The sequence below is a fragment of the Pelophylax lessonae genome (genome assembly GCF_965119305.1).
Source record: "Pelophylax lessonae genome assembly, chromosome: 1".
Lineage (NCBI taxonomy): Eukaryota > Metazoa > Chordata > Amphibia > Anura > Ranidae > Pelophylax > Pelophylax lessonae.
In genome coordinates, this window is record NC_138768.1 from 809,137,771 (window position 1) to 809,207,539 (window position 69,769).

General features: G+C 45.7%; 1 protein-coding gene across 1 annotated transcript; it reads right to left on the minus strand.

Moving 5' to 3' along the window:
- Positions 1 to 29,712: 29,712 nt before the first annotated feature.
- On the minus strand, positions 29,713 to 59,212 carry HAUS3 (HAUS augmin like complex subunit 3). The gene is made up of 5 exons (XM_082243903.1): positions 59,117 to 59,212; positions 47,513 to 48,431; positions 41,285 to 41,724; positions 31,908 to 32,133; positions 29,713 to 29,985 (listed from the first exon to the last, which is right to left on the minus strand). The coding sequence occupies exons 2-5, from the start codon at positions 48,410 to 48,412 to the stop codon at positions 29,764 to 29,766; spliced, it is 1,788 nt and encodes a 595-aa protein (XP_082100029.1). The 5' UTR covers positions 48,413 to 48,431; positions 59,117 to 59,212; the 3' UTR covers positions 29,713 to 29,763.
- Positions 59,213 to 69,769: the final 10,557 nt, after the last annotated feature.

The window sequence follows — 69,769 nt, forward strand, 5'->3', positions numbered from 1 at the left end:
CTTGGATGCTTCCTTTGGCTGCAAAGTTTTGCAGGCTCCTGTTTGCTGAAGAGACTTGGTTTTCTCTTCGTGGGGTGAATTTTTGTTTTGGGGTTAGCTTGTGTTGGTTTAGCTCCTGTTTCCCTGTTGGCTATGTTTTTTACTGGCCTGGATGAATCGTCATCGTTGTTTTTTTGTTGGTTGCGTTTCTTCCAACCCCTCATTCCTACACTGCTATTGAACATCCCATTTGTGTGGAAACTATGAGGTGGCTGCGTCTGTCAGATGACGTAAGAGAAAATAGAATTTGTGTAAGAACTTACCTTAAAATTATTTTCTCTGAGTCCTCTGACAGACGCAGCCTCCGCCCCTCTATTTTGGGGTTGGTTGTGTTTTCCTTCACTGCTTGCTACGAAACTGATTATTAAGCACAATGTGTCTGGAGTAATGTCTGAAGGGACAGCCCCTAGAGGTATGTCTAGTAAAAAGTTTTCCTATGAAGTTTCAGTGCCTAGCCTACTCCTGTAGAGGGTGCATTATCCATTTGTGAGGAAACTATAAAGTGGCTGCGTCTGTCAGCGGACTCAGAGAAAATAATTTTACGGTAAGTTCTTACAAAAATTCTATTTGTTTTTTTCAAGTCGATGCGAAGGGGGTGTGAGGAGCGCCAAGCTCAATAGAAAATCTTGAAATCTCAGACAGCTGAGGAATCAAGATTACTTTATTAGTATATGACAAAATGTAGCCAACGCATTTCTGCAGATTGTGGATCCCCCTTTTTTTTCAAATATAAATTTTTATTGAGGCAGAAAAATGCAGCCCTTTAAAAACCATACAGAAATGGCGTAAGAACATGAACAAACAAAAATACAGGAAGAACATACTTCTATTCAAAAAGGCACAGAACCTGCAAGTTTGGCACTTCTCTTGCCCGCTTTTATAAAGAGATCTAAGACAAGCAGAGAAAAAGAGCAAGAAGAAAAGAGGTAGAGGGGTTAGATCGGAAAAATCAGAGGTGGGAAGGGGGGGTGGAGACAGTAAGCAAGGCACGGGAAGAGAGGGAACAGGGTAAAGAAGGTCCAAGGGGGCCACCATGGAAGAATTGAACACGGGGACCCTACATCCCACAAAGGAAACAAACCACTCAACAAGGCAGCTCCTTCCTGAGAAACCACAAACATGTCCCAGTTCCGCCAAAGAGAAGCATATTTCTCCTGTTGGTGTCGTGCAGATGACACTAGGTCCTCCATTTTATTGATGGCCTCTACTTTACGCACCCATCTCACAACTATGGGAGGAGACGACTGGTTCCATTGCAGAGGGATACAAAACTTGGCCGCGTTGAGGAGGTGTCTGAGGATTGATTTCCTATATGCAGACACCGGAATGTCCGAGAGATGTAACAAAAAGAAAGCAGGATCGTTTGGAATAGGATGGTCAGTGAACATTTGTGGATCCCTTTTTAAAGGGCTGCGGTAGCCTTATGTTTTCTTGGCAATTGCATGCACAGCAGACACCCAGGAACACCATTATCATATTAGGACACAGACTGCAGTGACAACAAACTTAATACTACCAAAGCCCTGAAGAAGGTAGAGTCGCAATACAGCAAGATTACAACATACACTAAAAGTGATCATCATTCTTTAATTGGCTGACGTTTTCAAGACTTTCTATTGACACATGGTGCTCCTCACCAACCTCCACAATATCTGCACATACCATAGACAGCTAATAACTCTTATCCAATTATTCATGGTTATTAGCCAACATGCTACCATTTACTTTGAATTCTACTGTAATAAAAAAAAAACGATGTTTTTACTGCACCAAGTGAGCCATGGCTGTGAGCAATTCTCAGACATCATTAATTTCATATCCGCTTCCACAGTTATTACACAGACTTCCAGATTCAGCATCTACACTCAAACTTGTTTAGGAATGTCCTATGGAGTGATTAACTCTCAAGCCATGAAATGATGAAGATAATAAAAACCTAAAAAAAGTGATGTAGGGGGAGAGTTTGACAACCGAATGTAAAGGAAACAACACACACAATTTGGCAGGTAGAGGGATTACAGGGTGTATGGAGATTTCTTACATCCTTATACAGCATAGGTCTGACACCAGAAAAATGTGTCTACAGATATGAAGCAAAAGAGGGATCATTGTATAAAATGGATATAACGTGTGTGACCCCCCAAAAAGGAGACAACATTCTATCTACAGATATGACGGAGTGACAACCCCATATACAGAGAACATTATATTTACAGGCATGGTTAAAGCAGAGCTCCAGTGTCCTAAGCAATTTTTGTTGATAAAAGCACCCCTGTGATTCTTAGTGCTTGTACTATATGTATTTGGATATTAGCATAACTGTCCTCATACTGGTTACTTGTAAATCTGTAATCTCTTACTTGATCTGGGAATTTAGGCATTGGCATCAAGGACGTGGGCATCTGAAGCCCCCTCCTGTGTATTTCCGGGATTTGGTGGAGCTGGCTACCCACCATGCACCTCCTGATCTCCCGCCGGCGCAGTGAAGCCACTGAGTGGCTCTCTCTCTTCCTGACAGGTTGCCATAGCAATGGCAGCGTCAGCGCAAGGTCCCACCCCGTTGCTATAGCAACCTGTCAATGACATCCTGGTCCTTCCATGCACATCATTTGCGATCTGGAAATAACGCAAGATTTCATCACTAGGCGATTCGCAAGGACTCCTGGGATACATGACTCCACTATCCCAGAAGCCTAGTGACGTAGTTGCCTAGGAGGACGCAGCCAGCAGTGCTGCAGAAGAAAAGTGATAAAAAGGTATTTACAAAGAAAAAAAAAATGTGCTGCCATTTATTATAGCATTCAGGATGGGCATGGCCGTAATTGGACTTTCAAAAAAATGGGTGGAACTCCGCTTTAACAACATACTCAAATGAATGCCCCCTTTTTTATAGTTCATCTACACTCAGCAGCCAGTTTTTTTTTTTTTTAGGTATACCTGTTCAATTACTTGATAACACAAATTGCTAATCAGCCAATCACATGGCAGACACTCAATGCATTTAGGCATCTAGACGTGGTGAGGATGACTTGCTGAAGTTCAAATCGATCAGAATGGGGAAGAAAATGGGATTTTTGACTTACCGTAAAATCCATTTCTCTGATGTTCATTGACGGACACAGCTCCTGATCTTCATGATCATTGGGTTATACTGCCCCCTACAGGAGAAGGACACTAGGCAGAAAAAGAATCGGTCTATGCCTATGAGCAGTCCCAGGGAGTATGCTCCCACTCTCTGCTATAGTTACTCAGTTTTGTTACAAGCAGTGTCATTACAACTTCACAGAGAGGTGGGTGCTGTGTCCGCTAATGAACATCAGAGAAATGGTTTTTACGTTAAGTGAAAAAATCCCATTTTCTCTTTTGTTCACTGACGGACACAGCTTGACCATTGGGACGTTCCAAAGCAGTGTTAAACATGAGGGGGTAGGAACAGCAAAAAAAAATCCCAAGGCTAAACAGTAGCCTCCCAGGCAACAGGAGCTCAACCAAAAATAACTAGAGGCCACCTGAAAAAAACAACAATACACCCTCAAGGAGGATCAGGTCCTCTAAACAGCAGCCTGCAAAACCTTGCAGCCAAAAGAAGTATCCGCAGATACCAACACATCCACTTTATAGAACTTTGTGAAAGTGTGCACCAACGATCAGGTGGCTGCCTTGCAAACCTGCGTCACTAATGCCTGATGACGGAAGGCCCAGGAGGCACTAAGTGCCCAAGTAGAGTGTGCCTTCACAGGGAAAGGAGGAAGCTGACCCCTGAAGGAATAGGCCTGAATAACAGTCTGTCTGATCCATCTGGAAATAATCGCAGAGGAAGTAGACAACCCTTTCCGTGAGAACAAATAGCGAGTCTGACCACCTAAAAGACTCTGTAGCTGCAAGGTACACCCTAATTGGCCGGACCACTTCCAAGGCATGCAAGGCAATTTCCTTCAGATGTTTTGGCCTGAGACACAGGGAAGGCAACACAAGAACTTCATTCAAAATAAAATCAGAGACAGCCTTTGGGAGGAACGACGGACAGGAGTGAAGAACCACCTTATCTCTGTGAATCACCAAGTAAGGTGAACGACCGGATAACGCCGCCAGTTCTGAACCCTGCGCACAGAGGTGATAGCCACCAAAAAAGCCACCTTCTGAGACAGCAAGGGAATCTCCCTAAGATTCTCAAAGGGAGGCTTCTGGAGGACCGAAAGCACCAAATTAACATCCCAAGGCAGCAAAGGAGACCACACTGAAGGAACCAAATGTTGGAGCCCCCAAAGAAAAGGTACGCACCAGGGAGTATGTGGCCAAGGGTCGCTGAAAGAAGACCACCAAAGCGGACACCTGGCCCTTGATCTTACTCCAGGCCAATTTCTGTTCAACCCCCCATTGAAGGAATGTCAATATCCGAGCCACCAAGAAGGAGCGAGGATGAACCTCAAGAGACTCAGACTCACACAATGCAATGTACATCTTCCATGTATGATGGTAGATCTTCATGGAAGATTTCCTAGCTTTTAACAGCAGTCAGAAAAAACTGAATTTTTGTAAAATCTTACCGTAAAATTCCTTTCTCTGAGTCCTCCGACAGTCACCGCCCATTCACACAGTCTTCACTAATGGGTATTGCTTCCTCTCCACAGGAGTTTCTAGGCATAAGACTTGTAAAATAACAATACATCTACATAGTCACACCCATGGGGGCTGTCCTAGTCCAATACCCCCCTGCAATAGCCATCCCAATTCAGTTTGGTCGCAAGCAGTGATAGTGTATAAAAAACCCCAAAAGAGGGGCGGGGGCGGCGACTGTCGGAGGACTCGGAGCAAGGAATTTTACAGTAAGATTTTACAAAAATTCAGTTTTCTCTTACGTCCTCCGACAGTCGCCGCCCATTCAAACAGTCTTCACTAATGGGGATGTCCCAAAGCAGTGTAGACATGAGGGGTGGGCAACGCAACCGCCAGAAAAGCAACGCAGTACCCACATCAGAGAAAGGAACCTTACATGCACAGAAAGGTAACCTTCTGGGTAACAAAAAAGGGCTCAACATGAGCAACAACCCAGGAAAACAAATAACCAAGGGGAAAAACAACCCCAACAGCCAGGGACCCGTACAACCCAGGGTTCCCTATGGCACTGCCGCACAGAGAACTTTGGCGGCCAAAGGAGGCATCAGCTGATGCCAGAACATCAATTTTATAGAATTTGGAAAAGGTGTGCACCGACGACCAAGTCGCAGCCTTGCACACCTGGGCCACCGAAGCCTGATGCCGGAAGGCCCAGGACGCACTCACGACCTGGTAGAATGCGCCTTGACAGGGAAGGGAGGAACCCGTTCCCGCAACTAATAGGCCTGTACAATGGTCTGTCTGATCCATTTGGCAATGGTTGCTGCAGACGCAGCCATACCCTTCCGAGGTCCCTCAGGAAGGACAAAGAGAGAATCCGATTTCCGAAAGGATTTAGTCAACGACAGGTAAACCCTGATTGCCCTGACAACATCCAAGGAATGCAAGGCAACCTCCTTTGGATGCTTAGGGCTCGCACAAAGCGAAGGTAAAACAATGTCCTCATTGAGGTGAAAATCCGAAAACCACCTTTGGCAGAAAGGACGGATTAGGTTGCAAAACCACCTTATCCCTATCAACCACCAGGTAAGGGCAACGGCAAGACAACGCCGCCAACTCCGACACTCTGCGAGCCGAAGTGATCGCCACCAGAAAGGCAACCTTTTTAGACAGCAGAGGTTTCCCTGATGTTTTCAAACGGGGAACGTTGTAACACGGATAGAACCAAGTTCAAGTCCCATGGAGGTAAGGGCTCCCTTCTGGGAGGGGCCAAGTGACGCACACCTTGAATAAAGGTGCGAATCAAGGAATTAGACGCCACAGGGCGCTGGAAAAGAATAGCCAGTGCAGAGACCTGGCCCTTAATCGTGGCCAATGCAAGGCGCTGGTCCACATCAGTCTGGAGGAAAGCCAACACCCTCGCCACCGAATAGGAATGAGGACAGAAACCCCTGGACTCACACCAGGCAAAATAAGCTTTCCATGTACGGTAATAAATCTTACCAGAAGAGGCTTTTCTAGCCTTGATCAAAGTAGGAATGACCTCTGAGGAGAGACCCTTGTCTCTGAGGACCTGGCTTTCAACAGCCATGCCGTTAAAGCCAGCGACTGTAAAGCAGGATGGAAGATCGGTCCCTGAGACAGAAGATCTCCCCGCATTGGCAGGCGCCACAGAGGCTCTACGGCCAGGTGAACGATGTCCGCGTACCAGGACCGGCAAGGCCAGTCCGGCGCTACCAGAATCACCAGGGATTGTTCCGAGGCCAACCTGCGAAGGAACCTGGACAACAACTGAATCGGAGGAAAGGCATAGATCAGACGATACTGATGCCAAGGCACTACCAACGCATAGCCGAGACGCGAACAGATCCACATCCGGGGATCCCCACTTCGCGCACAGCATTTGAAATACTTCCGGGTGCAGGGACCATTCCCCCTGGTCCAGGGTTTGGCGGCTCACATAATCTGCCTGCCAATTCTCCACACCCGGAATGTGCACTGCCGATATCGCCGGGACATGAGTCTCGGCCCAAGACAGAATACTGGTCACTTCCTGAGCCGCCCAGGCACTCTTGGTGCCCCCTTGGTGGTTGATGTACGCCACCGCAGTGGCATTGTCTGTCTGCACCCGTACAGGGCGGCCCCGAAGACGATCCGACGATCCGACCAATGGATCAAGCACAGCCTGATCGCTCCTAATTCCAAAATGTTTATCAGGAGGGAGGATTTCTCCTGCGATCAAGTGCCCTGGGCAGACAGGTTGCCCAGAAGGCCACCCCAGCCCAATAGGCTGGCATCCGTGGTCATTACCGTCCACAGAATTGGCCGGAAGGATTTCCCGTCCGACACCGCCGGGGACTGAAGCCACCACAAGAGGTCCATTCTGGTTTGGCGACTCAGAGACACTCTCAGGTCCAAGGACTGAGGTAGTCTGTCCAACCTGGCCAGGATCTCCGCTTGGAGAGATCGCGTGTGAAATTGTGCAAATGGTATCGCCTCGAAGGCTGACACCATCAACCCCAGGGACTGCATACAGGTCCTGAGTGACGAGGATTTGTTGTCCCTGAGGGACCTGACCTCGTTCTGTAAGGTCCGGAGCTTGTCCTCCGGTAAGAACACCTTTGCTTGAGCAGAGTCCAGAACTATTCCCAGACACGGGAGACGAACCAAAGGCGACAAGGTCGACTCCTGAATATTGATTGTCCAACCGAACTCCTGAAGCGTCTAGACCGTAGTGGACAGATAGCGCAGCAGGCTCTGACTGGCACTCGATCTTAACAGGAGGTCGTCCAGATATCCCAAGATCGCAATGCCCTGTGCCCGCAACAGGCCCAGAACAGGCGCCAACACTTTGGTAAAGACCCTTGGAGCCGAAGCGAGACCGAAAGGTAACGCCACAAACTGGTAATGTTCCTCGCGATAGCGAATCGGAGGTACCTCTGATGACCCTCGAAAATGGGGATGTGTAAATACGCATCCTTCAGGTCTATAGAGGCCAGGAACTCCCCCGGATTCAGGGAGGCCACCACCGAGCGGAGTGATTCCATGCGGAATTTTCTAACGCGCACGAAGCGGTTCAGCGCTTTCAAGTCCAGAATCGGATGCACTTTGCCCTCCTTTCTGGGCACAGTGAACAGATTTGAATAAAAACCCCGAAACCTGTCCCAATGAGGCACCGGGACGACAACCCCCTGGGCGAGAAGATCCCGCACCACCTGATGTAGGTCCTGTAACCGCCCTGGGGTCAAATGAAGATTTGAGGGAAAGAATCTGTTCGCCGGCCGTGAAAGAAATTCGATATTGTACCCTGACCAAATGATTTCCTGAACCTACCTGTCCGTGATTCGCAGCAGCCAAGGTTGGAGGAAACCGCGCAAATGTCCCCCCACCCCTGAAACGGATGAGGGCGCCCCTTCAGGCAGAGGCGGACTGAGCCGCCTTCCCAGCCTGGCCGGATTTTTGTTTGCCGAACCAGGGCTTTTTCTGGCCACCTTGGCCCTTGAAGGGTTTCCCCTTGTCCTGCGCCTTGAAGGCACGAAAAGACCCTTGAGTAGGTTTAAAGGAGGGGGCCCGCTTACTGCGGAAAATTTTTCCCTTAGGGTTCTGGGGCAGCAAAGTGCTCTTACCCCCAGTGACTCCTTTAAGCAATTCATCCAAGGATTCCCCAAAAAGGCGAAACCCCGCATAGGGGATGTCAGCCACCGTCTTCCTGGATTTTTGGTACGCCGACCAGCATTTTAACCAGATTAAGCGACACTGGACAGGCGTATCGCCAAAGGGGCCTCATTTAGGGCTGCATCGCACAAATACATGACCCCTCGATAAATCTGATCCACCATCTCCACTGTAGTGGGAGGGGCGGAGTCGGCCATGAGGGTGCGTTTGAGCACCTTGGTCCAATCCGCCACAGCCTGAGCCAGCATTACAGAGGCAAAAATAGGCTTGAGCATGGAACCCGCCACCATGTAGGAATGTCGGGCAAGAGATTCCAGCCTCCTATCAGTAGGGTCCCAAAACACCGGAGACTCCTCGGTGGGGACCAGGGTAGCTTTGTTCAATCTGGCCACCGTGTGATCCACTTGAGGAGGCACACACCAGCGCGCAACCGTAGTAGCCGCAAAAGGGTAGAGAAGTTGAAACTTCTTAGGCACCACAAAGGTGTGTTTTAAATTACGCCATAGCTCATTCACCTTATGGTGAAACTCTGCGGGGCAAGGAAAAACCTGCGCCATCTTGTGGGTCCTGTGTGTACCAAAAGAGGACACAACGCCCAGAGGAGTGGGCTCATCCTCCAAATGTAGTGTTTCCTTTACTGCTAGGATCAACTCATCCATAGCTGCGCGTTCCTTGGGCGACCCAGGGGGGAGTCATCCACCCCTGTAACCTCCGCCTCCCACTCAGCCTCTTGTGGGTCCTGAGAAGAGCGAGACCCCGAAAGGGCCACGCTACCTACAGCAACCATGTCACACTCAGAATCAGAAGAAAAGGAAATCCTTTTCCTAGCAGCACGTTCAGACATCAGCACATCCATCTTTGACACCAAAGTTGCCACAACAGCGGTCAAATTAGTCAGGTTAGAGGATTCAGAGGACCCTGAATCCCCCACCAAAGCTGGAGGGAATTTGCTGTCCTGGGACTCCATAACAGAAAAAGAGACACAGACCCCCCACAGGGACAAAACTGACCAGGAAGATTGCACAAAGTAGGACAGGAAAAGAACAGCAGGACAGAACCCCACAGTGTGTTACCAGCTCCTTCGGTCGGCTCTGTGAGAAAGAAGGAAGTGATGTCACCACTGGAGGCTGAACTAGGCCGCAGGCCAAGGGAAAATGGATGCCTATTGAAACTAATGGGAGGCTTCGGCAAGATGGCCGCCGACCTGTGCTCTGAACGATCGAATGCCACTCGCAAGATGGCGCCGCAAGGCGCCAAAATCACTACATAGCCTGCTGTATAAGCGCCCATAATGAAGCCAGACATGCTGCCCACACTTAAAATGGCGGACCGGCGGTTTTTAACCCCGCAGCGGTCGCCGCATGTGTCTGCCCCTCCAAGCACCCAAAGTGACCTTAGGAGAGGGACCCCAAAACCTCACACAGCACTGTTGTGAGAGAATAAAACCCCCGCAGGGACCGGGATCAGGGAGCCCAAAAACGCACAGACATAGGGGACACCACAGACACACAGGACTGCCGACCCCAGACAGAGGCCCCACACAGAATGTACTTACCTGTACCCGATGGCGTGGGGTGCCTCATATCAAGCGGTAAACCGCCCACCCTCAGATGGCAGGGGAGTGCCGCCAGCCAGAACGCAGGACACTAGTAGTGCACAGACAAACCTATGCTGTTTCCAGTGAGGTAGCCACCTCACATGGCTGCATCCCTGATGGACAGGGATGGGTCGTTTGCGAGGCCAGGGCGAACACATAGCCTGCGAAACGCTCGATGGCGGGCTGGGATTCCATCTGATCCTCTGACCTGGAGAACCAGGAGGGTCAGTCCGATTCCCTGCTCCGCAAACGCCGTCTTCATCCGAAGATCCACTAACTAGTGCTGATAAAATAAACAGCTAGCAATGTAAAGAAAAATTACATCTTTTGAAAATAAATCATAAAAGAAAAAGAGGAAGGCTGAGACTGTTGCCTCAGCACAGGGAAGCCTATCCACTCATAAGCTAGGAAGAAGACAAACTGAATTGGGATGGCTATTGGACTAGAAGGACAGCCCCCATGGGTGTGACTATGTAGATGTATTGTTCTTTTACAAGACTTATGCCTAGAAACTCCTGTGGAGGGGAAGCAATACCCATTAGTGAAGACTGTGTGAACGAGCGGCGACTGTCGGAGGACGTAAGAGAAACCTCTATCCATCAGCAGCTGCCGTTCAACAGATAAGCCATCAAAGCCAGCGACTGTAAAGCAGGATGGAAGATCGGTCCCTGGGACAACAGATCCTCCCTGAAGAGGAAGCTTCCAAGGAACATTGGCGACCAGCTGCACCAGATCGTCGTACCAAGCCCAGTGAGGCCAGTCCAGAGCCACTAAGATGACCGGAATTCCTTCTTCCTCGATCCTGCATAGAAGTCTTGGCAGAAGCTTGAGAGGAGGGAAGGTGTAAATCAGATGATACTGACCCCCACTGGGCCACAACGCGTCTGCGGCTTCCGCCAGAGGATCCTGTGACCGAGCCACAAACCTCTGCACCTTTCTGTTGAGCCAAGACGCCAACAGATCCACCTCGGGGATGCCCCACCAGAGACACAACTGATGAAACAGTTCCGGATGAAGGGACCACTCCCCTTGGCCCAATGCCTGCCGACTGAGGTAATCCCCCTGCCAGTTTTCCACCCCAGGAATGTGTACGGCAGAGAGGGCTGAAATGAACTGTTCTGCCCACCTTAGAATGCCGGCTACCTTCAGAGCCGCCACTTGTTGTGCCCTCTTGGTTATTGACATAAGCCATGGCCGTGGTATTGTCCGATTGCATGCGCACTGGACATCCCTGAGTCTGATCACTCGGAGTTTCAAGACATTGATCGGTAGATCACTTTCAGTGTCCACTGTCCAGATCCCCTGAGCAGAATTTTTGCCAGAGACGCCTTCCCAGCCGGACAGGCTTGCATCCGTGGTGACCACCGTCCTATACAAGGAGAGGAAGGACTTGCCTAGCCGAAGCACCGGAGAGCAAAGCCACCATATCAGGGACTCCTTCGTTCCCCAGCTCAGCCGGATCTGATTGTCTAGAGACTGCTGAGTCTTGTCCCATTTGGTTAGTTTCTCCCTTGCAGGGACCCTGTATGGAACTGTGCAAATGGACCCACCTCAAAGGTAGACACCATCAGGCCCAGCCCCCGCATGCAAGTCCAGAGGGATGACCATCTGCTGGAGAGCAGGAGATGAAATGCAGCCTGCAATTTCTGGAGTTCGTTGAAAGGAAGGAGCACTCTGGCTAAGGCCGAGTCCAGAGTCAGACCTAGATAGTCCAGTTTTGTGGACGAAACCAGAGCAGACTTCTGAAAATTCATTATCCAGCCGAACTTCCTCAGAGTTCGTATGTTGATTTCCAAGTTTTCCACCAGAGCAGTAAGAGACTCTGCTCGCAGAGGGAGGTCATCCAAGTAGCCCAGATCCGTGATCCCCATTGGTGTAAAAATGCTAACGTCGGGGCTAACACTTTTATGAAGACTCGAGGAGAAGAGGCGAGACCAAAGGGTAAGGCCACAAACTGATAATGCGCCTCTCCCACATCAAAGCGAAGGAACAGCTGGTGACCGGCGCATATTGGAATGTGAAGGTAAGCATCCATGATGTCAATAAAGGCAAGAAAATCCCTCTGATGCAGGGATGCCACCAGCATGCGAATGGACTCCATCCTGAACTTCTGCACCCACACAAAGCAGTTCAGCGCCTTAAGGTCCAGGATTGGATGTAGCTTGCCTTCCTTCCTGGGAACTGTAAACAGGTTTGAGTAAAAACCCTAAAAACGTTCCTAAAAAGTCGGAACCGGGATAATAAACCCTTGAAGTAACAGGTCTTGCACTGCCCCAAACAGACCCTGTAAGTGGTCCGGGGACAGGTGCAAGATGGAAGGAAAGAACCTTGCCGGGAGACAAGAGCAAAACTCGATCTTGTAGCCGGACCGAATGACTTTATGGACCCACTTGTCTTGTACCAGGGAAGTCTACAGGTCCAGAAACCAGCGAAGATGTCGTGAGGGCGCACCTTCATGCTGAAGGAGCCTTGTCGGCGGGTCTGGAGAAGCCCGCTCTCAGCTTGCCAGATCAGGTTCGTTTGGATCCTCCAGAGAAGGCCTTGAAAGGCTTCGAGCCCTTGTCGGTCGACCCGGAGGGACGAAAAAACATATGAGCTGAGAAGGAGGGCCTACATCTATGATGAGGTTCCTTGCCCTTAGTAGCATGCGGAAGAAAAGTACTATTTCCCCCTGTGAGACCTTTAATGATGTCATCCAGGGTAGCCCCAAAGTCTTTTTTGAAGTCTGGTCCGCATACCAGCATTTAAGTCAAAAGACACGCCGAAACAGAGAGCCAAACTACTAGCGGAGCCACATCCAAAAAGGCATCACAGATAAACTGCAGCCCCTGGAACAGCTGGTCTTCCAACTCAGCAAAGGCAGGGGGGGGGGGGGGGCTGTTCTCCCTCCAGGTCACGGTATAAAAGCTTAGCTCACTTGGTCAGAGTTTGCAGCATCAGGGCAATGGTGAATACCGCCCCAGTGCCGAACCAGACAGAGTGTACATATTGCGAGTCACAGCCTCCGCCATCCTGTCAGCCGGATCCTTAAAGGCCGAGGACTCTTCAACTGGAATCATGGTTGCCTTTTTTAATCTAGAAACCAGAGGGTCCACCACCAGTGGAACAGTTTGCTTCTTAATAAGGGACTCCTCATAGGGGTAGCGCCTAGTAAATCGCTTAAGGACCCCAAGGGGACGATTTGGTCGTCCCCACTCTTTAGCCACAATTCTGTCAACATAGGCAGAGAAAGGAAACACCTTTGCCACTCTAGATGGCTTGTGAGTGCCAAAGCGAACCTGAGCCTCCATCTTCAAGGTCTCACGCACAGATACAATCAGTGCTTCCACCAGCGCCTTTTCGGGCGTGGTTGCAGATGTGGGGGTATCATCCTCACTATCGGAGGATAAAGGGTGCGTGGTTGCAGACCCAGCAGGGTGACCCACGTCAGCGGCGGCCAAATCAATTTCAGGATCTGGTGAGATAGATGAGGCAGGGAAAGAGGGGGGCGCTTTTTGGTAGCCCATCGCTGGAAAGCCACCTATACCTGGGACACAAAGGACTTTAGGACCACAGTCAGTGCATCGATGGATGGTTGGGACCCAGAGGGCCCCGCAGCCTCAGAGAGGGGATCAGGTGGGGAGATGTGCTCCAAAAACTCCACGAGTCACCAGGGAGACCCCACAAAAAGTTTAAAACACTGCAAAGTGACAACCCCCACTGCGCTGGCAGCACCACCCAGTCGCCAGACACAAAGCACCAAGCGATCCTCAGAACACCACAGGACTCACCACCCAGCAGAAACAGGCACCTGCAGCCACCAGGATAATGCGCACGCCACACGCAGTGATCAGGCAGGAAGTATAAAGATCCAGGAGTCAGCACCAGAGGAGGGGCTGCCACCTCTGAAATCGCCGCCCACAGGGCTCCACTGTCATGGCCGCCGCTATTTTCAATGGCAAACCACCGCAAAATGGCCACCGGACTACACAAACATGGCAGCTGTGCATAAAACCACACAGGCGGGCCCACAAGACTCCCAGGGACCCAGGAGTGATCCCTAGGCCTCAAGGACAACCCCTTGGAAACCTTCCTCAGAGATTTTGGTCCATATTGACACAATAGCATCACGCAGTCGCTGCAGATTTGTCCGCTGCAAATCTATGATGTGAATCTCCTGTTCCACCACATCCCAAAGGTGCTCTATTGGATTGAGATCTGGTGACTGTGGAGGCCACTGGAGTACAGTGAACTCATTGTCATGTTCAAGAAACCAGTTTGAGATGATTTAAGCTTTGTTACAGTTGTTGATGTCAGAGGAGAATGGGCAGACTGGTTCGAGATGACAGAAAGCCAACAGTAACTCAAATAACCACTTGTTACAACCAAGGTTTGCAGAATACCATCTTTGAATGCATAACACGTTGAACCTTGAAGCAAAAGGGCTACAGCAGCAGCAGACCACACTGGGTGTCACCCCTGTCAGCTAAGAACAGTAAACTGAGGCAACAATTCACATAGGCTCACCAAAATTGGATAATAGAAGATTGGAAAAACGTTGCCTGGTCTGAGGAGTCTTGATTTCAGCTGCGACATTCAGATGGGAGGGTCAAAATTTGGCATAAATAACAAGAAAGCATGAATCCATCCTGCCTTGTATCAGCGGTTCAGGCTGGTGGTGTAATGGTGTGGGGGATATTTTCTAGGCACACTTTGGACCCCTCAGTAGCAATTGAGCACCGTTTAAACACCTTGGCCTACCTGTGTATTGTTGCTGACCATGTCCATCCCTTTATGACTACAGTGTTCCCATCGTCTGATGGCCTCCTTAATGCACTAAAATGGCCTCAACACTCACCAGATCTCAATCCAATAGAGCACCTTTGGGATGTGGTGGAACTTGATATTCACATCATGGATGTGCAGCCGACAAATCTGCAGCAACTGCATGATGCTATCATGTCAATATGAACCAAAATCTCTGAGGAAGGTTTCCAACACCTTTTTGAATCTATGCCACAAAGAATTAAGCAAATTCTGAAGGCAAAAGGGGGTCCAACCTGTACTAGCAAGGTGTACAAGTGAATGTATATAATATTAAGCTTATTAACAACATAACCAAATTAATGCACCCCCTTTTTTATGCTTCATATATAAACCTTTTTTTGTCTGCTTTGCTTGTTTTTATAGTGCCACATTAATACACAACTTTTTAGGAAAGCATGTATTTGTAGAATATTAGAACATTGTATATACAGATATGGCGTGTATTTTCGTGTAGACAATATAGAGATAGTAGGGTATGGCAGGGCTCAAAATTTTAAGTCCTGAGCTACTAGCCAGGCCTTAAGTGTTACTCGCCACCAGTTGCCCCACCCAACTCCTACCCTGCCCCTAATTCCGCCCCTAAACACACCTTGATAAATTATCTTATAGAATGATACTGGTAAATGTTTTGGCATTAATGTAGAAGTTATAAAAATACATATTAATAACAACATTATCAGTGCCCATTAATGCAGCCTACCAGTGCCCATCAGTGCAGCAGCATCAATGAAGCTTATCAGTGCGGCCTGATCAGTGCCCATCAATGCAGCCTCACAAGCGCCCATCAATGCAGCCTCCCCTGTGCCGATCAATGCAGCCTCCCCTGTGCCGATCAATGCAGCCTCCCCTGTGCCAATCAATGCAGCCTCCCCTGTGCCAATCAATGCAGCATCACCTGTGCCCTTCAATGCAGCATCACCTGTGCCCTTCAATGCAGCTTCACCTGTGCCCTTCAATGCAGCTTCACCTGTGTCCTTCAATGCAGCTTCACCTGTGCCCTTCAATGCAGCTTCACCTGTGCCATCAATGCAGCTTTACATGGGCCCCGTAATGCAGCTTCACCTGTGCCCTTCAATGCAGCTTCACCTGTGCCATCAATGCAGCTTTACCTGTGCCATCAATGCAGCTTTACCTGTGCCATCAATGCAGCTTCACCTGTGCCATCAATACAGCTTTACATGGGCCATCAATGCAGCTTCACCTGTGCCATCAATGCAGCTTTACACGGGCCATCAATGCAGCTTTACATGGGCCATCAATGCAGCTTCACCTGTGCCATCAATGCAGCTTTACATGGGCCATCAATGCAGCATCACCTGTGCCCTTCAATGCAGCTTCACCTGTGCCCTTCAATGCAGCTTCACCTGTGCCCTTCAATGCAGCTTCACCTGTGCCATCAATGCAGCTTTACATGGGCCCCGTAATGCAGCTTCACCTGTGCCCTTCAATGCAGCTTCACCTGTGCCATAAATGCAGCTTTACCTGTGCCATCAATGCAGCTTTACCTGTGCCATCAATGCAGCTTCACCTGTGCCATCAATGCAGCTTTACATGGGCCATCAATGCAGCTTCACCTGTGCCATCAATGCAGCTTTACATGGGCCATCAATGCAGCTTTACATGGGCCATCAATGCAGCTTCACCTGTGCCATCAATGCAGCTTTACATGGGCCATCAATGCAGCTTTACCTGGGCCATCAATGCACTGACCAGTGCAGAAAAGAGAGAGGAGAGGAAGAGGATATCTGGCCGGATAATCACAAAGCGGGATCGTCCCGCTGTAACAGCTTTAATTTGAATGGCCGGGCACTGCTCCGGGGTGTCGCTCAGGGGAAGAGAGTGGAAGAGGAAAGCCGATGGACGGGATTACCATAGGGCAGGGATCGTTCCGCTGTAACAGCATTCATTGTAATTGCCGGGCACTCGCCGACACACACAGTCCCGCCTCCTAGCCCGACTCCTTTGATAGACGTCACACGTCCCGGTTGGCCAGGTGTTCTGTCTATCAAAGGAGTCGGGCTAGGAGGCGGGACTGTGTGTGTCGGCGAGTGCCCGGCAATAACAACGAATGCTGTTACAGCAGAACGTTCCCCGCTCTATGGTAATCCCGTCCATCGGTTTTCCTCTTCCACTCTCTTCCCGGAGCAGCTCCAAGCTCGCTCAAAGTAATTTTCCACTCGCAAAATGCGAGTGGAAAATTTGAGGGCTGGGGTATGGTAAATGTGCTGTCAGCTTTTTTTTTTCTATGTCTCATTAGGAATACTTCAATTCCTGTTCTGGTACCTTAACCGGAAAAGGAAAGGATATCTTTTAAATGTGAGGGAAATCCCAAGATGGTCAGATGGAGACAGCAGGCATGCTACATGAGATGATCAGAGACTAGGGGACATATTACAGGGAGATGGTCAGAGAATGGGGGAATGCTTTAGGAGACGTGTATAAACCGGTGAAAGTCTATTAGTCCTAAAAGGTAGGTCAGTTCATGCTGGCCCCTTTTGCAGGTATTACTATGTAAAAACAAAAAGACGTGCCTATACTTAAAATCCAGTACTACACTCTTGCACACTGCTCTGCACATGCTCAGTTGCTCTCTATTTGCATTGTGCCAAAAATCAGAGCAACTAGTGATCTGATGACAGCCTAAAGCTTTACTGCTGCTCGATGGCTCTGGGCTTCAGCAAAATGGCAGCCTCCAGCAAGAACAAACAAGGGCAATGCTGGAGGCAATTTACAGCACACACATTTTGGTAGCATAAACGTGGAATGTATGTTCTGTTAACTTCATGTACAAGGGATATAGTTGTTTAATATACTGCCATCTTGTGGTCATTTCGGTTACTGCATCTTTTTCAGTGTTCCCTCCTATTCTATGATGTATTTCCCCTTCCTGTTTAGTTAGTGTGGAGGAGAAAATAAAGTACTGAGTGCAGAACCACGTCGTGTCTGTGGAGTTTATCAATGGTAGCAGAGGATGGTTTCCAACTATAGAGTACCACCTAAGTTTGAAGAAATCAGACCATACAAGTGCTGGAAAAATGAAATTAGTATTTGGAAACTTGTTACGGATTTGGACAAGAAGAAGCAGGCACTAGCGGTGGTGTTAGGGCTCGAGGGGCGAGCCAGAGAGACCGCTTTGGAAATACCCGCGAGCGATCTGAATGAAGACAATGGTATGGAAACCTTGTTAGCTAAGCTGGACTCTGTATTCTTGAGAGAAGAAAAAGACCGCGCTTATGAAGCGTACTCTCATTTCGACTCGATTTCCAAAGACAGCGCGATGTCCATGGCAGACTACATCATAGACTTTGAGCAGAGATACAACCGCATGAAGAAATACAACATGACCTTGCCTGACGCTGTATTAGCGTTTAAACTACTGGACACGGCTTGTCTTGAAGAGAAGAGTAGGCAGCTAGCACTTACAGCGTGCACGGATTTAACATTTGCATCCATGAAGTCAGCGTTAAAACGGATTTTCGGAGAAAAAACCAGTGGAGCAAGTGGAGGCAGCTTGACTCAAGATGCAGCGTTTTTCACGGAGCAGAGGCCACCAGGTAAATTCAGACGGAACAACAGCCAGTCACAGAATAGACAGTGGCAGCCACAGCAAGGTACAAACCCGTTAGACAAATATGGTAAGCGAACAAAATGCGTAATTTGTCAGAGCACGTACCATTGGGCCAAAGACTGTCCTAATCAGAGAAATTAAGTAAAGCTAGCAGAAGATGAAAATGTCGAAGAGTGTAACATTACACTGTTTACAAAAGTTATGACGGACTCGGAGATCTTCCTAACTGAATCACTGGGATCAGCTATCATTGACACAGCATGCACACGTACTGTTTGTGGTGAAAAGTGGCTGGATAGTTACATGAAAGACCTGAGCCAAAGCCAAATAAACAAACTGATGCAAACAGAATCTTCAAGCTGTAGACCTTTCAGATTTGGTGATGGTCAGGTGGTACACTCCTACAGAAAGGTAAAGCTTCCCGCTAAGATCGGACCAACAAAATGTCACATTGAAACGGAAGTTGTTCCTGTTGATATCCCTTTACTGCTGAGCAAAATGGCTCTAAAGAGAGCAGGAACTGTTTTAGACATGGAGAATGACAAAGTTGTCATGTTGAAGCAACCAGTGCCTCTTGAGCTCACTAGTTCGGGTCACTACTGTGTCGACATTAGAGATGGTAATACTGAAGTGGACACCAATGAAAGTGAAGTTCTTGTCATCACAGCAGAGATGTCTACAAAAGAGAAGCGTAAAATTCTCCTGAAGCTTCACAAACAGTTTGGCCATGCCTCTGCAGACCGGCTGCAGAGGCTTATCCTCAGCTCTGGAAATACTGACAAAGACTATCCAGTTATTCTGCAAGAGATTATCCGTGACTGTGAGGTATGTCAAAGATATAATAGGACCAAGCCCAGGCCTGCTGTGGGTTTGCCTTTAGCCTCAGAGTACAATGAGACGGTGGCAATGGATTTACATGAGCTGGAACCTGGCATATGGTACCTCCACATCATCGACCATTTCACACGCTTCAGCGGTGGAAACATTGTGAGAACAAAGAAAGCCTCTGAAATTGTAAACTCTTTCATTCACTCGTGGATAAGTGTTCATGGTGCCCCAAAACGGATATACACTGACAACGGTGGTGAGTTCAATAATGAGGAGATAAGAGAGATGGCAGAAAAATTCAACATTGAGATGAAGACCACAGCGGCATACAGTCCTTGGAGCAACGGGCTGCTGGAGAGACACAACATGACTCTGACTGAGATTCTTCTGAAGGTGAAAAGGGAAAACGGGTGTGGCTGGCAGACTGCTCTAGACTGCGCTTTAATGGCCAAGAACAGTATGATTAATGTGCATGGTTATAGTTCACACCAGCTGGTGTTTGGTCACAGTCCTAATCTTCCCTCCATTTTGGTTAATAAACTGCCTGCTCTAGAAGGCACTTCTATGAGTACTAGAGTAGGACAGCACCTAGCAGCATTGCATGTTTCCAGAAGAGCATTCACAGAGGTGGAATGCTCAGAAAGAATAAAAAGAGCTTTACGAAAGCAGCTTAGGCCTACAGATAAAAAGTATGAGACAGGAGACAGAGTGTACTACAAACGAGCAGACAGTACAGAGTGGAAAGGTCCTGCTGTAGTTATCGGTCAAGATGGCTCTGTAGTGTTTGTCAGACATGGTGGTATCCTTGTCAGAGTACACCAGTCCAGGCTGAATAAAGTTAATGCACAGGATGGGGATACACTTGTACTACCTGATATTCCTGGAGATAGTACAGAAAAAGAAAATGTAATACACACTGATATGTCAGAAAATTCAGATGATGAAATGAGTGTTAATAGAGAAGTGCAAATCCATGAAAACACAGAAACAGATGATAGAGAAGATGTGAGACAAACTAATGAGAGGGATGCTACTAATACAGTGGGTTCCACTGGTGTCAAACTGAAAACAGGTCAGACAGTGACATTTACAAACAGGAATGATGAGACAAAACACACGGCCAGAGTTTTAGGCAGAGCAGGGAAAGCAAAAGGGCAATATAGAAACTGGTACAATGTGCAGTATCTTGAACCAAATGGCAACGAGGGTCAAAAGGAAGCTTTAGACATGTCACAAGTTGATGATCTTCTCACTGAATGTGAGAACACCGATGGCGATGTACTTATTACCAAAGACATCTCTTTTGATGCTGCTAAACAGCAAGAGATTGACAACTGGCAAAATAATAATGTTTACGAAGAAGTCACAGACAAAGGTCAGAAATGTATCTCTACTAGATGGGTCTGTACGTTAAAGGAAACTTCTAGTGGTGTTGTTCCCAAAGCCCGCCTTGTGGCGAGAGGTTTTGAAGAAGTCAATATGCATGAATTACAGAAAGATTCTCCCACATGTGCATCAGAATCACTCAGGCTCCTGTTAGCTGTTATTTGTCAAAACAAATGGCAAGTGAACTCTATGGATATTAAGTCTGCTTTTTTGCAGGGAATGGAACTCTCAAGAGACATTTACATTCGTCCCCCACCAGAAGCGAGCGTGGACAATGTGTTGTGGAAACTAAAGAAATGTGTGTATGGACTTGCAGATGCTTCCCTCTACTGGTACAAGGTCAAAGAACTCATGCTGAAAAGTGGGGGTAAAATGTCACGGGTTGATCCTGCAGTGTTTTATTGGCAGAATGAGCAGTCTGAGGTAACAGGAGTACTGGCATGCCATGTGGATGATTTTTTTTGGGCAGGTTCAGAGCATTTTTTAACCAATGTCATCCCTGTGCTTAAATCTGCATTTCACGTGAGTCGTGAAGAGTGTGAGAGTTTTTCATATGTGGGGATGAACATTGCTACTGTGGGTGGTGTAGTACAGGTGCATCAGCACAGTTATATTGAAAACCTACAACCAATTCATTTGCAGGCAACACGTGCTGTACAGAGAGAGGCCCCACTGAATGAGAAAGAAAGAGAACAACTCGGATCCAAAATAGGACAGGTTCTGTGGGTTGCTAAACAAACAAGACCAGGTGTTATGTTTGACACATGTAGCCTAGCATCCAACATTAAGAATGCTACTGTTCAGTCCATACATGAAGTGAACAAAGTGCTCCGTAAACTTAAGTCAGAGAAGGTAACACTTAAGTTTCAATACTTGGGTAACAGTGAGGATTTGAGTTTGGTAGTATTCAGTGATGCTTCACTGGGCAATCTTCCAGATGGAGGTACACAGGGTGGGGCTCTAATTGCCCTCATGGAAAAATCAGGAAAGTTCTCCCCACTGTTTTGGCAATCTAAAAAAATTAGACGTGTGGTAAGAAGCACACTGGCAGGAGAAACCCTTGCCATGCCAGATGGTATTGACAATGCTATGTTCTTGGCTATGCTCTACTCTGAACTCACTACTGGTAAAGCTGATCTTAATGCTCTTCCTCTTATCTGTGTTACCGATAACCATTCCCTGTTTGACGCTCTTAAGTCAACAAAACAGGTCACAGAGAAGAGACTTAGATTAGAAATAAGCGGTGTCAAAGAGCTCATACATGCTAATAAAATCAAAGAAGTGCGTTGGTCAACAGCCAAGTCACAACTTGCTGACTGTTTGACAAAAAAAGGTGCTTCCTCTCTTATGCTTCTTAAAGCGCTGTATGAGGGTGTATGGAAACTGTAAAATCTTTTCCATTGAGCATATATCTTGGTATTTTTATTTTGTTTGTTTAAATACGCAAACTCACTTGAATGCTACTGTGTTCTGAAAATCATTTTTGTGTGACAATGTTTTATGTCAAACTCACCCGTTCTTTTTTTTTATCTTAAGAAGAGAGTGAGATTGTTAACTTCATGTACAAGGGATATAGTTGTTTAATATACTGCCATCTTGTGGTCATTTCGGTTACTGCATCTTTTTCAGTGTTCCCTCCTATTCTATGATGTATTTCCCCTTCCTGTTTAGTTAGTGTGGAGGAGAAAATAAAGTACTGAGTGCAGAACCACGTTGTGTCTGTGGAGTTTATCATGTTCCTTGCCAAAGAAGTTATGGGTAAAGTTCTGCTTTAACACTTACATAGTTACATAGTAGGTGAGGTTGAATAAAGACAATAGTCCATCCAGTTCAACCTGTATAGGTGTGTGGCTGTAATCATCTCACATACCCCTGAATGTTCTGATCCTTGAGATGTAAGTCTAAGAGTCTTTTGAAAGCCACCATACTACCCGCAGAAACCACCTCTTGTGGTAGAGAATTCCACAATCTTGTTGCCCTAACAGTAAAGAACCCTCCTCGTTGCCTGAGGTTAAAACGCTTCTCCTCTAATCGCATTGTATGCCCTCGAGTCCTCATGCAATCCCTTCGAATGAACAGCTTTTTTTCTAAGCTGGGATCCCCATTAAGATATTTATAAATTGCTATCATGTCCCCCCTCAGACGTCTCTTCTCCAGGGAGAATAAATCGAGCGATTGTAGACGCTCTTCATAGTCAAGGTCCTCCAATCCCCTAATTAGTTTAGTTGCCCTTCTCTGGACTCTCTCCAGCTCCAACACATCCCTCCTGAGGACTGGCGACCAGAACTGGACGGAATACTCCAGATGCGGGCGGACCAGAGTTTTATAAAGTGGAAGGATTATAGTCTTATCTCTGGAATACATCCCTTTCTTTATGCATGCTAATGTTCTGCTGGCTTTGGCAGCTGCCGCTTGACATTGCATGCTGTTGCCTAATCTATCATCAACCAAGACTCCCAGATCCTTCTCCATTTTTGATTCCCCCAAGGGTTCCCCTCCTAACGTGTATTGTGTTTTTATGTTTTTAGTCCCCAAGTGCAAAACCTTACACTTCTCCACGTTAAACCTCATTTGCCATGTCGTTGCCCACTCTGTAATTTTGTCCAGGTCATTCTGTAGGGTATCTGCTTCATGCTGTGCAGTTATTGCCCTGGCCAATTTTGTGTCATCTGCAAAAACTGATATCGAACTCCTGATCCCGACCTCAATGTTGTTTATGAATAAATTGAACAAGGTTGGTCCCAAGACTGAGCCTTGGGGGACCCCGCTTACCACCTCAGACCAGTCTGAGTATGCACTGTTTATTACTACCCTTTGGACACGCCTTTTAAGCCAATTCCGTATCCAAGAGCAAACCCTGCTATCGATACCTGCAGACCTTATTTTATAAATTAAGCGCTTGTGGGGAACTGTATCAAACGCCTTAGCGAAATCCAAGTACACCACATCCACTGGTCTCCCCCTATCTAGCTCACAGCTCACCTCCTCGTAGAATGTTAAGAGATTGGTTTGACAAGAACGCCCATTTGTAAACCCGTGCTGATTACTGCTGATGATGTTGTTGTCTTTAGCAAACTCTACGATATAGTCCCTTATCATCCCCTCCAGAAGTTTACATACTATTGATGTCAAACTGACAGGCCTATAATTTCCCGGGATATGCCTCTGGCCCTTTTTGAATATCGGAATCACGTTAGCTTTCTTCCAATCCCCTGGTACATCTCCTGTCCTAATACTGTCAGCAAAGATCAGGAACAGTGGTCTCGATATAACTTTACTGAGTTCCTTGAGTACTCTCGGATGTATGCCATCCGAACCTGGTGATTTGTTTGTGTTACGTTTATCCAGCCTTTCCCTGATTTCACTCTCTGTTAGCCATAGTGGCAAGTCCTGTGTATTACTACTAACCATACAGTCATGGTCAGTGTACCCCTCCGTTTCCTGTGTAAAGACTGACGAGAAAAAAGCATTCAGCACGGTTGCTTTTTCAGTGTCCTCTGTAACCATCCTCCCATCATTGTTAATTATGGGTGCAATATGCTCTGCCCTAGTTTTTTTGCTGTTGATATATTTAAAGAATTTCTTTGGGTTTTTTTTACTATCCTCTGCTATTTGTCTCTCAAAGTTGATTTTAGCCATCTTGATTTCTTGTTTACTTTTCTTATTTGCCTCCTTGTATTGCTCGAAAGCCGATAATGTGCCCTCTGATTTATACTTCTTGAAGGCCAATTTTTTTCCCCTAATAAGTTTTTTGACGCTACGGTTTAGCCAGCCAGGTTTGGCTTTGTCTCTTCTAAATTTATTTCCCATAGAAATGCACTGCAAGATGCCTTTGCTTAATATGTTCCTAAAGCATTCCCATTTTTCCTCTGTGGTCAGGGATCCCAGGGTTTGGTCCCAGTTTACCCTTTCCATCAATGAGTACAATTTTGGAAAGTTTGCCCTTCTGAAGTTTAGGGTTCTTATATTCCCCACTTGCCTTGTTATATTGTTATTTATACTAAATGTGATCATCCTGTGATCGCTAGAGCCCAGGTTGTCCTGGACTCCTACCTCCGAGATTAGGTCTGGGTCATTAGTGAGCAATAGATCCAGGACTGCGTTTTCTCTGGTAGGGGAATCCACCAACTGTGACATGTAATTATCCAGTAAGGTTTCCGTGAATAGACGGGCCTTCTGTGAGTGTGTAGTCCCCTCTTCCCAGTCAATGTTGGGATAATTGAAGTCCCCCAATATGATGACTGATCCCAATTTTGCCACTTTACACATTACACACTTTACACGCTAAAAATTCCAGCTCTACCTCCTCCCCTTGGTTAGGTGGCCTATAGCAAACCCCCATAATTACTTTCCCCTTCCCTATGGAGTTCAACCCACACCGATTCTAAATCCATGCTCATCCCATCCGTAATGTCACTCCTTTCTATCACCTTTATATTGTTCTTGACATAGAGACATACCCCTCCCCCTCTTTTTCCTACCCTGTCCTTCCGGTACACCGAATACCCTTGGATATTGGCCAGCCAGTCATGTGAGGGGTCGAACCAAGTCTCTGTTATTCCCACAAGGTCTATGTCCTCCTCATGTACTAACATTTCCAACTCATCCATTTTATTAGCTAGGCTCCTGGCATTAGCATATACCCCTCTTAGTTTTACGGAAGTTAAGCGCAATTGGCGGTTATGTTTATTCCTGTTTGGTCTGAGATTTTCCCGCACAGACCTGCCAATTGACATTGTGGACCTACTGTCGCTGCTGACACTACAGCTGCCTTCTGTCCTCTGCTCCCTCCTGACTGACTCTACTCCTGAGCCCCCCCCCCCCCGTCTCCTAGTTTAAAAGCCCCTCCAACTTGGTGGCCATCTTTCTCCCCAAAAGAGCTGTACCGTCCCCATTAAGGTGCAGCCCATCCTTACTAAAGAGCCGGTAGCCGACTGAGAAGTCAGCCCAGTTCTCCAGGAACCCAAACCCCTCCTTCCTACACCAGTTCCTCAGCCACTTGTTAAGTTCCCCAATCTTCTTCTGCCTCTCCTGTGTGGCTCGAGGTACAGGCAGTATTTCAGAGAAAACCACCTTGGAGGTCCTTTTCCTCAATCTATTACCTAAGTCCCTGAAATCGTTCTTAAGGATCCTCCACCTACCTTTAACTTTGTCATTAGTGCCCACATGCACCATGACCGCTGGGTCCTCCCCAGCCCCGCACAACAATCTGTCTGTCAGATCTGCGATATGCCGAACGCGGGCGCCCGGTAAACAACAAACTGTTCGGTTCACGAGATCTTTTTTACAGATTGCCCTCTCTGTCCTCTTGATAATTGAGTCCCCCACTACCACAACCTTTCTAACCTTTCCTGAGTTACGGCCCCCCTTCTTCCTGGAGCCGTCCCTCCCCTGGCAGCTGGGGGAGGGTGCATGCTCCAGCTCTGCCACCCCTGAGTTGATATCCCCCTCAACCTGCAACTCGGCAGATTTGTTAGGGTCAACCAACTCAGGATTGGCCTCCCTGACTCTCCTCCCACTAACATTCCTAACAGTCACCCAGCTGCGTACCTCTGCTGCTTGCATCTCCTCTATTCCTCCCTCCTCTATGCTGGCCCCTGCCAGTGCCTGATAGGTAATGTCCAAGCTCCTTTCCAGGTTGTTGATGCCACGCAGTGTTGCCACTGTGTTCTGTAGGTCCAGGATCTGGTCTACCAGAGCAACAAGTCGCTCACATCTTGCACAGCAGTATTCGCCCTCGATTGGTTCATCAAGGAACGCATACATGCAGCAAGAAGTGCACTGAGTGGCATCCGCAATCCTGTCGGACATTATTACCCACTACTCTATGGGGCTATATTAACGACCTGCTCTTCCTTACCTACACTACCTCTGTCTCCCCTGGTACTAAACCTGGGGTCCTCACCAGTCGCTAATATACTAACCAGTCGCAAAGATCCAACAGACGCAAATATACTCACCAGTCGCAAGGATACTCACCAGTCGCAAGGAATCTCACCAGATACTCACCAGTTGCAAATATACTCACCAGTCGCAAGATGCTCAATAGTTGCTAAGATACTCACCAGTCTCTAAAATACTCACGGTCAGTCAGTCAAGAGCACCGTCGGTCGGTCGCAGAGCACCGTCGGTCGGTCGCAAGCAAGGTCAGTCAGTCACAGATCCCTATGGTCAGTCAGTCACAGGTTGGTCTGTCAGTCAGTCACAGGTCCCAAAGCACCGTCACACAGCTGCAGAGAGATACTCACCAGTCGCCGCTGCTCCTCCTCCCCTGCTTCCGTGAACACTCACCTCCTCAATACTGTGCGGTGTCCGTCCTCCGCCGCAGCCGCCGCTCCGCCGTCTACCGCCGCAGCTTTTAGTCCCGGTCCCGCCGCTCTCTGTCCCGGTCCCCTGCACCCGCTTCTGGTGACCTAGTGTGGCTCCCCCGCACGTGTCACCCAGCTCTCCTCCACACACACTCCTCCAGTTGCTGCTGCTTGCTCCTCCCACTTCCGCCCACTTTCTTAAAGCAATCAGAATTTTTTTTTGACGTATAATAGGTTCTTTATGGATGGAAAAATACTGCATCGGACCTCTGTAGCGTTTATGCAGATATCATTGTAATAAATAACTGTCCATAGATCATAGGTGGATGCATTCCCTTCATCATTGTGCAGCTCAAGCCAAGATTTTGGCTGGATGTTTTTTTCAGGTATTGACAGTAGTTTAGCTGTTCTTTAAGCCAGATACACGCTAGTAGTTATTTTCGTTCAACCAGCAGGCTGAACGACTAAAAAAAACAAAAAACAAACTGAAGAGCTCAGGAGGAGGCGATATACTAACTATCCGAAGTTAGTACATCGATCTCCCCTGCTATTGTGTTCTGACAGGGGGGTGGCTATTGGCTGAGAGAACTGATCGGATGTCAATCGGCAGACCCTTTTCAGTCATGCACCTTCAACAGAAGTTGGCCAAATGGCCAGCTTCTGTCGAACCAGCTGCAGTCCACAGGGGTTAGAATGTTGGCCAGTTTCTATTGAACCGGCCTGTGTGTACTAGGCTTTAGTCCAGTGCAAAGATATCAGTTGATAAGAATGGTACCCTGCATGGTTACCTGTGGATATACCACATCCAGCAAAGAGTGCATTATGTTATGATGCTGGTTACATAGTAGGTGAGGTTGAATAAAAACAATAGTCCATCCAGTTCAACCTGTATAGGTGTGTGTGGCCGTAATCATTTCCCATACCCCTGAATGTGTTGATCCTTGAGGTGTACATCCAAGAGTCTTTTAAAAGTAGCCATAATCCCTGCAGTAACTACCATTTGTGGTAGAGAATTCCACAGTCTAGTAGCCCTTCCTGTAAAGAACCCCCTGCGTAGCCTAAGGTTAAAACGCTTCTCCTTTAATCGCATTGTATGGCCTTGTGTCCTTATGCATTCCTTTCGACTGAATAATTTTTTTTTCTATGTTGATATCACCGTTGAGGTATTTATAAATTGCTATCATGTATGTCCCCTCTCAGGCATCTCCTCTCCAGGGAGAATAAATCAAGCGCTTGTAAGCGCTCTTCATAATTAAGGTCCTCCAAACCCCTAATCCGTTTAGTTGCCCTTCTCTGGACTCTTCCCAGCTCCAACACATCCCTTCTGAGGACTGGCGACCAGAATTGGACAGAATACTCCAGATGTGGTCGGACCAGTGTTTTATAAAGTGGTAGGATTATAGTTTTATCTCTGAAAAATATCCCCTTCTTTATGCGTGCTAATATTCTGCCGGCTTTGGCAGCCGCAGCTTGACATTGCATGCTATTGCTAAGTCTATCTTATACTTAGACACCCAGATCTTTCTCCATTTTTGATTCCGCCAGAGGTTTCCCCCTAAAATGTATTGTGCTTTTATGTTTTTTGTCCCCAAATGCAATACCTTACACTTCTCCACATTAAACCTCATTTGCCATGTAGTTGCTGTACTTCCCAACTGTATGGTGATGTAATCATGGTTATTATGGATTGTCGATATGCCATTATGATCTGAGTCACCTGATGTCTCCCACACTTTTCCAAGGAGTTCCTCCTCCAAAAATCAGTCAAAAAAGTTTTGATGAGCTGTTCTGTGTTACGGACAATTCATTGTACATCTTGGCTACCTTCTTTTAAAAGCCTATGGGGTTGATTTACTAAATGCAAACAGACTGTGCACTTTTGCAAGTGCAGTTGCTCCAGAGCTTAGTAATAAAGGTAAAGCTTCACTTTACAAAATAACACCTAATCACACGCAAGAAAAAAAAAAAAAAAACAGCATTTTTGCTTGCACGACTGGATGATAGAAGACAGCAGAGCTTCCGCTCATTTACTAAACTCCGGAGCATCTACACTTTCAATTTGCTTTTAGTAAATCAATCCCTGTATGTCCTTAGTGATGCTCAAAATCAGTCTTCCCAAAGGCTTGTGTTGAAGGCATCAGAGTTTGAGGCACTTGTGAGATCAATCCGAATTCACTGATTTGTGAATATGACCAGAATCTGACCTACTTCAAGTAGGTTTTGCATTCCTATAGAAGTGTATGTGAATGCCAAACCAGTCTGAAGCATACAAAAGTCTGTTGACAAAGGTTCTATACTGTTAGTTCAGTTTTTAGCTCTCAGTATTCGGCTCACATGCAAAGTGTAAAAACAAATATGAGAATATACGATATGGTGTATTTATAACAGCTGATTTATTTTAAAAAAAGTCAGGCATGTGTAGAAGATTAATTCATGTGAAGGTTTTGGACAGATAAGACAAAGCTTAAAATTAAAAACAATAAATTAAAAGGTTTCTGCAATCATAACAGTTTTAAATTCCAGCTAAAGTGTCCTTAAAACTGATGGTAATCCTTCCTTGTATGCAAATCTGCAGAAGCCTTGTTCTTCCTTACTGCTCTGACTGGTGAATAACGACAAGGAGGACAGGTCATCCCGGAGAGGGTTGTCAATAGAGATGAGCTTGGACATCTTCTGAACTCAGCTCTAACCTAAACTTCGAAATCCCATTTTTTTGTACTCCCTCTGAGCTGTGGACTGGATCATTCCCTGCCCCACAGCTCATGAGAGTTTAGGTTAGAGATGAATTTAGAGGATGCCCAAGCTCATGTCTAGTTGTCAGTTCATACCATGCACCTGGTTTCATTAACACTTTAGCCAGAATGCAGACACCTGAAGTTGGTTAAGTGTCAAGCCTGCTGTCGTAAAATCATGCATAAAAACATTTTGTTTTAGTTTTAAAAAATTGATTTACATAGTCTACAGGAAGCATGTTACATGATTGCCTCTAGGACATAACATTAAGGGCCATGAATCTCTGTCTGGGACTCCAAGCTCTCCACAACAGTCTTTAAAAGCTTCTCATTCTGGAAGAAGTATACGTAAATGTGTTTCTCCAGCTTATCAAACTTGCTGGACTCCAAGATCTTTCGCTTTACTTTGAGATCCTCCAGAACCTCTAGTACAATCTGGTTGAGTTTTTCCAGATTGGCATGTAAATGCTGAAAATTAGTTGACACTTCCTAAAATGAGAATAGGCAAAAATCAATTATATAGCCCATTATCCTCCAAGGTTGACATTCCTGTGAGAAGAGAAAATTTAGATGCTGCGGCTACGAACGTCTTTTGAAAATGCTAACTTGCTGTCTGTCTCCAATTTATTCTGAGTCACGCACTGGAAAAAAGCATGCAGAACTGACTCAATCTGCTGGATGCTTATTCTGGCTCAGAAAATGACAATAGAGATCGGCATTATTGCTATGCATCTAGCTTTTTCAAAAGGGAGGTCCATAATGGCAGCTCCCAGATTTCTCCAAGCACAAGTTTTTGTTACGTGAAATGCTAAACTCGGTAATATATGCACAATACACTGGATAGATAAAAGGTTTACCAGCATTTCCTATGTTTGGATCAACATATCCTTCAGCAAACAAGGGAGCATGGTCACATTGCACAAAAAAGAATATGGTGTATGAATCAAAACTGGCAAAGCAGAATTACAAATCCTTTATAATACTAGTCCACATATGTTTATAGAGCTAAACTTTAGCTTTAATGCTATATTTTGTATGAAAATTTCCTTTTGGGATACAGCATCTTCCAGTTCTAATACAATTACCCCAAAACCAAACTTGTTTCCGATTGTGGGTCTCCAAGGGCCTATATAGAGGGGGGAATTCTCAAAGGTTGAGCAGCCAGAATCTGGAAAAGCTGTGCATGGCAACCAATCGGCTTTCATCCTCAATTTGTTCACTTAATTGAAAATGAAAGATAGAAGAAGCTGAAGTTCCAGATTCTGGCTACTCCAGTTTTGATAAATTCCACTCTAAGTGTTTAATTGATATTGCCCGAAGGGGCCATTGGCTTCACCTCTTTATGTATAGCTTCTATGAATCCTCAGTCTTGGAGATCTTTTGTTACTTACCAATTAAAACTTTGCTACAACTACCATAAAAAGCCTGTCCTCTCTACAAACCTTGAAAACATCAGAATGCATATGATTTAATAGAGACCGTATCAGGGTTGTGATTTAGGGGGGTGCCAAAGTCTGGGTACCTTTTTTTTCACATATGGTCGATTTTTAAAAAACTGGCTATACCAGATGGTTTACATGCTTCTGAGCAGGGGTATCTGGGGAGGGGGAAAAATAAAAAAACCCAGCTGCGCTATTAAACTTGAAATCTAGCATGGCATGGATGCCCAGGTCTGCTTCCCTATGTTTTTTTTTTTTTTTTTTTTATGGCAAACAAGTCTCGGTTAAAGCTTTATGGTCCATGTTTTGGTTGCCCTTCAGAGGCTTAGCCCTTTATATATTGATCAGGTTGTATTGCTTCCCGACGATTCCTTTATATATCAGATTGTATGAATTATTTTCCCTGTACTTACAGTATATGGTGTATTGGATGCGGCTTTCCTTAAAGAATAATAAAAAAAAAAAAAAAAAAAAGCTTGGCGGTCCTCCACACCAAAGGTGGCACAGGAAAATATAAGATGGCGTGGTTTCTTTTGAATTAAAAGATGTCTGAGATTCTCAATGATAACATGTGCAAGATTGAACATGTCTGGATGCCCTGGATCAAACATTACTTATCTAATGACCCCTGGAAGACCCCCCCCCCCCTCTTAACCTTGGCCCCTTTTTGTTCCTTACCTCTTTTTTTTTTTAATCCCCTACCTATTTTGCTTGTTACTATGTTACAGTATCTTCCTTTAATTTTCTGATTGTTGGTATTTTATGGACAGACTACAGAAGGTGTTTTCAGGCCCATAGATTAGCGTTGTTTTATGCTGTATATGTATATGTTTCTACAGAATTATGCTTCTTGTTCTGTAGGTCTAAAATGCTGAAATAAAGACATATTGAAACAGAAAATGGACCTAAAACCATTCACATATAGCCGCACCATAATAATTTAATTAAATCTCTCCTGTTTTTGTAACTTACTGGTGTTTGCAGCATTAATTCGCTCCCATCAGGATACATAAAATCTTGCAGGGATTTCATATTTGCTTCCAGCTTTGACAGGAGATTGGACTGTTCCTGCTCACAAACAGCCAGCTGATTTTTTACAGTGTAGATTTCCTGGGACAATTTCGCAGCAACAGATTCCAAACCGCTGTATGTTCTGAACAGTTTCTGTGTGTTATCTCCATCCAGAAGCTGGAATAACCTGCAATACAGAAGGCCTATAATAAGAGTGCCTGTAATGCAATAACTAGGCAGATGTTAGTCACATTCCTCCATGCATCTGTTACTTCAGTGCCCCTTCTCTTCAAACCAAATGTCACACTGTTAGCCATAGATAAAGTGATAGGCAGTGGTAATTCTAACATTAAATTTATAATTTTAGTCATAGTCTCTTGATTAAAATGCCATTTTAGTTGTATTTTAGTCATCTGAATTGTTTTAGTTGAAGTTTAGTGGACTAAAATCGAATGGGTTTAGTTAAATTGTAATGCATTATTTAAGCATTTCACTAGATTTCCAAACTCATATACTCCTGAAGTAAAAATCTAATAACATGTTATTTATGGTATTAAGGTTTGAACATGCACTACACACACAGATTTAGTTGTCGTGATATACAGTGAGGGAAAAAGGTATTTGATCCCCTGCTGATTTTGTACGTTTGCACACTGACAAAGATATGATTAGTCAAAAATGTTAATGGTAGGCTTGTTTTAACAGTAAGGGACAGAACACCACAAAATCCAGAAAAATGCATTTAAAAAAAAAGGTATAAATTTATTTGCATTTTAATAAATGAAATAAGTATTTGATCCCCTATCAATCAGCAAGATTTCTGTCTTCCAGGTGTCTTCTATGCAGGTAATGAGCCGAGATTAGGAGCTCTTAAAAGGGAGAGCTCCTAATCTGTTTGTTACCTGTATAAAAAGACACCTGTCCACAGAAGCAAACAGATTAGGAGCACTTCCCTTAAGAGCTCCTAATCTTAGCTCATTACCTGTATAGAAGACACTTGGAAGCCAGAAATCTTGCTGATTTATAGGAGATCAAATACTTATTTCACTCATTAAAATGGAAATCAATTTATAACTTTTGAAATGCGTTTTTCTGGTTATTTTGGTTATTCTGTCTCTCACTGTTAAAATAAACCTACCATTAACCCTGTTTTGCTGTCATGGTAAAGGTACTAGAATACCTGCCAAATTAATCGAACCCCCGATGCATCCGTGGAGAATGGCACAGCGAAAATGAGCGACAGTTGTGGTTATTGATAATAGGGGTCTCCTTCTCCAACACCCATACCGCTTAATATGCTTGAGCACTTTTAGATCCTCTCTATTTATAGCAGCAAGGGGATGTTTTAAGTCTACTTAAGTTTTTGCTATGTTCTATTACACTTTTTTTTTTTTTTTTTATTATTGTTTTTATGAGCCGGGGTATTGCCCAGAGGCTTTTTCTGTACCTTTTATTTTCTTTTGGGAAAAAAAAAAAATAAAAAGAATCTTCAAAAAAATAAAATAAACCTACCATTAAATTATAGACTGATCATTTCTTTGTAAGTGGGCAAACATACAAAATCAGCAGGGGATTAAATACTTTTTACCGCACTGTAATACCAGTGTTAATTTTGACCGTAATTTTCAATTTAGTCTAATGCCCCATACACACGTGCAGATTATCTGCAGACTTTTGTCTGCAGACTTACCAAAACCATATAATATGAGGTCAAACCTAAACACTTTCAATTTGTATGCAATCCGGCAGGCCCTTGCACTACATAGAAAAGGTAAGTCTGCAGACAAAAGTCTGCAGATAATCTGCACGTGTGTATGGGGCATTAGTCAAAGTTCTTTGACTAAAATGCGATTTAAGTTTTAGTCATCTGAATCGTTTTAGTTGTATTTAAGTCTACTAAAATAGTGTTAATTTCATCTACAAAAATATTTTAGGTGACAGAGAACACTGGTAAAAAAAGGTAAATAAAAATGTAGGCAATGCCTTTCAATTGGCTAAATTATTATATTTTGGAGGTGAGAGGTTTTGAAAGCATCTCGTTTTCTTCTTCAGGTGTGATTTTATACAATAAAAGAAAAAAAAAAAAAAACATTTACCTGCAAGTATGATTTACTCACACATAGGTAGCCTTATCTTTAATGCAGTCTTATCTTTAATGCATAACTACACTGTATCTGAAAACCACAAACCAAATACCTGTAATGAGTGGAGACCAATGGCTGATAACGTCAGGCAAACTCAGTTCTCAGGTCTGAGAGGTAGGAATGTCTGACTTGCTAGACCAATAATCCATGTTGGGGGGTCTCAAGCCAAGGTCAATCCAGGGAGGAGAGTTTCGTAGTCGGGGGGGGGGGGTGGGGGTCACAAGCCAAAGTCGTTTTCCAAACAGCAATAAAAGTAGCTCAAGCATAATGCAGTATCAGACCACAATAATCTGGCGACAGGAAGTGCAGAGGCAAGGCTTATATAGGAAGCTCATGGGAGGAGCAAGGAGTTCAAGGTTCAAAAGAAATCCAGACACGAGGCAGGGTTTTCTGATAGATCAGGTAGGACTGTCCAATCATTCCAGATAGTTCAGCGAGAAGAATCAATGCCAGAGACAGAAGAGGTCCGAGGTTTGAGACCAGGTCCCGACAGTACTCCCCTCCTCCCAGGACGTCCTCTGGAAGTCTTAGGGTCAGGTTTTTTTTTTTTTTTAAGTGAATATATGAGGAAATTCTCTTATTAAATCTAGGGGCATGAACATGCTCCTTGGGCTCCCAAGAATCCTCCTGTGGTCCATAGGCTTTCCATCTTAATAGGTATTGTAGTTTACCACGATGCATAGGGGAGTCAAGAACTTTATCCAATATGAATTTTTCTTCCCCTTGCACCAGGACAGGTCTGGTGGGTGATGTGTACAACCAGAAAAAGGATTTAAAGAGCCTTATGAATAAGTTTGTAAGCCACAGGATGAATTTGTGCATTTACTGCGAAGGATCCAATGAACTTAGGACCAAGTTTCTGAGAAGGAAGTTTAAGTTGTGTTTAGTGAATAGCCAGACCTTATCACCTAATGATTAGGGAGGAATGGGTCGTCTGTGTATATTTGCAATTACCCTAAAAGGATTCTTGACTTTGTGTAAAGCATTCTTCAGCAATTCTTGATTATTTTGTAAAGCCGACACCCTTGCATTTACAGTTGGTAAAGAGAACTATGGGAATTCCGGAGATAAAAGATGGATGACATCCCTAATTGGCGAGCAATGGGCTTAGAGAGATGGAACTATGGCAGGAGTTATTGTAAGCAAATTCTGCTAACTGTAGATATTCGGTCCAGTCATCCTGAAGATAGAAAAAGAAACAATGAAGATATTGCTCTAAAAAGTTTGATTCTTTCTCTCAGTCTGCCCATTTAATTGTTGATGAAAGGCAGTTGATAGGTTAACTTGGATTCCCAGAGTAGAACAGAAAGTGTTCCATAGTCAGGATGTGAACTGGACTCCTTGATCTGATATTTCATCTGGGAGCCCATGCAGTCTGTAAATTTCTCGTATTAATATTTCAGCAATGTCTTCAGCTGTAGGAATACTAGTGACGGGCATAAAAATGAGCCATCTTAAACGGTCCACCACCACCATGACAGTTGTAAATACCTTGGAAGGGGGTAGGTCCACAATAAAATCCATTGAAATGGATCTCCATGGTCACAATAGAACAGGAAGAGGCTGTAGCAGACCTACCGGGAGGGAGTGTGGTACTTTGTGTCGGGCACAGGATTCACATGAGTTAACATACTCCATTGCATGTTTCCGATAGGAAGGCCATCAAAAAGGTATGAGCAAGGAGGTCTGTTTTCCTAATTCCAGGGTGACCAGCAGATTTTGACCTTAAGTCGTGCCTCTTCAGGGACATACATTCTTTTTTCAAAGGTCCAGCGGCCCCCATGAAAGTCCATGTGCAAATTTCCTGGTAGACGGTTTAGGAGTGGGTCCCGATCATAAGTTTCTTTAAGCTTTGAAAGAAGCGCTGCCGCGTACATTACTCCCAAAAAGGGTCTGTCTTGCAAGATAGTACTGGTTCTAAAATCGGTAGAAGAGTCACCAGACATTCTCGAAAGTCCTTTTCCAATTTTGCATCCTGGTCTGTAAGAAAATTACAAAATTGAATCTTGAAAAAAGAAAAAAAAGTCAATCTTGCCTGCCTTGCATTGAGCCTCTTGGCGGATTTAATAAATTAAAGATTTTTGAGGTCAGTAAGGAATTATGGGATGTGTGGTGTCTCCCTTCAGTGAAGGCTTCCTTTATTGCTAAAAGTTCCTTGTTGCCGATATCAGTTCTTTAGTTGTCATTTGGCGGGAATAAAAAGGCACATGGGTGTAATAAAAATTCTCATCAATTCTCTCAGAAAGAACTGCTCCAATGTCTGTATTGGAGGCATATTCTTCTACTATAAAAGGGAAGTTCTGTATTAGGATGTACCAGTACATGTGCAGTGATGAATAAGGTTTTTCAGATGTGAGAAAGCCATTTCTGCCTCTCTGGACCACCAGAAACGTGCCTCCTTCCTTGTCACGAGTAACGAAGGGCCACAATTGAATTGAAAATGTTTTAAAATCTCTGGTAAAAGTTTGCAAACCCCAAGAACCATTGCACATCTTTTATGTTCTTGGGGATAGGCCAGTCTAGGATGGCTTGGACCTTGCTGAAATCCATGTTCAGCCCTTCAGGAGAGATGATGTAGCCCAAGAACTGTATATGGGTCTGTTCGAAATCACATTTTTCTAATTTAATATATAAATTTATTTTGGTCATAGTTCTAAGACAGTATGGTCATGATCCCAGTGTTCCTGTATATTGGTCGAAAAGATAAGTATATCATCCAAAGCCACCAAAAATTGGTCTAACAAGTCCCTGAAAACATAATTTATGAAAATTCATCTGGCACCCTTTGCTTAAAAGGTAAGTGTGCAGGGAGTGTGGGTATTATTTGATTTAATTTTTAAATCCCATTTTACACTGCTCTCTCCTGGAAGTTCAAGGATAATGTGTTCTACATATTTATGCACTTCTGCAAAAGAGTGTAAGGGCTCTTTCAGATGGCTGCTCCGCTGTTTTTGTCCGCTGCGGGACTTTTTTTTTTTTCACGGAGCGGATGACATTTGTGTCATCCGCTCTGTGTGTCCGCATATCATCCCATCCGTTTGCGGATGATATGCGGACATAATGTAAGTCTATGGGCATTGCGGATGTCAGCGGATGACACCGCTGACATCCGATTTTCCTTCCTTTCCATTTTTTGAACGGAGGAAAAATAGGGTTCTGTTCCGTTCCAAAAAACGGAACAGAACTGAAAGGAAGAAAATCGGATGTCAGCGGATGGTATTCCGCTGACATCTGCAATGCCATTGACATACATTATGTCCGCAAATCATCCGCAAAAAAATAGGATGATTTGCAGACATATGGAGAGGCCGTGTGAAAGAGCCCTAAGGGCTCTTTCACACGGGCGATCCGATCAGATCCTCCTGTCAGTTTTTTAGGCGGATCTGATCGGATGCCCCATTCAGCCCTATGGAGCAGCGGATGTCAGTGGAGACATGTCCGCTGACACAGCTGCCATCCGCATCCGATCCTGTCCATGAAATCCGGACGGATGGAAACCCTATTTTCCATCCGTCCTGGGGATCTGATCGGATGAGAGCGGACAGGCGGTCCGCTCTCATCCGATTCCCCATAGAGAGCAGCGGGGCTCTGACACCTCCCTCTCCGCACACAGTGCGGAGATGGAGTTGTCATCCGCCGGCTCAGCGGGGATCTGCGGATCGATCCCCGCTGAGCAGAGCACGGTCCGCAACGGAATGCGGACCGTGTGAAAGGGGCCTTACTTTAAAAATTGCATTTTGTAATCTCCTTGCAATGTGTTGATCTTTTGTTTTGCATTAAAATCCCTTATTCACAATAAGAATCTTTTATGGAAAAAAAAAAATTATTATTTTTCATCATCTCCCTGCCCTGCCATGCCACACAGCCGATGGCCCCTTTCACACTGGCTTTCTGATCAGGTCCGCCTGTCAGTTTTTCAGGCGGACCTGATCGGACCCTTCAGTCTCTATGGAGTGGCAAGCCGCCGCCATCCGATCCTGTCCGCCAAAAACAGACGGATGGTGGTTCTATTTACCATCCGTCCAGTGAATCGGATTGGATGGCATCGGATGGAAACAGATGATCCGTTTCCATCTGATTGCCCCATAGAGGAGAATGGGCTGTGTCTGCATAGCAGAGCGGACAGGACCGGTCATCCGCCTGCTCAGCGGGGATCAGCAGAGAGATTCCCACTGAGCATGTGGATTCTGCTTAGCGTAGGCACCCGTGTGAAAGGGGCCTAAGGTGGCATATGTTACTCTTGGTCACTGGATCTCCTATCGCCACAACCTTGCTGCACTGTTTAAATTTAAGATCGGTTATTTTCGTCATTGAAAATAAAGCTTTGTTGTTAAAAAAAAAAAAAACTGTCTCCTAACTTTTTTAGCTGGCTCCTAGATTCTAAACAAATTTGTCAAGCCCTGTTTTACCTAGAAGTGGACAACTCTTTGACCGGCCGCTGCAATGGTTTATCTTGAATTATTTGGACACCTGAGGGCGTAATGATCTGACTGACCGCAATAGAGGCAAAGATTAGGTTCATGTGTGCGTCTCTTTTCAGAAAAGCTGAGAACTTCAATCTGTATAAGTTTGGGTTCAGGTTCATAGCTGGCAAAAGATTTAGCCGTTGGTTGAAGATTGAACGAGGAGCTAAAGTCAACAGATCTTTGCTTCTCAAAACATCTCTTCATAAATGATCCATTGATCTTAATGCTCAATTTAATAAAGTCATCAAGATCATTGGGCGTATATATTCTGGATATTTCATCTTTTATATTCTCAGATATTCATTTTCTAAAGTGAAAGCGCTTTGCACTGTCATTACAAGTGGTATCAGTTACCCATCTATGAAATTCGGTAGCATATTCAGCAACAGAACGTCTCAGTAAAACAATTTCAGCAGTTGCACTGTGATTCGGATCATCGAAAATTAAGTTGATGGTTGTTACAAACCCCTCAATCTCCTAGAATCACATGATCTTGCTCCAAGTATGGGGAAACCCATGCCATGGCCTCATCAACGAACAGAGATATAATAAAGCCTGTCTTGGAGCGTGGGGATGCAAATCGGTAAGCTGCAGTCGACATTGATTTAGGAAGCCTCAATAGAATTTAGGATCCCCGTTGAATTTATCAGGCAAAGGGAAGTGGTTTGAATCACTGTTATTAGCGGTTTGTTGGTGTTGCTGCGCAAGTTGTGCTCACAATTCAATTACTTCTCCTTGCAACTCTTGCACTCGTGTTTGTAAGCCTTGAACAACCTCAGTTAGTGAAACAACATGTTCACTCAGGGTTTGTTGAGTTGGGACTGTCTCCACGTTGTGGCCAGATTATTCTATTAGGAGAATACCTGTAATGAGTGGAGACCAATGGCCGACAACGTCAGGCAAGCTCAGTTCTCAGGTCTGAGGCAGGAAAGTCTGAATTACTAGACCAATAATCCACGTTGGGGGGTCATAAGTCAAGTTCGGTGCAGGAGAGCGTTTCGTAGTCAGCAAGTCAGTAAGCAATGAATTGGAAACTCAATAGCACTTCACTTATGGAATTTTAATAAAAAAAAAAAAAAATGCTTGTTTAATATTTGTTTCTGAAGCTGGAAGGGATGCTAATGCAAATTAGCTGAATTTCTAAACCAGGCACACAGGGTTCTTATTTGTATGTATTCTCCTTGATTTAGAGAGAAACAAAACCCACCAATTTAAGAGTTTTAACAGTTACATTTAAGGCATGCCTTGAATGAAAACTGTTATATTTACTGGTATGCTTATATTAATACACGAGAGGGGTGTTCGGTAGTTCGTAAGAGAGAACTAAGCAGGGCTAAAAACACTGCTTGAGAATCCACAGAAAGTAACAAGCTCACTGGATTACTGACTGGATCAACAAGTTTTTTTTTCTTTTTTTGCACTTAAAGCGGAGTTCCGGCCACAAAAATCGACATAATCGATTTTGGGCCATCCGCTTGCTCTTGGTCACCTGAAAAACAAATGGATAGTTACGATTTTTTTTTTTTGTTTACTTACCTTGTTATTGAAGAAATGATACTCACCTTTCTTCCACTTCCTCCCTCTGTGGCGCGGCCCGCGCCGTCACTTTCTCTTTGCATTGATTCCTGGGAGCTGAACGTCATCGCTCCCAGGAATCAATGCGCCTGCACTGGCCCCACTCGTCACTTCCGGTGCGGGCACCTCATTCCCTGCTAGACAGCTTCTGGGCATGCCCAGAAGCTGTGGAGGGATGACGCGCCCGCACCGGAAGTGACGAGCGGGGCCGGCGCATTCTGGGAGAAGAGGACACGGAAGAGGACGCGCTGGCTTCAGCTGCCCACATCCGAGATGGCAGCGCTGGAGAAGAAATTTTCAAGGTAAGTACATCTTCTAAAAGGTAAGTGCGACCCGGGACAGTACAGAGGCTATCCATTGTGGAATGTACTAGCCCCGACTGTCCCGGGGGTATTTTTAGCTAAATTTCACCCCCGTGGATGGAACTCCGCTTTAAAGTGGAAATTCCCTTTCCCAATCAGCTTTGATTTTTAATCCTCATGCCGCTAGCATTAGTAAATGAATAGGAAAGTATATCATATTTACTGGTTTTAAAACATTTTTTCCATTTCTTCAATTACTTTCTGGTTTCCAAGTCTAGGCAAATGATGTCATACATCCCAGGAGTCTTCGGGAGGGGTTTTCTCCGCTAAGCACACCCTCCTGCATGCATGGAGGGAAGATTGATTCCAGGAAGTAAATGATACACAAATCATTTGCCCATGGCCAAAATTGTTAGGGGGTTGTTTTTCAAAGTGATTTCTCAACAAAATGTAAGATGGAGACATGGATCTGGGGGGAGTTTACGAGATTAAAAATTAAATTAAAATAGCGTTTTTTGGTTTGTAGTGCTCAGATGCAGTAAAGATCCGCTTTAACGGATACAAAAAAAGCTTTCAATTGTATATTTATTAGACATACAAGGAGCAAATAAGTTCATTTTCGGGTTGAGATAAACCAAAGGACTGCAATTAAGTGTATCTACTTTACTTTTTAATTTTACAGTATTTCTCTTTTATGGCCTACTTTGTACTTTTGATAGAAAGTCACTATTTCATTTTTACATTTTACCTTTGTTTTATCGTGTTAATGAGCACCACTTTCCTAGGTTACAGAATAATCCCAAAATACAACTAATAGAAAATACGTAGAAGGTGGGAAGTTATATGCATACCCATGAGCAGATGTGTCTTTAGAATCAATGTTAGTCTTGGGTTGGTCTGCCGATAACAAAGCGTCATCCGACATCATGCGTAACCTTGTCTCCAGTTTCTCTGCATTTTGCCTCAGATCTTGGATTATCATCTTCAGTTGCTGGTTAACATTTCTTTGTTTCCTCAGTTCTAGTTCGTATCCCAGCTGAAGGAGCTCAAAGGAGGCCTTCTGCTTCATCAGATGGTCACACACCAAGTCCTGCCTTGATAGGTATAAATTGTGATGGGCAATCTGCACATCGTAATCACCTTTCACGACCGGCATATTTAACAACTGGGCGTTCTCCCGAACCAGCGCTGGAAGGGTGTCTCTGTTAATGGCAGCTATATGGGTCTCGATCTGGGACGACTCTTCCTTTAGACTTGCAATGCGGACCTTTAGTTTGTCTTTGTGGACATCCTTCACAAAAAGAAAGTGATCAGCAACAGCACTTATTAAAGTAGAATATTTAAAAGTTGAATTCAGCAAATCCTAGTTCTCCACTGCAACTACGAACTATCACAATCAATGGATTGGAGGAAGCCCTCATCCGCAACCAACATGGGCACCACTGCTGTCTATCATATGAAAAATAAGACTTCACTATGGTCCTGTGGCACACTGCCAACTTTCTGCTGCACTGGGCAGTGCATGTTAAAGGCATTCATTTATTCTGCGCCCAGGCATACAAGAAAGGAATTCCTCACAAAAAACATGCTGCAGTGTTTTCGGTATGTAAATCTTCAACAAGAATATGACATCTAAACTGCAAATAGTTGATAATAGCAGGCAACTCCGAGGTGGCACAGTGGCCAAGTAGTTAGCATCTCCGCCTGGCAGCACTAGGGTCATTGGTTGGAATCCCATCCACTACACTACCTGCCTGGAGTTTGCGTGTTCTCCCTGTGCTGGTTTCCTCCCACACTCCAAAGGCATGCTGGTAGTTTAATTGGCTGTCTAAATTGGCCCAAGTATGTGTATGCATGAATGTGAGTTAGGGACCTTGGATTGTAAGCTCCTGATGTGAATGTACAATATGTTAAGTGCTGCGTAAATTGTTGGCGCTATATAAATACCTGAAATAAAACTCCAGGTATCTGCATATACCTTCAGATACTAAATGTTGCTTTATTATGCAACTCTAGACTTCAGCAGAGAAAATTAGACATTTGCATTCACCTTCCTGATACCTTAGTGAAAGAAGGAACCTAACTGACCAACAGTGAGGAAAGGAACATAGAAGTGGGTGCTCTGGAGCTTGACGCTTTCTGCAAAAATCCAGATTTTCATAATTGAGAACTTTTCAAGCATGTTTCTCATTCAGGGCAAAGTGACAGGTCCCATTGCCAGCCCAGTCCCCATTCACTGTGTGAATGCCCTGCTGCCCTCCCTCATGTCACATTGTTCAGGCCTGGAGATTGAACACTCAATCCTGAGCACTGCATCCTGGAAGGAAACTGAGAAAATCACATTCCCCCCCACCCCACAAAGCACTTTGTATTTGCTCCAGCTCCTATGGAATAAGAGAAAGTGAAAGGTTATTAAAAAGACGTACAGCCAAAGCAGTTCTTGTACTTTTTTTGGGTGTCAGGCATCCCGCGACTCTGTTTGTGCAATTTTACCGCAATTCGTCAGGCAACAATCGTGGCAAAATCATGCCGCGTTTGCGGTGCCATTGCAAGTCACGGGAATCGCACGGGCATCCCACGATTGGCAAAGATTCAGGATTGTGGGCAGAATTCAGAATGGAGGAGATTCTGCCCACGATCCGAGACGCCAATATGTGAACGCAGCCTTAATCTAGAGTTCCTATCCACGCTGCATCTGCCTGCATTTGAAGTGAATTGGTGTGCAAGCTTATCCAGCTCTTCCTCTGAATACTGTGTAGCCTTGCCCAAACCTAATTTCCCACCAGCTGCATTGAATGGGTTATCTTGTAGTAGTTAGTCACATTGAACTGTTGAACATTACAGAACAAGTCCAGTTGAAAGTTACCAACTACTACAAGATACACCATGCCCTGGAAAAACAACCTTCACAAGCATAGAATGGGGTGTATCAGTGGGCAGAGTTGGGCGGGTTTAAGGGGAGGTTGTGGCGTGGTATAATGATGAGATTAAGACTGTGGCCAAGCTTTGCTGAAAGCTCATGCCTGTGTAATGTCACTGCGCCACGCTTTTTCAGCAAGGCAGATGAAAATGGTGACAACCCTGATTTGGAAAAGGGTGCTGCAGCATTGCTACCCACTAAAAGGAAGTGATGATGGCATTCAACTAGATATTGCCAATTACAATGCCTAATAATAGAATTGAAGACAACTGTTTAGATCCACGAGTGATGCTGCATTACATTTTTTTTTTTTATTTAGTTTTAGTTCAGGCTGCGTTGAACACTGTTCTATATAAGATATGACCAAAGGCATCCTCTGTTATATTCACTATCCATTCCTCCTTTTTGGTAATGGGACTGGAAAGCTATGCAAGGATTTCTACCAAGCAGCAGTAGTAACCCTGAGTAACTGCTATTCCGGTATCGGATAGCAGGGCTGGACACAGACCTCAAAATGGCACTGAATGAAAAAGTCAATCTTCTGGAAAGTGTCCATATAGATTAAGAGTTTTCTAAATAGTAAAGCACAGTAAATGCTGTATTACCTCCTAAAAGAGAGAATTAGAATTTCAACCAATAATATCAAACAATGCATTTCGATTTATAGCTGGTAAAATACTATAAAAAGTGCAATTACTGTTAAGCTAGTTAATGTTGCTGATGGATCTGTGGAAATGCCATGAGACCATAAATTCCGGACTCGGCTTTATGGGGCATGCCTTTGGTTATTACACTTTCTGACTAGACTGGACTATTTTTGTAACCAATTCTGTATGACGCTATAAGTAAACAAATTGTTCTTTGTGTGTGTACAATCACTAGCAGCATGTGAGAGGGTTTAATCCGGAATGCTAAAGTCACATATCTCGTTTTAAGGCTGGATTCACAGTTTTTGCTTGATGCTAAAAACAAATTAATTAAAAAAAACATCAAAAAAGGCCCCATCAGGGATTTATGACACATGCCCATAAACGTTATGATGTGTGTTGACAATCAATAGAAAGGGCGTTGAAAACACACAATAATGCATGGTAACATGCATTTCTATTAATTTAAATCATGCACGGAGATGGGGAGGGGGGGTTTGGGGTGGGGAATGGTGAAATTATGAGAAATAATAGCTCTTCCAACAGTCAGGTGCTGTCAGGTACACAATATATGGGAGGGGTCCTGGGAGGGTGTAGTTAAAGACAGTAGGAAGAAAAAAATGCCCCCCCCCCCTCCCCCCAGGGCTCATGTCATAATGGGCTAGTATGCACCCTTTACTGACACATTATGACAGACTAACCTAAAAAAAATTGATCCTTCCAGCCGCACGCTGTCACCGCTGACAAGAAACCCATCTTCACCTTGTCTTCCTTCCAGCTTTGTGGGCTCTGGCCTTTTGAATGGCGGAGTCATGACGACGTCGCTCCTGCACACGGGAGTCACGGCCTCGACACAGCACTCTCAATGACGCCATGCCATCCACTAAAAGCACAGCGTGCATGCATCAGTGATGTCACTGGCTGCTACACATATGAATATCTCCTAAATGGTGCAGGTTTAGGATACATTTACTAGGGATGCACCGAAATTTCGGCCACCGAAATTATTGGCCGAAAATGAGCCTCTCTCATTTCGGCCGATATGGGTTAACATTGCCGAAAATAAATATGGCCGCCGTGGGGGAAGGAGGAGGGCGCACCGCAGGGCAGGTTTTAAAAGTCCCGCCTCTGGCCGGCCGTCCGCCTCTTAATGACGTCCCTACTACGATCTGTGCATTAATGAATGGACATACCAGGCGGGGGGGGGGGCGGGGTACAAGCGTCCGCTATAGATAGAACTATGTGAATTATCCCTGTCAGCTCAGCGCGACTATGTGTGAATGAGAACAGAACTGACACCGGGCGGGCGGAGCGGCCGCTATTAGCTGTAACTATGTGAGCGCTTCACTTCCCTGACAGGCATGTATCTCCGCTGACAGGGAAGGGAAGGCTCACATAGTTACAGCTAATAGCGGGCGCTCCGCCCGCCCCCCCGCCCGGTGTCAGGTCAGTTCTGTTCTCTTTCACACATAGTCGTGCTGAGCTGACAGGGAAGGATCACATTAGTTCTATCTATAGCGGCCGCTCGCCCCGCCCCCCCGCCTGGTATGTCCATTCATAATGCACAGATCGTAGTAGGGACGTCATTGAGAGGCGGTGCCGCCGGCCAGAGGCGGGACTTTTGAATGAAGGACACCCGAGGAGGGGGACGCTGAGGCAGTGGGGGTGGGGGGGGGGGGAAGCGGAGGCAGCTTACCAATGGTATTTGTATTATGAAGCATGAGGGGTTAATGTATTGTCACTGCAGGTCACTCTTCTATTAGTGATCGACCAGTGGCAGGTAATTAACCCCTTTGTGCTGCATTAGTGCAATCAGTATCAGTGTTAATTAACACTGGTTGCACTGATACTGGTTGCACTAATGCAGCACAAAGGGGTTAATTACCTGCCACTGGTCGGTCACTAATAGATGAGTGACCAGCAGTGACAATACATTAACCCCTCATGCTTCATAATACAAATACCATTGGTAATTAAATTAACCTCTTGCCAACCCATCACAGTACATATACTGTGACAGGGTGGCAGCGACAGGTGTACGTCACTACCTGTTTTTGGTGTATGCACCTGTTCTATCCATTTTAAATTTTTTTTGGGGGAAAAAGTAATTTTCGGTTTCGGTTTTCGGCCAAGGGCATCCTGCATTTTCGGTTTCGGCCCAAAATTTTCATTTCGGTGCATCCCTAACATTTACTGTACCTACAAGTAAGCCTTATAAAAGTTTTTTTTCTGTAGGTACTAGATAAAAAACAGTTTACTACTACTTTTATGGCAAACAGGGTAGTTCATTACCAAGAATTCCCCACACCTGCAAAAATGAGTCCATAAAACTTCTAGCAAGGTGAACTGCCAGCGTTCTGCATATAATTCAGGATAGATGGACCTTCTGTAGTTGTGAGAGATCACATGAATATGTCACATGTCTCAGCGTTAATGTGCACAGTGCGTATACTCTGCACAGGAGTGTAGACAGAGAAGTGTATCCACATGCTCCCCTATCCTCCTGTGCAGGCATGCTGTCTGGGCTCAAGGAATTAGGAGACGTGTAGTCAAATACCAGGTACTGAAAGACAGCCCATGAACACACCAATATATTATTGGATCAAAAGCTCCCAGCGAACACAATTTGAATATTTAACAGAAAAACAGCACAGAAGAACAGAGGGGCAGGTATTCTTTTAAGGATTCTGACTTCATATACATTGCACCAGCCAGCAATGCTAAACAATCAACACAGACATTTTGAAAATGTATTCAAATCTGAACTAAGACTTTGAAGGAGATTCTGTAATGCGCAAGGTGCTCACATACACCTTACACACACTGGATACCAAAATCTTGAGCCAATTATTTAGCATACTAAATGTACTCAGAAGACATATAGATTTGTACTCAGAAAGATCTTTTATATTACCACAGGGCTACTTTATAGCAGCTGAGGGAAGAATTTATAAATCAGGCTGCAACCTTATAGGTTATCTGTCTCACTGCTTCTGTGTAGCACTGTCTGGCTGTGTGACAGTAAATGTCCTCTTAGGTGCGGGGGTTCTGATTGCAGGCTAGGAATACGTTTACAATAAAATCGAAGCCACTGCTCACACCAGTGCGACTTTTCATTCGATTTGACAGTTCCAAAAAGGCATGACAAGTTGCACCCCATTGCCAGCAACGGAACCATTCATATCACCATGACTCATGTTGCAGCAATAACTAAAAAGTTTTCTGCACTATTTTTTACTGATTTCATTGCGACTTGCATAGACGTGTGTTAAATGAAGTCGCAAGCTGCAATTAAATCGGCAGTGCAAATCGTACTGATGTGTGGCTTTGAAATCACCTTGAAGTAGGGCGATTTCAAAGCAGCACCAGTGTGAATCAGGACTAACAGAGTTTAACTATATTCTAAAACAAAAGCACATCTATACCTAGACTACAATTTCCATTATCCTGAAAAACCTTTTAACACCATTGTACTTCTAATGTGTAATGTACATTCTATGCCTTAGACTTACCGTGGCCTGCAGTGCACTTGCATTACTTTCCACCCATTGTAGACCTGTCACCAGACTTGTTCTTTTGGCCTTTGCTTGTATCAGCTTGTGTTTGGCACTGATGTATGCCAGCTGAAGTCTCATCATTTCTTTACATTTGTCCTCAAGCGCCGGGTTATCTCCACCTTTTCCATCCAGCTGAACAAGCTGAAAGTCATTCTTGGAACCCTCAACACATTTAGAAAGGCCCTCAAAGAAATGCTCTTTAGTAAAGAGAGTCAAAGTGTTGGTGCTTTGTTCTTCAGAAGATAAATATTTATCTAGTAGAACCTGGAAGAGGAAAATCGGTGATGATGTAGTAGAACCTACTTCCTGAGGAGCATAAAATGACATCAACTTCTGAATTCCTCCAACCACTGTCTGGAGTTCATTGTTCAGCTTGTTACCCAAAACTTGCAGGTCATTAAGGTTTTTTTTCAATGATTTGGCCTCCTTGTCTTCCCTATCCTTGAATTTCAGACGTGAGTGGACATTGGCAGATCCCATCATCTGAAGCTTGTTGCGTCTTTGTACATGCAGGCTTCTGAGGTTTTTCAGGGATTGAATCTCTTCCTCAAGCTTCCCGATGGCCACTTCTTCCCTTGCAGTGGCTTTTGAGCCAGCTGGTTTGAAAGTCTTCATCACCTCATCTAAAGCTTTTTCATCCAGGAAAGCTTTGCCTGAGTCCTTGATTTCATTTAAGGCCTGCAGTTTTTCATCAGACACCACATTTTGCGGTGTTACCGTACCACAAAACCATTCAAGGAATTTTTTGGCATCAGTGGTTTCAAACAACCAGTCAAAGTCTTCTCCTTCTAGCTTGGAGGCTTTAGGATAACCTAGCTTTCGCAAAGTCTGGACAAACCGATCCCCAGGATTCATGACTGTCAGGATAAGATTTCTGCAAATATAAAATAAAGAACTACAATCAGAAATGAGGCTTTTGTAGCCAGATAAAGTGCTGATTCTAGATTGCTAACAATGGGAGTGGCAGCTTGCTGCCTCAGCTACAGAGGAAGCAATTCCTTAGGGATAGACAGGCAGCCTTTCAGGGATGTCGATTTCAATAATTTACCAGTGACAGGATTGCTAGCAGCAGAGTCACCCATCTGGCAGCCTAAGTGTGTACAGTTATTTCTCTACTTGTAACCGGATACTGCTGCAGTTGGCAAACAAGTGGACACATGGATCTATGGGCAAACAGCTTTTCCTGTGTAGCCCATCAAAGTGTGCAAATGTGGCCCTAGCTCATCCCAAAAGGGAAGCAATAAAAGTAAAAAAAAAAAAAAAAAGTCTGCCTAAGAGCAGACCTCACAGCATGGCTCTAATAGTCACTAAACCAGGGTGTCCAAACTTTTGACCTTCCTGGGCCACATTGAAAGAAGAGAAATTGTCTTGGGAAACACAGAAAATACACTAACAATAAGGATAGCTGATGAGCAGTTCCTCCTGCAGGTCTCATCGGGTATGTGCAGCCGCTGAGCCCATTCACTAGAACTGTTGGTCACTGGCACCCACATCTATTGACGGCTCTGCACAGCCAGGGATTACCTGTGGAGATCGGTGCTGGACGCAAACAAAATTGAAATCTGGCCATACAGCATTTACTTACCTGGCACCCCTGAATTTCCTGCTTCGGGTACTATTGCAAACATGGCAACCCTGGCATTCTTCCAGATGTGCATCTGCATTGCTTGTCAATGTAGGCTGCTGCAGGTGCTAGATTTGCAAAGCATCTCCAGTGTCCCTACAGACGAGCATGGTCAGACTTGTCTGTGTCGGTCGCTATGGCTACTGTGCTTGCTTCGCATCCCAGGCCTTCCTCCAGACAGGCCCAGGCCGCATGCTAAAGTCTATGGGGCCATGGGTTGTAAACCCCTGCACTAAACCCTCTACTTGCTCCTCCATAACTAGTTTTAATTTTCTTATAGCCTTCCCGTAGTTCAAAGCCAAGCTCAGTCAACTTCTATTGGCCCAGCAACAGTACTCTTGTTAGTCACAAAAAATGGCACTTTGGTCGAGTTTTTGTCTTAAACTCACACCCCAGCTCTAACGAGGCATAGAAAGGAGTTCTGGCACATAAAAGTAATAGCAAGTCTGGCTAAGATTCATGATCCCCAAAGTATTGAAACATTTTGGAGAAATATGGCAGCCAAACAGCATAGGAGCTTCTTCTGGGGCAGGCGTGTGTTTTGGCCCTAACAGATTTCAATAGGTGCACGTAGATTCCTAGAAGATGAACACGATGCATGTTTTTTTTGCACGTTTTCTTGACTAGTAACTAGCTTCTTTTTGCCAAAAATATAAACAAAACACTTAGAGCCGGTTCAAACTGGGGCGACTTGTCAGGCGACCTGGTCGCCTGACAGGTCGCCTGCCATAGAGAAGCTGTGGACCCGTTCTAATAGGAGCGACACAAGTCGCTCCGACTTAGAAAAAGGGTCCGGAGCTTCTTTGGGGCGACCCGGAGCGACCTGCATTGACTTCAATTATATGAAGTCCGTGCCGGCCGCTCCGAGGTCGCGGTGCAAGCTGCGCGCCGCGACTTCACAGGTCGCCCGGCAAAGTCGGCTCGCCCCAGTGTGAATGGGGTCTTAATCCTGAAACAAACTCTCAAAAAGAAAAAGAAAAAAAAAACACCAAAAAAGGTGGCTAGTGTGAATGGGGAATGGGAGCCAGTATCCCTCAGCTGCTAGAAATTGGAAATCTCAACAAGTAACTGTCACCCAACAGCGTGTCCCTAAGCTCCCTTTTCACATTTCAGACCCCCCCCCCCATCCATTTAGACTCAACATGAAAAGTTTCATTATTTGAAAGAATCAACTCCTGAAACTTGATAAATATGCAAAAACTGGATTTTTGAAAGATCCTAGAGTAAAATCCTTAAATCCTTTTCTTTAGTTCATTGACAGACGCAGCTCTCATACTTCTTATCCATTGGGTTATGCTGCCCCCTGCAGGAGTAGTAAAAAAAAAAAAAAAAAAAAAAAAAAAAGAAAAAAGAAAAAAGCAATTCACTACGCCCCCGGGGCTGTCCCTATAGGCATAACCCCACACACCCTGCTCCAGCAAAAAACAGTTTAGTTGCAAGCAGTGGAAGAAGACACAACCATCCCCATATCAGAGGGGCGGGTCATGGGTACACAGCTCCTCGCTGCTCCAAGGACACCGCCAGGAACGGAAGAGGACTCCCCCTGCGATCCTTGACGACATCCACGGTCCTGTCTTCCCCATACCACTGAGATACAGGAGACAAGGTGGTCACCCCTATGCCAGTAAGTAGGGGTACCGCACTTGGGCAGGAGAAGATGCATCTTTTTCCCAGTCTTCAAGGACAGTCCATGAGACCAGGAGTAGTTCCAGGAACATGTTACCCCCTGTACGGAGGAAACACTAATACTGAAGGTGAGGACCAGAGGGCAGCCTTTTTATCCGATTGGATTTAATGTGTTTCCTGTCCTAGTAGGAGGAGCCCTAGGTCTCATGGGCTGTCCTGGAAGACTACTTGAGAAAACGATTTTACGGTAAGATCTTCCAAAAATCCAGTTTTCTCTATTGTCCATTGACAGACGCAGCTCTCATACTTCTTATCCATTGGAACGCCCCAAAGCAGTGTAGGCTTGAGGGGTGGGGGGGGGGGGGGGGAACGCAACCAGATAGTAAACGTAAACTCCAAAGGCTAAACTTAGCCAACTAGGTAACAAGAATCTCAACCAGGAACAACAGGAGCTCACCCATGAAAGAAAAAAAACCCTAAACAGAAAGAAACCATTAACTTATGAAACAGCAGCCTGCAAAACCTTGCGGTCAAAGGAATCATCTGAAGATGCCAACAAATCTACCTTGCAGAACATTGTAAAAGTGTGCACAGACGACTAAATCGCTGCCTTACAAACTTGCACTATGGAGGCCTGATGGCGAAGAGCCCAAGGGGCACTCAGCGCTCTAGTAGAATGCGCCTTCACAGGGAAAGGAGGAACCTGACCCTTCAGTGAATAAGCCCGAACAACCGTCTGCCTGATCCATCTGGATACAGTCGCAGCAGACGCAGCCAAACCTTTCCGAGGCCCTTCGGTAAGAACAAAAAAAGAGGAGTCTGATTTTCTAAAAGACTCAAGTTACCATCATATAAACCCTTATCGCTCGAACCACATCCAGAGAGCGCAAGGCAATTTCCTTGGGATGCTTAGGCATAGGACAGAGTGAAGGCAAAAACAATGTCATCATTTAAAATGGAAATCAAACACCACCGTAGGAAGAAAAAAAATGGATTAGGTCGGAGAACCACTTTTATCTCTGTGGATGACCAAATAAGGCGAACGTCAGGAAAGTGCCGCCAACCCAGATACTCTGCGGGCGGAAGTAATAGCCAACAAAAAGGCAACATTCTGAGACAACAAAGGCAGAGATATGTCCCCAATATTCTCAAAAGGAGGCTGTTAAGGAATAGACAAAACTAAAGTCAAATCCCACGGAGGCAAGGGGATCTTCTCGGAGAAGCCATATGACACACCCTTGAATAAAAGGTGCAAATTAAAATATTAGCAGCCAACGGGCGTTGGAAGTATATTGCCAAAGCCGACATTTGGCCCTTGATCGTGCCCAAGGCCAACCGCTGCTCAACTCCTTCCTGCAAGAAAGCCAAGACCCTAGCCATCGGAAAAAGGTGAGGGTGCAAGTCGTTGCGATTCACACCAAAAATATACATCTTCCACGTGCGATGATAAATCTTTCTGGAAGTCGCTTTTCTAACCCTCAGCAGGGTAGGATCACAGACTCAGTGACACCTCTCTCAGCAACTGGCCTTCAACAGCCATGCCATTAAAGCCAGCGACTGTAAAGCAGGATGGAAGATCGGCCCCTGAGAAAGCAGGACCTTCCTCAGAGGCAACCACCAGGGAGGCTTGACGACTATCTTTACCAGATCTGCGTACCAAGACAGACAAGGCCAGTCTAGAGCCACCAGATTCACCGGAACATTTTCCACCGCCACCCTGCGGAGAAACCGACAACAGCTGTACTGGAGGGAAGGCATAAAATCAGCCGATATTGGCTCCAAGGAGCCATCAATGAGTCTGTGGCATCGGCCAGAGGATATCAAGCTCTGGCCACTAACTAAATGTTACAAAAAATACGCGCACTGCCCATTTAAGTTCGCGATTGCGGTCTGCACCACCCGATCACGCTGTACTCGGAGTTGCCCTTTAAACAGTGGCAGGTAGAGTGCACAGGGAATGCCCAAAAACGACCCCCAATACTGTACCACCTCACAGAGGAACCCGCAACGTCTGCAGCATGGAGAACTGAGCACAGGAAGCGATGTTTCAAGAAGTGACATCAACCCACAAAAGGCCGAACTGCCTGTGTAGCTCCAGGTTACAACAAAATGGCGCCAATACAACTGCATAGGAAGCCCAGGGAAAATGGCCACATCACCTCACACACACAGGGAGCCAAAGCCCACACCCAACATGGCAGCCGAACGCTGCCATGCGGTCAGGACCCAAATACAAGGCCACCTCAGGGATCTAAAAAAAGACCCCACAGGATAAGGTACCGCTGTATGCCCCCCTTCCCGGGCACCGAATCAAGCACCCCCATGCGGGAGCAGGGACGGCAGGACCGGAATCCTGATAGGCCAGGGGGATCTTTTAGGAAAACGGGGTCCTATTATCCCCAGGAGTGGGCCCATATCCCCCCCCTCCCAGAGGCCACTAGGGACATGGGGGCTCAGTTTACTCGCCATACCATGGACAGGGTGGGCTCCACTCCGGACAGACCACCTCCCACGAGTGGGGGGTGCTGCCAGCCGAGGGGGTACGCTGCGTCCCGGTGAGACATCCACTCACAGGCTCATCCCTGTCCACAGGGGCTCTGTCGTGGCAAGGCCTAATGCGGGACTATAACCTGCTCACGCTCGTAGGCCAAGCTGGGAGACCTTAAGGATCTAGGATTATCCAGTGCAAAACCTCAGCCCGGCATTGCTTGTACAAACCCGATTCCGAAAAAGTTGGGACACTGTACAAATTGGGAATAAAAACAGAATGCAATGATGTGGAAGTTTTCAAATTTCAATATTTTATTCAGAATACAACATAGATGACATATCAATTATTTAAACTGGAGAAAATGTATCATTAAAAAGGGAAAAATAAGCTGATTTTAAATTTCATGGCATCAACACATCTCAAAAAAGTTGGGACAAGGCCATGTTTACCACTGTTTGGCATCCCCTCTTCATTTTATAACAGTCTACAAACGTCTGGAGACTTATGCCCCATACACACGTGCAGATTATCTGCAGACTTTTGTCTGCAGACTTACCTTTTCTATGTAGTGCAAGGGCCTGCCGGATTGCATACAAATTGAAAGTGTTTAGATTTGACCTCATATTATATGGTTTTGGTAAGTCTGCAGACAAAAGTCTGCAGATAATCTGCACGTGTGTATGGGGCATGAGGAGACAAGTTGCTCAAGTTTAGGAATAGGAATGTTGTTCCATTCTTGTCTAATCCGGGCTTCTAGTGGCTCAACTGTTTTAGGTCTTTGTCACATCTTTCTCTTTATGATGCGCCAAATGTTTTCTATGGGTGAAAGATATGGACTGCAGGCTGGCCATTTCAGTACCCGGATGCTTCTTCTACGCAGCCATGATGTTGTAATTGATGCAGTATGTGGTCTGGCATTGTCATGTTGGAAAATGCAAGGTCTTCCCTGAAAGACGACGTCTGGATGGGAGCATATGTTGTTCTAGAACTTGGATATACCTTTCAGCATTGATGATGCCTTTCCAGATGTGTAAGCTGCCCATGCCACATGCACTCATTCAACCCCATACCATCAGAGATGCAGGCTTCTGAACTGAGCGCTGATAACAACTTGGGTTGTCCTTGTCCTCTTTAGTCCAGATGACATGGTGTCCCAGTTTTCCAAAAATAAGTTAAAGTTTTGATTCGTCTGACCACGGAACAGTTTTCCACTTTACCACAGTCCATTTTAAAAGAGCCTTGGCCCAGAGAAAACGCCTCAGCTTCTGGATCATGTTTAGATATAGCTTCTTTTTTGGCCTATAGCGTTTTAGCCGGCAACGGCGAATGGCACGGTGGATTATGCACTGTAGATGATGATAACTTCAAACTCTTTGCATTTTTTCTCTGAGAAACTCCTTTCTGATATTGCTCCACCGTAGCATTGGGGGGAATTGGTGATCCTCTACCCATCTTGACTTCTGAGGGACACTGCCACTCTGAGAGGCTCTTTTTATATCCAATCATGTTGCCAATTGACCTAAAGAGTTGCAAATTGGTCCTCCAGCTCTTCCTTATATGTACATTTAACTTTTCCGGCTTCTTATTGCTACCCGTCCCAACTTTTTTGGAATGTGTAGCGCTCATGAAATCCAAAATGAGCCAATATTTGGCATGACATTTCAAAATGTCTCACTTTCAACATTTGAGATGTTATCTATATTACACTGAATAAAATATAGGTTTATGAGATTTGTAAATTAGTCCATTCCTTTTTTACTCATTTTTTGTACAGTGTCCCAACTTTTTTGGAATTGGGTTTGTAGATCACCAGGAGGAATCCCCCTGAACATTAACTAGCAAAGTGAGTAAAGAGAAATAAAACAAAATATTCTTAAAAGAATAAAAAACTGAGACAGAAGTCCCAGCAGGAAACCTAGGTCCTACTCCTTCTATAGGCAGAAAAACACTGTTTTGCTGGAGCAGGGTGGGTGGGGCTATGCCTATAGGGACAGCCCCCATGGGCGTGGTGAATTGCTTTTTTTCCTGCCTAGTACTACTCCTGCAGGGGGCAGCATAACCCAATGGATAAGAAGTATGAGAGCTGCGTCGTCAATGGACAATAGAGAAATGCCTGATAAAATGCTTCAGGATGACCAGGAATACGTTCTACTCAGGTAAAAATGCAGGATCCCAAGGCGGAGGGGGCCCACCTTGCAAACACTGGGGACTCAATTTAAGAAGTGCTCCTCACTGCTGTCCTTTGAGCTACACCACTGCACGTCACTTACAGCTACAGCTCAAAGGATATCTACATATGCCAATATGAAGGGGGCAAATGCAGTGATGACGTTAGGCATGCAATCCCCCCATTCAGACCGGTGTTAGTGAATGCTCCCCAATTCTCATCAACGGTTCCACATAATAAACCAAGTCACAGTATTGTCTAAGGGCACATTCAAACATGCGGCTATTATTGCCACCCCTATAAAAATTAAACTGCGGTAGACTGTTGTTCAGAGGGCATTTGACGGGCACAGGGTGAGAAGGTGACATAGTGCCTCATCACTGCCGGTTATAACCCAGAAAATGGTGACCCACTGCATCAGAAAAATGGTGTGGCCCCATTCACTTTAATGGGTTGCTTTTGGTGGCAGCACTGTCCGCCGAATGAAACATGCCATTTAATTTTCCCATGGCATGTGTACAGGTCTAAGCAGCTGCATTTCTGCATTTAGGTGGGCAGTAAAACCAAAGCTCAACCGCCTGCTGTTACCACCCATGTTAACAGGTACATTCACGCCAGTGACTGGTATGCGGCGGAATGACAGCAGTGCTGATGCGTCGATTACAGCACATCACAGTGTTCACTTTTTTTTTTTTTTAAACAAACTTTACTGAAAGGTTCATTGAAGTGGAACTTAATCTAAAATGAAGTTCCACTCATTTACCCCCCCCCCCCCCCATAGGACATGGGTACCTATCTGTGACAGGTTCTTTACTCCCACTTCCGCTCTGCTCACCTAGGCTCAGCAGAGGGGAGGTTTGCCATCACCCCTCCCAAGCAACCTCCTGGGACATGTCACAAGTCCCAAGAGTATTTATGAGCAGCAGGGAAAAACCAAGGAAAACATCAAAATGGTGGTGCCAGAGATGATCAAAGAGCACGCCTGGGCTAGGACAGAGCTGGACTCCTGGACAGGTAAGTGTCTCTTTATTACAAACCAACACCTCAGTATTCATAGCTGCTGACTTTAGTTTTTTTTCAGAAGAACTGAAGTTACTCTTTAAAGTGGCTGTAAACCCTCACATACAGTATCTCACAAAAGTGAGTACACCCCTCACATTTTTGTAAATATTTTATTGTCTTTTCATGTGACAACACTGAGGCCCCGTTCACATTGCAGCGACCCGACTTTGCCGGGCGACCTCACAGGTCGCGGCGCGCTGCTCGCCCCGCGACCTCGGAGCGGCCGGCACGGACTTCATAACATTGAAGTCTATGCAGGTCGCTCCGGGTCGCCCCAAAGAAGCTCCGGACCCTTTTTCTAAGTCGGAGCGACTTGTGTCGCTCCTATTAGAACGGGTCCATAGCTTCTGTATGGCAGGCGACCTACGGCGACCTGTGAGGCGACCAGGTCGCCTCAGTGTGAACGTGGGCTAAGTAAATGACGCTTTGCTACAATGTAATGTAGTGAGTGTACAGCTTGTATAACAGTGTAAATGTGCTGTCCCCTCAAAATAACTCAACACAGCCATTAAAGCGGAGTTCCACCCCGAAAAGATTTTTTTACCTAAACATACCCCCGGGACAGTCAGGGCTAGTGCATTTAAGCAACGACAACCTCTGACCTGTCCCCTGTTTCACTTACCTTTTAGAAGAAATACTTACCTTGAAAATGTCTTGTCCAGCGCTGACATCTCAGGTGTGGGCAGCTGAAGCCAGAACATCCTCTTCGGTGACGACCGAGTCCCAGAATGCCCTGCTCGTCACTTCCAGTGCAGGCGCGTCATCCCTGCACAGCTTTTGGCACATTGACTCCTGGGATTGAGGACGCTCCTCTCCCAGGAGTCAATGCAAGGAGGGAGTGACGGCGCGGGCCGAGGAGGGAGGAAGAGGAAGGAAGGTAAGTATATTTTCATTAAAAACAAGGTAAGTTAAAAAAAAAAAAAATGTAATTATCTAATTCTTTTTCAGGATATTTTCTTCTATTGGAAACTGCAAAGTTCATTTTTAGGGCAGAACTCCGCTATAATGTCTAAACCGCTGGCAACAAAATTGAGTACACCCCTAGGTGAAAATGTCCAAATTGTTCCTCCAACCACCCCCCTCCTTGAAAAGTGCGAAATGTGGCACCGGAAAGGGGGGTGGTTTAACAAGAAGCAGATATACCGAGCTTCAACTTTTGGGTGGAGCTCCACTTTAAGGCTGGGTTCACACATGGCACCACCACGTCAGCAAAAGCCCATATTTTCGCAAAATCACATGGTGCTGCAGGACTAAATAGTGCATTTTTACAAAATGCTTGGGAACTTTTTTCTGCATTTCTCACAAGTACAGAAACCCATTCAAATGAATAGACTGCTGTTCCTGCGTATTGCAAGCGTGACCCTAGGCTTTTCTCCCATTCACATTGAGTGCGCCTTTGAAATTGTGCGATTTCACCTGAAATTGCGCGATTTCAAAGCCACATCTCAGTGGGACTTTGAAGAAATCTGTGTGGGGCTTCATTCACAGATTTCAATTGAAGTCTGACCCAAAATCGCCCAAAGTAGCGCGTGTACTGCTCCAAATTGATGCGGCAACGCAAAGTTGGCATCACATGAATTTGACCATGACCATTGGCGGCAAGAGGATGCGACTTGTCATGGGATTTGACCTGCCAAATCGCTCCAATGTGAGCGGGGGAGAGGCACTAATCAATGGCTGCCACTGAACAGATCTATAATGACCGAGTCTGGACCCAGGATTGCCAGTGTTCTATCAGATTTCACTACCTACGTCATTTCCGGTTGAGATTCGTCATGCACCAGCTGTAGCCGCGTCACACGTCCTACTGCGAATGCGCAGAATAGGTAGGGAATTTTGATAGCATCATAAGGGGTCAGACAAAAGTCCTAGTGTGCATTGCGCCGGCGCATGTGCACCAACGGGTTGGGCAGCGGGATCTCTTAAACATCCATCCGATCTCCATGGCACACACTGCGCTGACCCGACACTATGCCGAGCTGACACTGCACCGTCCCGACAATGAAACAGTGGACGCGTGTGTGGGTAGGGAATAGGATTGTCCCATTGTCACATTGGCGCAGTGTGTGCCATTGAGATCGGATGTATGTTTGTTATAAGAGATATCGCTGCACCTTCCGTTGCTGCGCATGCGCCTGCTCATGCGCAGTAAGACTTGTGCCTCACCCCTTACGATGTTATCAAAATTCCCTAACTATCCCGCGCAGTAGGACGTGTGATGCGGCTACAGCTGGTGCATGACGAACGCGCACCAGAAATGACGTAGATAGGGAAATCTGATGGGGTAGGGTTTTCTGACAGAACACCAGCTCTGGTCACATGATGCTGCCATGCACCCAATGCGTACACACTCATGGCAGGATCCATGGAGCCCAACTTCCTGCACTCTCAAAACTCCCCTCATCTATGGAAAAGGCGATAAGAATGCGGACTTGTTGCCCATAGCAACCAAACTCCTCCATTCATCTTATAAGGTCAGAACGGCCACAGGAGCTGGTTTCTCTTGGCAACAAGAAAACGTACCCATCAACCCCTTCTCTGTACATTCCACGAGCCGTGCTGTCCTCACACAGGTAATAACATCAATACCTACTACGCACTGTGACACCCGCCCGCTTTGTGTTTTCCCGCTGCTTCTTCCGTACAGAAAAAAACGCCCTCTACTCACGTCACGTCTACGGATCCCAACATCGACCAAAACTTCCCTACCCAGAGGAAACGCGCCACAGAGCCACGCTCTAATCCCGCCCCTTCCAAATCACCAATCTTGAGAGATAGGACATTTGGTTAGGACACACCCACCCGGGCGGCAATAGGTTGTGGGCGGGGTGATCTCTTTCGCGGAGAACGGGAGCGAGCCTGTGCGCGCGGACGGTCATTTGAAGGAGCTCAGCGCGAGTTTCCCGCCCTCCTGAGGATAAGTCAGTCAGTGAGGTGACTGGAGGAAGAGCCGAGATATTGAATGAGGGCTGTGTATATATATTTATATGTGTATGGTAAAAAGGCGCTTGTATCCCTGAATGTTAGTCTTAATTGCAATGATGAAGTGCAGTTTATGTTGTGCAACAGTGATAATATATCGTGAATATATAAAATACTAGCTTTTGTATCTGGTGTGATAAAAATATATATATATATATATATATATATATATAATATATGGGTTTTAAATATACAACCAATAATTATATACACAATCACTAAAAATTGTAGAGTACTAGTGACACAAAGTATACTTGTGCAAGGCAAAATATATATATATATATAAAGTGCTAGGGAGTGCAGTTGATTGCAAATAAAGTGCTTAGTAATAACTTATTATAAAGATTCAGGTAACGAACATTAGTGAATGAATAAATACATTTTTGACAAATAATATTATTATAATCATATTCTTATTCAAAAAAAGTGATTTTTAAGGTGCTCAAATAGTGGACTGTGATCTAAAACAGTTCATGCAGGATGGTGGGTGGTATTGATTGGATATCAAGTGCTCCAGTGAATAAAGATGGTAATCGCTGCCTCTTACCAGAAACAAGTGGGTCACACAGACCCAAAAAGACTGTGATCCTTTTTCCTTAGGTGGATCAGACCATAGGACTCCCTCCTCTCCACTTGGATATTAGTAGGATTTCAACAAAGTATTGTGCTCCTTCTCCTCACTCCTCCTTTAACCACTTGCCGACCGCCGCAAGTAAATATACTGCGGCGGTCAGCCCCGGCCAGGCAAAGTGACGTATATATACGTCACTAGCCTGTCACCGGCTTGTGAGCCAATAGTGGGCGAGTGCGCGCCCGCTGAGGCGCGCGCCTGCCGCGGCTCGTTCACTAAGCAGTCAGTGCGTGTGACCGGCGGACCCAATGTCCGCCGGTCACTCCGCGATCGTCGATAGAGAGGGAGAAAGGCAGGCGGCTTATGTAAACAAGCCGCCTGTCATTCTCCCCTGTGTAAAAATGGAGATCAGACGGTTCTACTATGTAGAACCGTTGATCTATGTTTTTACAATAGTAGATATGTCCAATCACAGTTAGAAGCACGCCCCTAGGACACACTTAACCCCTCCCTCTCCAATACAGTTAACCCCTTCCCTGCCAGTGTCATTTTTACAGTAACAGTGCATATGTATAGCACTGATTACTGTAGAAATGTCACTGGTAACCCCAAAAGTGTCAAAAATGTCAGTCAAGGGTCCGATCTGTCCGCCGCAATGTCGCAGTACCGCAAAAAAAATCGCAGATCGCCGCCATTACGCGTTAAAAAAAAAAAAAAAAAAAATGACAATCTTTTCCTTTGTTAGTAAACGCAATAACTTTTGCGCAAACCAATCAAAATACGCTTTTTGCGATTTATTTTTTTTACCAAACATAGGTAGCATAAAACAAATTGGCCGAAAATGTTAAAAAATTTAGATTTTTACATTTTTTTTGGGGGGAATTTCATATAAAAAAATGTGAAAAATATTGTTATTTTTGCAAAATTGACGCTCTTTTTTTGTTTATAGCGCATGATCAAAAAATCGCACAGGTGATCAAATACCACCAAAAGAAAGCTCTGTGGGAAAAAAAGGACATCAAATTCGTTTGGGTACAGCGTTGCACGACCGCGCAATTGTCCGTTAAAGTCACGCAGTGCCGAATCGCAAAATAGGCCCTGGTCAGGAAGGGGGTAAAATCTTCTGGGGCTTAAGTGGTTAATTACCTCAGGTAGGTATACATTAAGCCCATATGCAAGGGAGACAGATAAGAAACCACAAATAGTGCAATACTGTCACTTTAATAAAAATTACACCATTCATAAAAAATGTCTGCTTACTATTAGATGTGCCCTCCTGGCACAGGGCAATGTGCATTGGTTGCTATGGGTATCAGCATCGGGGGACAGGATCTGCAGTCTCCTGGTATTCTCCCTCCTGGTTTACCTCTGTAGCGTGCAGCGGTCCGGCGTGCGTTCCAATGCAAATAGGAGGGGACTCTTTCCTCTCAACTTCCGGGTTTAGCAGAGACCATAATGCATTTCGCTTATGCTAGCGTCGGTGGACCGCCTGATGACGCTAGCATAAGCGAAATGCATTGTGGTCTCGCTGCATGCTACAGAGGTAAACCAGGAGGGAGAATACCAGGAGACTGCAGATCCTGTCCCCCGATGCTGATACCCATAGCAACCAATGCACATTGCCCTGTGCCAGGAGGGCACATCTAATAGTAAGCTGCCATTTTTTATGATTGGTGTAATTTTTATTAAAGTGACAGTATTGCACTATTTGTGGCTTCATATCTGTCTCCCTTGCATATGGGCTTAATGTATACCTACCTGAGGTAATTAAAGGAGGAGTGAGGAGAAGGAGCACAATACTTTGTTGAAATCCTACTAATATCCAAGTGGAGAGGAGGGAGTCCTATGGTCTGATCCACCTAAGGAAAAAGGATCACAGTCTTTTTGGGTCTGTGTGACCCACTTGTTTATGGTAAGAGGCAACAATTACCATCTTTATTCACTGTAGCACTTTATATCCAATCAATACCACCCACCATCCTGCATGAACTGTTTTGGATCACAGTCCACTATTTGAGCACCTTAAAAAGCACTTTTTTTGAACAAGAATATGATTATAATAATATTATTTGTCAAAAATGTATTTATTCATTCACTAATGTTCGTTACCTGAATCTTTATAATAAGTTATTGCTAAGCACTTTATTTGCAATCAACTGCACTCCCTAGCACAGTGATGGTGAACCTATGGCACGCGTGCCACCGCTGGCACGCAGAGCCCTCTCCCTGGGCACGCGAGCTATAGTTCTCTGAGTTGCTCCGGCCGGGCACACAAAAGCTCCACACACTTCACTGAGAGGAAATGGCGCCCAGTGTCCATGCACTGTCCTGGCACTGCTCTTCCTCCTCCAGATCACTCACAGCACTATTACTCAGAGAACAACTCTTTGGAGAAAATGCTGCGGGACCAAATCACAGACCCAGCAGGAAGGGCGGCCAATCACCTCCCCCAGCCGGGGGATGAACAGCCAATCGACTGGGCGGCCAATCACCTCCCTCGTCCAGGGAATAAACAGCCAATCGACTAGCGTGGGAGGAGAAGTGGGTGTTTGTTTGCCCGGAGGTTGCCGAATGCACCCGCTTTAATCCATTGGGGAGAAAGCCCAGAGAGGAGTTCAGAGCTGCTGGTAATGAGCTATGCCATGTCACCGTTTTCTGTGCTATGGGCGTTTGCTATGGGTGTGTGGGCAGAGGGAGCATGATGGGCTACATGAGTGTCACTACACCACTGCCGTATCCCAGCAGAGGTGGGAGGGGGTGGTGAGCTGCAGAGCAGGGACCAGATGTGTGATGGAGAGGAAAGTGTGCCATGAGCTGTATGGAGGGGGGATGCATTGAGTAGGTGTGCTATGAGTTTCATGATAATGTGTAGCTCACTGATGTGATGTAGCCGGACAACAGAGTTGTAAGCTGAAGGGCGATACATATTATTATGTACTAGAAGTTTACAGTGTGATGGAGCCGTGCGATGTGCTGCATGGCGATGGATGTTGGCACTTTGAAATAAATAAGTTGGTTTTGTGTCGCAGTTTGGGCACTCGGGCTCAAAAAGGTTCGCCATCACTGCCCTAGCACTTTATATATATATATATATATATATATATATATATATAATTTTGCCTTGCACAAGTACACTTTGTGTCACTAGCACTCTACAATTTTTAGTGATTGTGTATATAATTATTGGTTGTATATTTTAAACATATATACAGTGGGTACGGAAAGTATTCAGACCCCCCTTAAATTTTTCACTCTTTGTTATATTGCAGCCATTTGCTAAAATCATTTAGGTTCATTCTTCTTCCTCATGAATGTACACATAGCACCCCATACTGACAGAAAAACACAGAATTGTTGACATTGTTGCAGATTTATTAAAAAAGAAAAACTGAAATATCACATGGTCCTAAGTATTCAGACCCTTTGCTGTGAAACTCCTATATTTAACTCAGGTGCTTTCCATTTCTTCTGATCATCCTTGAGATGGTTCTACACCTTCATTTGAGTCCAGCTGTGTTTGATTATACTGATTGGACTTGATTAGGAAAGCCACACACCTGTCTATATAAGACCTTCCAGATCACAATGCATGTCAGAGCAAATGAGAATCATGTGGTCAAAGGAACTGCCTGAAGAGCTCAGAGACAGAATTGTGGCAAGGCACAGATCTGGCCAAGGTTACAAAAATATTTCTGCTGCACTTAAGGTTCCTAAGAGCACAGTGGCCTCCATAATCCTCAAGTGGAAGACGTTTGGGATGACCAGAACCCTTCCTAGAGCTGGCCGTCCGGCCAAACTGAGCTATCGGGGGAGAAGAGCCTTGGTGAGAGAGGTAAAGAAGAACCCAAATATCACTGTGGCTGAGCTCCAGAGATGCAGTCAGGAGATGGGAGAAAGTTGTAGAAAGTCAACCATCACTGCAGCCCTCCACCAGTCGGGGCTTTATGGCAGAGTGGCCCGACGGAAGCCTCTCCTCAGTGTAAGACACATGAAAGCCCTCATGGAGTTTGCTAGAAAACACCTGAAGGACTCCAAGATGGTGATAAATAAGATTCTCTGGTCTGATGAGACCAAAATAGAACTTTTTGGCCTTAATTCTAAGCGGTATGTGTGGAGAAAACCAGACACTGCTCATCACCTGTCCAATACAGTCCCAACAGTGAAGCATGGTGGTGGCAGCATCATGCTGTGGGGGTGTTTTTCAGCTGCAGGGACAGGACGACTGGTTGCAATCGAGGGAAAGATGAATGCGGCCAAGTACAGGGATATCCTGGACAAAGACCTTCTCCAGAGTGCTCTGGACCTCAGACTGGGCCGAAGGTTTACCTTCCAACAAGACAATGACCCTAAGCACACAGCTAAAATAACGAAGGAGTGGCTTCACAACAACTCCCTGACTGTTCTTGAATGGCCCAGCCAGAGCCCTGACTTAAACCCAATTGAGCATCTCTGGAGAGACCTAAAAATGGCTGTCCACCAACGTTTACCATTCAACCTGACAGAACTGGAGAGGATCTGCAAGGAGGAATGGCAGAGGATCCCCAAATCCAGGTGTGAAAGACTTGTTGCATCTTTCCCAAAAAGACTCCTGGCTGTATTAGATCAAAAGGGGGCTTCTACTAAATACTGAGCAAAGGGTTTGAATACTTAGGACCATGTGATATTTCAGTTTTTCTTTTTTAATAAATCTGCAACAATGTCAACAATTCTGTGTTTTTCTGTCAGTATGGGGTGCTATGTGTACATTCATGAGGAAGAAGAATGAACCTAAATGGTTTTAGCAAATGGCTGCAATATAACAAAGAGTGAAAAATTTAAGGGGGTCTGAATACTTTCCGTACCCACTGTATATATATATATATATTTTATCACACCAGATACAAAAGCTAGTATTTTATATATTCACAATATATTGTCACTGTTGCACTTCATCATTGCAATTAGGACTAACATTCAGGGATACCAGCGCCTTTTTACCATTTTTTATCCAGCTTTATTATTGTATTTTACAATTAAAAGGGCAGCAGGTTATAGTACCATTAAACCCTCAAGAACTAAGCGCCTTCACATTGAGCCCACTGTGTATATATATAGTACAGGGAGGACATTGAATGAGGGCTGTGTGTATATAGTACTAGTAATAGAGTACATGGAGGACGTACTGCTGGTGTATTCCTCACTCCTCTGTACCGCAGGGGGAGGTATACAAGGCTATATTATTGGGGTGACTGCAATGATATCCATGACCTCTCCCTTGTCCTGGTTGTGTATTTTAGATAATTGTTCATCAGGTAAAGTTTCACTATAGAATTTAACCACTTCAGAATTTAACCATTTCACCTCCGCTAGAAACAAAAAAGCAACAATTCTGAAAAAAAATAAAAAGTATTTCTCTATCGTTCATTGACGGACGCAGTTCTCTCTGATTCATATCAGTAGGGTTATACTGCCCCCTACAGGAGTAGGACACTAGGCAGAATAAAGTTCTGGCTACTCCTACGGGCAGTCCCGGAGGGTACACCCTCTCTATTCCTGCATAAGATGCCAGTTTTGATCTGCCTAGTCAGGAGTAAGGACCTAGTTCCTTGCTGGGATCTTTGGTCCTGGCAAGTAATTTTTTTATGTAGATGTTTTTTTTAGCTAGTCTTTTTTCTCCAGATTGTTTTTCCTGTGAGATCTTCTAGCAATTATGCCGCGCTGGGTGACAGACTGGACCCCCATATCCAGTGGTCACCCCAGTCTGGCCATCGAGCGCGTGCAGTCCTTAGCTCCGCGCTGGGTCGGCCGTGACATAGTCCCGTGAGTTAAATGTCTCGCCAGGACGGACACAACAGGGTCTAGGCTAATGTCGCATCCTTCCTATTTGGCCAACAGCCCCCCCATTTCGGTGGCGTGGGATCCTGTCATGAGATGGCACCTGCTTGTGTTCCCGGTATGGTGAGTAAACGTCGGGACACCTACAGGTTCTCAGTTTTTTGCCGTGGGGAAGGATCTCTATTGGTTTGTGGCATTGCCTTGGGTCTCGCTTATGCTACTAGGGCAGTGATGGTGAACCTTGGCACCCCAGATGTTTTGGAACTACATTTCCCATGATGCTCAACTACACTGCAGAGTTCAGAGGGCATCATGGGATATGTAGTTCCAAAACATCTGGGGTGCCATGGTTCGCCATCACTGTACTAGGGTCTTCACAATGGTGTGGCTCCGGTCCTGGCGCTGTTGCGGCAGCAGGGCGTATCGTTCCGGGGTACCTGGCCGATCTGCTTCTCCGTGTGGAGTCTCCTACGGTGCTGACAAACAGATTTGGAAGTCACAACAAGAACTCTGGAGGAGTTCAGGTGGGTTCTGAATGTTTAGAAGTCATCCATGGTCACTTCCATGAGACTGGACTATCTGGGCCTGATTTTGGACTTGCCCTTAGTCCAGGTGTTTTCTCCCTCCGGGGGAAAAGAATCTTGGAACTTCAGACTGCGGTTCATGTCCCGCACATGGTCGTCCCTTCGGACCTGTATACGAGTTCTGGGACTGATGGTGCCATGTTTCGAGACGGTCCTTTTCGCTCAATCCCTCTCGGGGATCCTCCAGAAGGCGATCCTTCTCGAATGGGACTAGAATCCAAACTCTCTGGACTTTCGGATCTGGCTGAGCTGGCTGACCAGGGAGTCTTGGGCTGGAATCCTCCCTCCCCTTTTTCCTGAACACTTATAACCGCAGATGCAAGCCTGTCTGGGTGGAAAGGAGTCCTCAGCAGGTTCTCTGCTTTGGGAGTATGGTCCCTGGAGGATCCAGGTTACCGATCAATGTCCTGGGGCTTGGAGCGATCCGGCTTTGCCTGGTTCACTGGATCGGGCACCTGCAGCTGCCCGGTGCACGTTCAATGGACTACACCACGACCGTGGCTTATGTCATTCACCAAGGGGGCAGCAAGGGTGTCCTTGCGGCCTTGGATGTGTCAATTCTTTGTTGGGCAGTGCGCCTTGTTCCAGCTCTTCCGCTGTTCCCTTTTCAGGTGTAGAAACCTTGGCAGGCAGATTGCCTCAGTGGATAGGCCTTGAATGCAGGGCAATGGTCCCTTCATCTGGAGGTGTTTCTGCAGTTGTGCCTTCGTTGGGGGCACTCCAGACGTGGACCTGTTTGTGTCATATCTAAAGGCTAGTGCTGCGGTTTGTGGCCCGCTCCTGGGACCTTCTGGTGGGTGCAATGGTGGCACCATGGGTCCTGTCATGGGCAAGAACATTTGCTAGGTTAAACTTGAAAGATGCCGTGGAGTTTAGCATGGTCACCTGCCCATGGCTGCCGCTACCATGGTCGTGTGTGTGTGCTCACGGATGGGCCAAGGTCAGTCTCAGCTGTGGCCTGCCTTTCCTCCTCCCAAGTCGCTGCCAAGAATTTTTTGCAGGATCGAGGCGGAAGGGATTCTGATCTTTCTCGTGGCTGCAGACGGGCCTCACCGAGCTTGGTGCGCCGGCCTGGTCAGGCTGGCTGCAGACGCTCCTTGGAGAATTCCTCTCGGGGAGGAGTTATTGTCTCCAGGGCCATCTCCCGTCCGACTTTGCGGTCGCTGACTTTGCCAACTTGGCTGTTAAATGCCAGGTGCTGAAGGACGGGGGTTTGGCTGCTTCCGTGATTCCCACCCTGCTTGAAGCGTGGGAAGTGACTTCTAGGGTGATTTTTGTTCATCAAAGGAGACAGTCGTATATTGCGTGGGCTCCCCCTCGCTCTTACTCGGTGGCCCAGATCTTGGCTTCCTTCTATGGGGAGTTGATCACAAGTTGGCCTTGAGTACTGTCAAGGGTCGGGTTTCGGTTTTGGCAAGTTTCTTCTGAAGGCCGTTGGTCGCCTGTGCCCTGGTGCGCGACTTCTTCCAGGTGGTGCGACACTTGGTGCTTCCAGTGCGACCTCCATCACCCACTGGGGACCTTGATTTGGGGCAGTCGGTTCTTTTAGACCCTCTGTTGACGAGTATTCGAGGGTATCCCCTGCCTACCTTATTACGGAAGGTGGCCTTCTTGGTTGCTGTCACTCTGCGTGCAGGTGTCGGCACTGGCGACATTGTCCTGTCGCTCTCCCTATATGTTGATCATGGGGCCAAGTAGTACTTTGTCCGGATCCGTCCTTCCCTTCGAAGGTGGTTTCTGGTGTTCACTTGCACGGGGACACTGTATTCCTATCTTATGTCCTGAGCCCTCACATCCTAAGGAATGTGTCTGCTGCGTCTATTCCCGAATGGATCGGACAGACGGTGGTGCAGGTTTATTCAATAAGGGTTCAGGTCCTACCTATCCCTGATTCGGCGCGTTCTACTCGGGTGCCTAGTGCTTCCTGGGCTTTTCGCCTTGTGGGCATCTGTGCTCCAGGTTGCAAGTTGGCTACCTTGTAGTCTGTTCACACCTTTACCACGTTTTACAAGGTGGATGTCCTCTTTTCGGCCGCAAGGTTTTTTGCTGGCTGCTGTTTGCAGGGCTTTTGGCCTTCCTTGAGGGTGTTTACTGTTGTTTCCAGGTGGGCTTCATCTTTTGTGCTGATGAGTCCTATGTTGCCTGGTCGGCTATGTTTAGCCTTGGGGACTTGTTCTTTTCTGCTGTTCCCACTAGGGATGCACCGAAATGAAATTCTTGGCCGAAGCCGAATAATAATAAAATGTTTGGCCGAAGGCCGAATACCGAACGCGGTGTTTCGCATTTTTTCCATTTATTTTGCCAATTTTTTGTCCCCTCGTGTCTCTCTTTCTCTCTCTCTTGTCCTCTCTCTCTCTTGTCCTCTCACTCTCTCTCTCTTGTCCTCTCATGTCTCTCTCTCTCTCTTGTCCTCTCTCTCTCTCTCTCTCTCTTGTCCTCTCTCTCTCTCTTGTCCTCTCATGTCTCTCTCTCTCTCCCTAAATGTTACTGTAGGGAATGGGATTCAGTGCACACTGCAGCCTTGTACCATAGGGTTAATGTTAGTGACACTGTAGGGATTGGGAAGGATGCTGGGAATGGAAATCAGGAAGCATGCAGGCAGCCTTGTAAATTTTAATTGCAGATACAGGGCACTGGGCAGGTCAGGGTTAATGTGGTAACATCAATTACTCAGTGACAGTCAGTCAGTGTCAGTGTGGACTCGATCAGATTATACAGTGACAAACAGTCTCTCATAGTGGTGGTAGTAGGAGGCTGGAGGTGGACTAGTAGGAGCCTGGAAAGGAGCACAGCCGCATACATACATTACTCACTCGTGCACTGCAGCCCGCCCCACACATTCAGTGAGTCTTACTCTCCTCCCTAGTTTTTTCAATGGCACTTTCAGGAAGCCAATCACGCCATGAGTAGCGGCACAGCGGAACCAATCAGGTGTGCAGGCACGCGTGATTGGTTCGCTGTGCAGCTAATCACGGCGTGATTGGCTTCCTGAATGTGCCATTGTAAAAACTAGGGAGGAGAGTAAGACTCACTGAATGTGTGGGGCGGGCTGCAGTGCACGAGTGAGTAATGTAATGTATGCTCACCGCTGAAGTGTCCCGGCTTCACAGGAAGTCTGAGAGTCCTCCTGTCCTCCTCCGAGTCCCTTCCCCCTGTAAATATCGTGACCTCGGCGATATGAATATCGCCTACGGCCACAGAACGATAGTCGATATCATATCGACTATCGTTCAGCCCTATTATTCGGCACAAAATTATTCGGCCTTTTGACTTATTCGGCCGAACACCGAA

What these genes read in the sequence shown, in the direction of transcription:
- HAUS3 (XM_082243903.1), bottom strand. Translation starts at nt 48,412, where the DNA reads ATGAATCCTGGGGATCGGTTTGTCCAGACTTTGCGAAAGCTAGGTTAT. An exon ending in CAAGTGCACTGCAGGCCACG is followed by an intron (nt 41,725 to 47,512) that starts GTAAGTCTAAGG and finishes CTTTTTGTGAAG; the next exon opens with GATGTCCACAAAGACAAACT. An exon ending in AAAGACACATCTGCTCATGG is followed by an intron (nt 32,134 to 41,284) that starts GTATGCATATAA and finishes TCTGTATTGCAG; the next exon opens with GTTATTCCAGCTTCTGGATG.